General features: G+C 36.8%; 8 protein-coding genes, 2 long non-coding RNA genes and 2 other non-coding genes across 12 annotated transcripts; 8 read left to right on the top strand and 4 right to left on the bottom strand.

Annotated features, from left to right (window-relative positions):
* Window positions 1-4,460: 4,460 nt before the first annotated feature.
* LOC103434862 (signaling peptide TAXIMIN 1-like) lies at window positions 4,461-5,036 on the top strand. The gene has a single exon (XM_008373227.4). The coding sequence runs from the start codon at window positions 4,597-4,599 to the stop codon at window positions 4,837-4,839; it is 243 nt and encodes an 80-aa protein (XP_008371449.1). The 5' UTR covers window positions 4,461-4,596; the 3' UTR covers window positions 4,840-5,036.
* Window positions 5,037-11,399: 6,363 nt separating this feature from the next.
* On the bottom strand, window positions 11,400-14,728 carry LOC103434863 (uncharacterized). Its single transcript, XR_529341.4, has 3 exons — window positions 14,071-14,728; window positions 12,641-12,720; window positions 11,400-11,766 (listed from the first exon to the last, which is right to left on the bottom strand). It is a non-coding gene; the product is annotated as an uncharacterized lncRNA (long non-coding RNA).
* Window positions 14,729-15,013: 285 nt separating this feature from the next.
* LOC103435098 (GDSL esterase/lipase At1g28580-like) lies at window positions 15,014-18,241 on the top strand. Its single transcript, XM_029103161.2, has 5 exons — window positions 15,014-15,420; window positions 15,493-15,714; window positions 17,132-17,280; window positions 17,373-17,649; window positions 17,864-18,241. The coding sequence occupies exons 1-5, from the start codon at window positions 15,171-15,173 to the stop codon at window positions 18,094-18,096; spliced, it is 1,131 nt and encodes a 376-aa protein (XP_028958994.1). The 5' UTR covers window positions 15,014-15,170; the 3' UTR covers window positions 18,097-18,241.
* A 4,797-nt stretch (window positions 18,242-23,038) lies between these two features.
* On the top strand, window positions 23,039-23,715 carry LOC139195810 (uncharacterized). Its single transcript, XR_011580843.1, has 3 exons — window positions 23,039-23,176; window positions 23,351-23,391; window positions 23,505-23,715. It is a non-coding gene; the product is annotated as an uncharacterized lncRNA (long non-coding RNA).
* Window positions 23,716-23,841: 126 nt separating this feature from the next.
* LOC103427864 (GDSL esterase/lipase At1g28610-like) lies at window positions 23,842-26,462 on the top strand. Its single transcript, XM_029103160.2, has 5 exons — window positions 23,842-24,651; window positions 24,765-24,995; window positions 25,317-25,465; window positions 25,534-25,810; window positions 26,076-26,462. Exons 1-5 carry the CDS (start codon window positions 24,390-24,392, stop codon window positions 26,306-26,308), a joined length of 1,152 nt encoding a protein of 383 aa, XP_028958993.1. The 5' UTR covers window positions 23,842-24,389; the 3' UTR covers window positions 26,309-26,462.
* Window positions 26,463-28,449: 1,987 nt separating this feature from the next.
* TRNAA-AGC (transfer RNA alanine (anticodon AGC)) lies at window positions 28,450-28,522 on the bottom strand. Its single transcript has one exon. It is a non-coding gene; the product is annotated as a tRNA-Ala (tRNA).
* A 443-nt stretch (window positions 28,523-28,965) lies between these two features.
* LOC114825183 (GDSL esterase/lipase At5g45910-like) lies at window positions 28,966-30,277 on the top strand. Its single transcript, XM_070821959.1, has 5 exons — window positions 28,966-29,004; window positions 29,226-29,340; window positions 29,599-29,661; window positions 29,704-29,884; window positions 30,148-30,277. Exons 1-5 carry the CDS (start codon window positions 28,966-28,968, stop codon window positions 30,275-30,277), a joined length of 528 nt encoding a protein of 175 aa, XP_070678060.1.
* A 3,039-nt stretch (window positions 30,278-33,316) lies between these two features.
* Window positions 33,317-39,874, top strand: LOC103435099 (GDSL esterase/lipase At5g45910). The gene is made up of 5 exons (XM_029103588.1): window positions 33,317-33,437; window positions 35,579-35,680; window positions 39,121-39,348; window positions 39,502-39,650; window positions 39,758-39,874. Exons 1-5 carry the CDS (start codon window positions 33,317-33,319, stop codon window positions 39,872-39,874), a joined length of 717 nt encoding a protein of 238 aa, XP_028959421.1.
* A 5,583-nt stretch (window positions 39,875-45,457) lies between these two features.
* On the top strand, window positions 45,458-49,926 carry LOC103434867 (protein INCREASED PETAL GROWTH ANISOTROPY 1-like). Its single transcript, XM_008373232.4, has 6 exons — window positions 45,458-47,189; window positions 47,452-47,583; window positions 47,743-47,924; window positions 48,017-48,128; window positions 49,296-49,430; window positions 49,525-49,926. Exons 1-6 carry the CDS (start codon window positions 46,050-46,052, stop codon window positions 49,651-49,653), a joined length of 1,830 nt encoding a protein of 609 aa, XP_008371454.2. The 5' UTR covers window positions 45,458-46,049; the 3' UTR covers window positions 49,654-49,926.
* Window positions 49,927-51,188: 1,262 nt separating this feature from the next.
* LOC103434866 (protein trichome birefringence-like 38) lies at window positions 51,189-55,240 on the bottom strand. The gene is made up of 5 exons (XM_008373231.4): window positions 54,630-55,240; window positions 54,243-54,405; window positions 52,695-52,870; window positions 52,061-52,219; window positions 51,189-51,968 (listed from the first exon to the last, which is right to left on the bottom strand). Exons 1-5 carry the CDS (start codon window positions 54,923-54,925, stop codon window positions 51,677-51,679), a joined length of 1,086 nt encoding a protein of 361 aa, XP_008371453.1. The 5' UTR covers window positions 54,926-55,240; the 3' UTR covers window positions 51,189-51,676.
* A 6,304-nt stretch (window positions 55,241-61,544) lies between these two features.
* Window positions 61,545-61,617, bottom strand: TRNAA-UGC (transfer RNA alanine (anticodon UGC)). Its single transcript has one exon. It is a non-coding gene; the product is annotated as a tRNA-Ala (tRNA).
* A 123-nt stretch (window positions 61,618-61,740) lies between these two features.
* LOC103434865 (large ribosomal subunit protein bL34c) lies at window positions 61,741-63,096 on the top strand. The gene is made up of 2 exons (XM_008373230.4): window positions 61,741-62,101; window positions 62,719-63,096. The coding sequence occupies exons 1-2, from the start codon at window positions 61,897-61,899 to the stop codon at window positions 62,973-62,975; spliced, it is 462 nt and encodes a 153-aa protein (XP_008371452.3). The 5' UTR covers window positions 61,741-61,896; the 3' UTR covers window positions 62,976-63,096.
* The last annotated feature ends 7,083 nt before the right edge of the window (window positions 63,097-70,179 follow it).

Below are 70,179 nucleotides of genomic sequence, written 5' to 3'. Positions count from 1 at the left end.
GAGATTCATAAAAGGGTATTCAGCTATAGCGGCACCCTTAACAGACCTTCTTAAGAAAAACAAGGCATGGGAATGGACGGACCGATGTCAAGAGGCCTTTGAGAGGTTGAAGAAGGCCCTAATGGAGGAGCCTGTACTAAGGTTGCCCGACCTTAGTAAGCCATTCGAGTTGCACACTGATGCTTCCGACTTTGCCATAGGAGGAGTGTTGATGCAAGAGGGACATCCGATAGCCTATGAAAGTCGCAAGCTAAACAATGCCGAGAAGAGGTACACGACCCATGAAAAGGAGATGACCGCCATCGTCCATTGCCTTAGAGTTTGGAGGCATTACTTGCTTGGTACCCCATTCGTCATCAAGACGGACAACGTTGCCACTAGCTACTTTCAAACCCAACAAAAGCTCACACCTAAGCAAGCAAGGTGGCAAGAGTTCTTAGCAGAGTTTGATTACAAGCTAGAGTACAAGCAAGGAAAGGAGAACGTGGTGGCCGATGCTCTAAGTAGGCGAGTAGAGTTAATGGCTACGGTACTCAAGCCGCAAAGCCATCTCTTGGGCCGTGTCCGAGAAGGTTTATCACATGACGTCCAAGCCAAGAACATTGTCGAGTTTGTCAAGGAGGGGAAGACAAGAAGGTTTTGGCTTGAGGACGGCTTGCTATACACCAAGGGCAAGCGAATCTACGTCCCAAAGTGGGGAAGCTTAAGGAAAGAAATCCTTAAGGAGTGCCATGACTCAATGTGGGCAGGACATCCTGGCACTCACCGCACGTTGGCTTTGGTGAGCGATGCTTATTATTGGCCACAAATGCGAGATGATGTAGATTCATACGTGAAGACTTGTCTTGTGTGCCAACAAGACAAAGTGGAACAAAAGCAACCGGGAGGACTGTTGGAACCACTTCCCACCCCATCAAGACCATGGGAATGTTTAACCATGGATTTCATCACACATTTGCCCAAGTCTGATGGATGTGGATCTATCTTCGTCGTGGTCGATAGATTCACCAAGTATGCCACTTTCATACCCGCACCTGTGGAGTGCACAGCCGAAGTAGCTGCACGCTTGTTTTTAAAGCACGTGGTGAAGTATTGGGGAGTTCCGAGAAGCATAGTCAGTGATCGAGATGCTCGCTTCACGGGTAGATTTTGGAAGGAGCTCTTCAAACTACTTGGCTCGAAGTTAGACTTCTCCACAGCTTTTCATCCCCAAACTGATGGACAAACGGAGCGGGTTAATGCATTGTTGGAGACTTATTTGCGGCACTATGTTAGTGCCAATCAACGAGATTGGGCTAAGTTACTTGATGTTGCCCAATTCTCTTATAACTTGCAACGTTCGGAGTCGACGGGGAAAAGTCCGTTCGAGTTGGCTATAGGGCAACAACCCTTGACCCCGAACACGGTCGTGACTGGCTACACGGGGAATAGTCCAGCCGCTTTCAAAACTGCTAAGGAGTGGCAATTAGCCCACGAACTTGCTCGAGCTCATTTGGAGAAGGCTTCAAAGAAGATGAAGAAATGGGCAGATCGCAAGCGAAGGAATGTGGAGTTCCAAACTGGCGACCAAGTCTTTGTGAAGCTCAATGCGTCTCAGCACAAGAGTACTCGTGGCTTGCATAAGAGCTTGTTGCGGAAATATGAGGGACCATTCCCTATCATCAAGAAGGTTGGCAAAGCCGCGTATGTTGTGGAACTCCCACCCCGCCTCAAGTTTCACCCAGTGTTCCATGTGAGCAACTTGAAGCCTTATCATGCGGATGATGAAGAACCAAGTCGAGGTGAGTCTCATCGAGCACCCCCTTTGATGACGGAGGCATTTGACAAAGAAGTGGAGAGCATTGAAGCCAAGCGTGTCGTGGTGCGACCAAGACAACCAAAGCATGTGGAGTACTTTGTCAAATGGAAGGGGCTACCATACTCCGAAGCAACATGGGAGAAGGAGATGTCCTTATGGCAATATAAGGACCTGATTCAGACATTCGAGAGGCAAGAGTCGACGAGGACGTCGACGGCTTAAGTGGGGGAGGATGTCACGGGCCGCATGTTAAAAACAAAGAAAATGCCCAAGACATCATATATCTAAGCCCATGAAGCCATGTCTTCATGGAAGCTTCTGGAACGTCCCGGAGAAATCAAGAACGTGGCGGAGCATTCAAGATAATCTAGGGCATTCCGGAACATTCCACACAAGTGTACATATTTAAGCCTCACCTAGAATAATCTAGATTAGGCAAGTTGTATCTAGAACTATGCTAGATATTTTTGGATGTAAGTAGGGGATTCTAGAACCCTCCATTGAGGAGGTGACTTAGGCCTATAAATAGGAGGTAAGGCCATTTGGCCAAACCATCCAAGAATTGTAAGCAATTGTAAAGTTCTCTTAAGTTTCAATACAAAGCTTCCTTTCTCCCATCTTCTAAGTGATCTTAGCATTCTCCAAGCTATCTTAGCTTTCTTTGTGATTCGATCCGGGGAAGCGAGGCTTCGAAGGCTTACTTAGCTTGTTCATCGAGGTATTCAAGTCTAAGTGCCGCACGGGCGGAAGGCTTAAAGAGTCATCCCGTGACACAAGGAACTTTTTAAATTGAATCCTGATGGCCAGCCAGGGGCATATGTTGCATTCTCTAATACTTTGGCAGCCGCTGGGAAATGGGAAACTGTAATTGAGCTTAGGTTAAGCAGGATATCTAAAGACACCGCCTGCAGTTGGATTGGTACTGATAGTGGTTAATGAGCTTTCGTATGGTTGAGGACAAGTTCACTGCAAAGACTAAAGAGCACACGATGTTGAAGCTGTATGGAGCCTGAGGAAAAGCCTCCTAGCTCAGTTTTGAACCTGACAAACAAATTAACGGGTGCTAACTCAGCCGGTGTCTCATTGAGATCGTGCAGCGGGACTGCTCAGGCTTTCGGGGAGAATAGAATGTTGCTCAATTTGACAAGCCATAACCATGTCCAGAGGTAATTTTCTGTGGAAAGGGGATACTTATTCGTGTGCATCAAGAATCGGATTGCAATCTATTGTTAAGTTATACTTTAGCAGTCAGTAATTCAAGTTTGTTCACTCTCAAAGCTAAACCACAGTATGATTTGCTGATAACAAATTAAATAGTTACCTAATTGTAATTTTACATTGAAACGCATAGGGTAATGTTAGGGAGACCATTTATTTCGACTATATTTTGAAAACCACGTCAAATGTTGATTAACGTGCATATTGTTTAATGTTTATTGGTGATACATCATATATTTTGCAAATTTGATCTAAAAAATTGGTTACCTAGCATTACTCAATAGACAATGTGACAATCACAACTTCTTTCACCATCAAAATGTCAATTTTAATGGCCTTCTACTAGTCATATACAAGTCCAACAGCTATGGAATTCATGTGCACAGAACTGGTAGCTCAATTTGTCATTTATCTTTTCATCTGAAGCCTCGAGTTTTCCTTCCTCTAATTAAAAAAAAAAATATTGAATACAGCCAAAAAATAATAGAGTTATAACAGCTATTGGATTCCTTGAATCATTATATTTGCATATTAAATGCAAGTCCATGTGGAGGTTGGAGTCGGGAAAGGAGGTTCGTTCTTCGTTGGTCAAGAAAAGTGGGAGAACGACCTGGGAATGTGTAATTGGTTGGTTCTCATCCAACAGGATTCTCTTCCGGATCCTCTTTGTGAAAATTCTGGAGATTTGAGAATTGTCTCCGTTCATCATACATCATAAGGTCAGTTTTTATCAAGTACTGTTTTTGTTCAATTTTAATTAGTTTTTTTTTAATAATTTCTGACACGATGAACAGACATGATTCACGGATTCTCGACATTCTCACAAAGAGGATCTGGATTCGATTCTCATGTTCGAAGATTTTTTTTTATTTTTTATTTTCCAACTATTTGTTTATTTTTGCATACCTGAGTTTGGTCAAAGTAAATAAATCAATGTGTTCTGCTCTATGAGTATAAGTTTGTATTTTTCCTATTTGGATAAATATATTGCACGTTTAATTCCAATAAATAAGAATGAAAATCGTTTTAATTCTTGAGTTTTATATGTTTACAAAAATATGCCCTTATCGTAATTATCAAAATGAAATAAAAAAACCACATAGAGGATAAATAAATTGTGGGGAGCAGCTGATCTTAACCGTTGCTATTGTGAATTCCACAAACATGAACAACCAGGATGGGCTGCGCACGAAAAGGGTAATGTTAGAGAGACTAAATTTGTAAACAAAATTGATAAATTAAATGATGTGTCATCAATATGAATGAACACGTTTATCAATGCCTAAATAGTAATTCAATATGATCAACTTTCATGTCATTTAATTTACAAAGTTTTGTCTATAAATTTAATCTTCTTAACATAAAATATATTGGAATTCTTTGTGGTTTAGAGGAAGCCGGCAATAGAATACAAGTCCTTGTTTGACTATATATACCCCCAAACTATACCTATTCCTTAGTCATATCGTTTCCTACAATTGACAACAAACCAAACGAAGTTGCCTTCCATAGTTATCGTCTTCCGCAACCTACAAACTATAAAGAAGTAGAAGAGAGACAAGAACACCAAAAAACAAGCGATGAGCTGCTGCTGCGGAGACGATTGTGAATGCAGGCCGCTAGGGTTTCTCCTCGGCCTGCCCTTCGCCTTCGTCGCTCTCATCCTCTCCGTCATCGGCGTCGTCATCTGGATAGTCGGGTTGGCGTTGACTTGCATATGTCCGTGCTGCTTGTGCGTGACGATCATAGTTGAGTTTGCTCTGGCGTTGATCAAGCTTCCCTTTTCGATCATGAAGTGGTTCACATCTAAGATTCCTTGTTAATTACGATCTGATACGTAGCGTGTAATTTAATAGTGGTTTGTTCATTTTTCAACCACAGTTTTTTTTCTCGATCTTTCCACTTTCTGTTGATTTTTTTTGTTGAAAATTTGTTCGAACATTGCAAAAGAAAGCCTTAGGAATCCTTGTTCGATGAATTTGTCAGGGTAAATTTATGAAATTTGGGTTGGCACTTAAAAGTTTTATTTGTTATTACAAATTTTCATTATTATTCTTTTATTTTTTAGAAAACTTCGACACCACGAAAGAAATTTTATTGCCCGACTCAATTATTTTCCGTAGCGTGAGCATTTGTGTACTTACTGCAATTTTATGCTATCATAGGAACATTATTTGTGAATTCTAATGGTAGCTATACAATTTCAACATAATATTATTCTGAACTTAATTGGGTGAGATAAGGCTCAATGAATTCATTCAACATTCAAGTGTAGAGTTTTATCCTAAGAGGCCTCGTTGCTATCAATAGTTCACAAATTTTACATCATAATTTGCTGTCGTACTTTTCTAATATGGAGTTCCTATCCTGGTAGGATTAGGAAATAGTTACCAAGAAACATGCAATATTCTTGATTTTGGGACATAATACTCCTTTGTGGTTACGGAAATGATAAACACACAACAGTTTCAGCACATATATTCATGTCTAATCATGTCCATTGTTGCAGCGTCTTCTGACTTGTACCCCCTTACACTGCTTCTTGTTTAATCATTTTTTGTTTGTTTGGAAGTACTTTTAAAATGATTGAAAATGTTTTTGATGAAAATGTTTTTGAAACCAATCCTTAGTAAAAATTCAAGTGGATCCTAAAAAAAATACTTTAAATGCTTCTACAAAAAGCAAATATCTGGATCATCTCTTCCACATGTTACAATATGCATAGAGAAAATTCGTTTTAAAACACTTTAACTAAATGTCCCTACGGGAACATCAATTACACCAACCACAATAGTATGGCCCATTTACAAAGATGACATGTTAAATTTCTTCAGCCTAACCCCTTTTTATAGAAGCAATAAATTAATCAAATCTACAACTTAATATGATTTGCGAAGTTCTACAAAAATCATCACTAAATCTATTTTCATGATATAATTGGTTTTTCAAATTTCATGCAGTAGGAGTAGGACATGTTGATTATTTTGTATTACAGCATTGTATTCCGGGGATTCATGGCTTTGCCACCAACTACTGAAACAATATTTCGGACCCGAAAATACCAATTCTAAACTACATCAATGCATGACTGGATGTCGCTGAAAGATCCAAGGGAATTTAGTGAATCAATTTGAACTGCCAAAAATGCAAAGCATATGTAAGGCTTTTCATCCAAAATGGTCCCTGAGATTTGCATAACACATGACTTTGGTCCCTGAGATTGAAAATCAATAGAAATGGTCCCTGAGATTGTTCACCATCCATTATTTTGGTCATTTGGTTAAAAACTCCGTTAAGTGTCTTGGAGCTCTTGGTCGAAAGTTTGGGCAATTTTCAAAGCTTCTTAACTCAATCGTTCTTAACCAAATTCGACCCATAATATATCAAAATGAAGATAGGAAAGTGTAGAACAAGATTATACTCATTTGGAAGCCCAATGGTTGCCGAAGATGGCCGGAAAATAGCCTAAAATGTGACTGGTCAACGGAAAAACTGAAAAATTCATCGAAAACTGGGTAAACTTTAAACATTCATAACTTCTTCAATACTCAACAAAATCGAGTGATTCAAAAATTAAAATCATACTTCTTGATGAGACGAAAAGAATGGTATCTTTCTTGAAGGCTAAATCACCGTGGTTTGGCCAAAAAACGGCTCGAAGTTGGCTATCTTGGTCATCAAGTTAGCCACTTTCAAGCCGTTTTCCGGCTAAACCACGGCTAGTTAGCCATCGAGAAATGTATCATTCTCTTTTTCTCAGCTAGAAGTATAATTTTTATTTTTGAATCACTCGATTTCATTGAGTATTGAAGAAGTTATGAACGTTTAAAGTTTACCCAATTTCCAGCGAGTTTCCAGTTTTCCTGCGGACTAGTCACCTTTCAGGCTATTTGTCGGCCATATTCGGAAACCATTGGGCTTCTAAATAGGTATAATCTTATTCTACACTTTCCTATCTTCATTTTGATATATTATGGTCGAATTTGGTTAAGAAACGATTGAGTTACGAAGTTTTGAAAATTGCCCAAACTTCCGGCCAAGAGCTCCGGGACACTTAACCGACTTTTTAACGAAATGACCAAAATAATGGATGGTGGACAATCTCAGAGATCATTTCTATTGATTTTCAATCTCATGGACCAAAGTGATGTGTTATGCAAATCTCAGGGACCATTTTGGCTAAAAAGTCGATATGTAATTATGTATAGTAGAATGACTTGTAACCGAAAATGTACATCTGATATTTGACAAAATATAATGGGGTGTGATATCCACACACCCCATTTTACTTCTCACACACCTTCTTAATTTTCGGTTGTCGGATCCAATGAATTGAAGAAGATCAACAGACAGAAATTATCAAGGGGTGTGTGAGAAGTAAAATGGGGTGTGTGGATAGCACCCCCCAATATAATATGGTATAGAAATGAGTGGCTCCACTACTAGTAAACATCACACCTACTTGTATGTGTATCTAGTTAAGTTAGGAACAATGTCGATGTTACACAATGGATCGCGGTTCTGGCTTTATATTTTTCCCTTTTGTTATATATATTCGTGAAATGACTGCTGGAAATTGCAGACGTTAATATCTAGTTGGTCTTGCTGGAATAACCATTTTTCCTCTGTTTTCCCAATTAAGCTTTTGTCTTTCTATCTCTAGCTCTTTCTTTTTAACTTAAGTTGGTTCCATATGTTGAATGCTCATTTGTGCAATCAAGCGTCACAAAATTACCTTTCCTTGCCTCCAAAGTAACTGATTAACCAAGTCAGATGACTCTCTTAACTTAGTTTTATGTTGTTACGTGATGTTATGTTGGAATAGTTTCCTTAGTTAATTTCATTTGTTACAACTGTTGCAGGTAAAGCTAGGGAAGAATGGCGTTGATGAAGTTCTTGGATTGGGATCGTTGTCCGACTACGAGAAGCATGGCCTTGAAAGTCTGATACCCGAGCTTAAAGCCTCCATAGAGAAGGGAATAAAGTTAATTTGCTAAAGAAAGTTAACCTCAAGAACTGCATAAGATTTCTCAGGGCTGGCCTTGAGAATTTAGGGGTCCTAGGCAAGCCTTTTTATTGGGGCCCTAGGGTTCTCTGACTCTCGATGAACAACGCAAAACGGTGAAAATCCTGGCTATTTGATTCATCCAAGACTCAGCCACCCACGGATCAGTAGAACTATCAAATGAATGAGGCTTGTGATTGCGAAACTCTCCATACAAAGACTTCCCACTAGGAGAAGTCGCATGAATGTGAGCTTGCATGAGTTGAGCCAAATCCTCAATTGCTCGAAAAGCACCATCAGGTTCACCATAGTCGTGGCTAGCCTCCTTATCAGTACCAGGAGCTACGTCATCATCAGTAACATTATCCCCAATCGACTAGGTAGCACCATGTGGAGTCGTCATCGAACGTCTGAAGAATAAAATAATTTAGCGTAAGCGAATAAATAATACTCAGGACGAACCCACACTGCTTACGTAAAGGTCTAGTTACCCATAACTTACCCAAGGTTTCCTCACTCTAAGGTAAGGTTATAGACATATAATACTTAAACTCTGATACCACCAAAAGTTGTCACGCCCTGATCCTGACATACGTCCAAGACCAATACGTGACGTCATCAAAAACTCGTATATCTAACATACCCTGCCTCCAGAATATGTACCAAGCATAACTCAAGATTTGAATTGCGTAGTAATTTTTCGTATACTTTATGGCTGCATCTAACCTCCTCGTTAGACTGCTCATGTACCCTCAATAGGGATTAAGTCATTCGTAGTTTACCATTTCACTACACTCGAACATTCATCACATAGACCATTATGTCTCAACATAATACCACAATTCAATCATGTAGCACTTCAAGGAACATTTAACAAAGTACAATAATAATCTCTAGTCATCTCGTCATTCATCCACACATATGCATTCCAACACCATCCAATTATCACATCAATCAATAACTCATACAATACACCGAAATGCAGGGCTAGAGCGACACAGTTCGGCCGAAGCCTACATCTCTAAAGCTGTCTCGAATGAATCAAATGATGCGATTTTGGACCACTCAACGGAACCAAGACACCAAAGGGGATTTCGAACCACTCAACGAAACCAAGACACCAAAGAGGATTTTGGACCACTCAACGAAATCCAACCAAGATACGATTCCAAACCACTTAATGGAATTGCGGAATAGAAGAGATTCCGAACCTCTCAACGAAATTACAGAGTACAATGCATATCGAACCACTCAATGATATCCAAGCTGGATACGATTCTAGACCACTAAATGGAATCGCGGATCACGAGGGATTCTGGACCTCTCAACGGAATCCAGACGAAGCAGGGAACCAGACCACTCAACGAAACCCCAGTGGATAGGCAGTTCTGGATCACTCAACGGAAACGAGCGGAAGGCCAACAACCATAACGTACAATGGCTCAAACAAACGAGACAACACACAAGTTACTTAATTTACAAAAGTGAAACAAAGTGAAACAAGACACAAATACTAAATTTAGAACGAATCAACGAAGCGGGAAATGAAACAATATCGAAGCAACAAATCCCCATCACAAGGTTAACAATTCACTACTAGCCCTCACATTCCATCACAACATGCCAATCATACAAATCAAACCATATTTCAAATATACACGTCAAATATCATTTCATAAACATAATCAATAGCTAAGTATTAAAAATAACAATTTAATAGAAAACATATTTATAAAACCAAGTCATATCCACACAGGATAACAATTACGAAAATAGGGTAATCACCAATATCACATATATTAAAGTTGTGAGTCTGCGCTAACGCACCCTAGCACAAGAATCGAGACGTCACGCAATATCGTCGCCTAAAACAAAGTACAAGTCCACATTTAGATTTCCTTTGATAATTCACATACTCAAAAACTCTCATGTCCCCCACAACAACATTTAATGAGAATCAAACCGTCGTTCAAGGGTAAGGTCTATGATCCTACGTCACTTGCTCTGTAAGATCCAAGCTCTAGATTTTCGATTTGTAAGTTCCTAAGGTCCTTAAATATTACGTATTATAATGTATCAAAGTTTGGTGACGATCCAACGGTCGGATCGTCGATTGCTATAATGTTCAAGTGGCGAACCTTAACGAAATTTCGCCGGATTTTGCAGATTTTGCAGATTTTCTGGGCAATCTTTAGAACTCCATATGTCACTCATTTCACACCCAAGTTCGACCCATAATATACCAAAACGAAGCTAGAGAAGTGCAGAACAAGATTATACCTGCTTAAAGTCCAAATGGTGGCCGGAGGTGGCCGAAAAATAGCCTGAAATATGGCTGACTGTGGGAAAACAAGTAACTCGCCAGAATTTTTGGGAAACTTTAAACGTCCATAACTTTGTCAATACTCAACCAAATCGAGTGATTCAAAAACGAAAATCATAGCTTGGAACGAGACAAACAAATTGGTACCTTTCCCAACTGTTAAATCGTCGTGATTTGGCCGGAAAATGGTCTAGAAGGTCACGGGTTCATCGGAAACTGGGCAAACTTTAAATCGTTATAACTTTCTCATTTCTCAACCAAATCACACGACCCAAGCATGAAAATTCATCTACACATCATGAGGAGTCAATTTATACCTATTTCGAGTCCGATGGTTGAAATTTGTCTGAATCATACCTAGAAGTCTCGGCCCAAAACCTTGTTCTTCGAACTCAAGGTTAGGATTTGTTTTCAATGAAACAAAACTCAAAAATGGGTTTATGGTGGTGAAGACATGCAGATAATGGTGGTTTTGGTGTTCAACAAGCCAAAATTTTTGGTTATGATGATGGTTTGTTTCACGGGAAGAAAGGGAGAGCTGAAAGAAAGAGTTAAAGAGAGTGAAGAGTTATAGGAAAAAAGAGGAAGGAGAGAGAGGGTTCCAGAAAAGTGGGGGTGGCCCACGTGGCATTCATCCAAATACATCATGAGCTGAATTGTCAATTTACCAAAAGTACCCTTAACGTTCAAAACCTCATAAAATCTTCGTTATTATTCTGAATCACATTTTGTTTGCATACATGCGTTTGTCTCGACGATTACTATCCAAATATATAAAGATAAGTGGAAACATACGTAGGGATCAAATATGCTGTAAATATAAAAGCGTCGAAACTAAGAATACGAAATACGTAATACGTAATTTTAAACAGTGAAATCCGGGAACGGGATTTCACAAGCATGCTGCTGTTTTTCTAAAAAAAAAACAATTTCAGCAGCACCAAGTCACTTTGGAAATAAAACTGATTATGCTCCAAAGGGTAAAAATCTGAAACTTTCAGAATGCAACCTAGGTAGTAGATAATCAACCACAGTTTTAAACATAACCTAATTCATAGTGGTTCTCCAAAGGCAATTCATTAAGCCTTACAAATTATAATAAGTTCACAAAAGACCTTCAAGGCTTCTTACAAGAAAAACATGTTCATGTCATTTGATGAAAATGTACATGAGCATAATTTATACAAGCCAAAAGACAAGTGACCATATATACATGGTTTTCATTGCCCAAGTAAGTAGAGACACTAACCCATTGTGGCCTACACCTTCCAAGTCTACAACGCAATAAAAAGATCATTTACAAACAAAGACTAACTATACAAATACTTTGGCAGCTCACCCAAAAGATATATGTCTGGACTCCCTTCTACTAGTCTAGAATAGAGCTGCAACTCGAAACCCAGCTACTCAACCCTACACCACCTAAAAATACATTTTTAGAAAAACGGGTGAGCATAAAATGCCCAGTAAGGGTTTTTCGGTAAGTCCGTAGTCATTTAAAATTTCTGGTGCATGCCGAAAAATGATAAGAGTGATTCAAAACAGTTTACATCCACCACTACGTAATCCAACAATGGAATTATGCTCTAAAATGCTTGGAAGTAACAGATGGTAGGAGACCAAAGTTTCAGAGCATAAACAGCTTTGATAACAACACAGTACAACACATGGTTCAAAAACACTTCTTTTGCCATAAGGACAACAGAGCCATTATTATTAAAAGAAACAATAGCACAACTGATCACAAAGTCTCTCTTTTATCCTAAATAAGTGATTAGCAGATTGGAAAGAATCATAATATACTTGGCCAACATATATACCACACATATATGTCACATTGATAACTCATTCTTACAGCCCACACATGAAGCTTTCTCCGGGGAACATTGGGTCATTGTGCCCATAAACTAAACAATTTCACGGGTCATTGTGCACATTCATACATTCCTCAACATTCTCAATTTCACAGGTATTATACTACTTTCCATCTACTTTCACAATTTGAACATTCATATCAAGATGCTTCAAAATTCGATAATGAGTAAAATAAGAGGCATGCACATTAAAAACACAATCTTGAAAATCATTGCAATCACTTTAAACTCACCAAAGTTGTAGCAACGAAATTAAAATCATTAGAATCAAACCATAGAGAAACTTTTGCTTCACTTCTTTCACATAATCAAAAATGGAATTTTTTTTTTTTAAGTGCGCTCGAAATAGTGCTTAAATGCCAACAATCCTTTATCAAGTAAAATGAAAAATCAAAATAGTTTTATGGTTAGAACTCCCCTACCTCAACACAATTTCTTGATATTCAACTCCCATGGTGTTCGTCGACTTGTTCAGTAGTCACCTTGTCCTTCTCTTCCTTATCTATAATTAAGAAAAATCATCACACATTGCTCATACAAAAATACCAGACAACATACCTTAATTCAAGGTTAATTTGGGACTTTAAACAAACACTTGGTGCTCATCTCTAAAACTATAACATGCAATATGATACCTTCATGTTTCCTAATCCCACCCAAACTAATTCATGGGTTATCAAACCAAATATCAAATAGATTTCCAAGGTAAGAAATAGATACCTCTAATGGACACAAAGAAAGGATCCTCACTTGTCCTAATCTTCACAAATAGAGGAAAAGAAAACTAAATTCCTCTTCCTTAATTTTCTTTTTGGAAGTTTAAGAGCTAAAGGAAAGGAATTTCTTCATCTCTCTCGGCTGTAGGAGAGAGCAACTAAGGAAGACGGTTTTCTAGAATGTGCTCAAACCTTTTCTCCTTACCAACATAAGCGTCCCTTATTATTTTTCTTTGGTTTTATTTTTATTTATTTTTTTGTTATTATTTTTTAATGGGTCAAATGCCAATTGATTCAAACCTCAAACAAGGCAACTTACTTTTGTTAACAATGACCACAAGCAATCCACTCTTAATCATCACTTAAAATTTTCGGGATATTACAAACCCACCCCACCCCCACCTTCCCCGAACCCTTTCTCCTTTTCACCCCCACCCCCTTTCTCCCTTCTTTCACCTGCACCCCTACACAACACACAAACATCCAAACAACCATACGCACAGACACAGAGAAAGAGAGAGCGCTTGGATTATGTGAAGGTTCTGCAGAAGAAGAAGAACTGAAGTGTGAGAAACAGGCAAACAGGAACTCATTTCAAACTTGCACGCAAACTCCTCTCTCTCTCTCTCTCTCTATCCCTCCCCCCCCTTTTTAGTAGAAAATTAGAGAACTGAAGTGTGGAAAACAAACCCACTAAAAGTTGAATATTAGAGTACGAAAAGAACAAGACTAACAAAATAATAAGAATATTATTAAACTAACTGAAAATGCCGAAACAACTACAAAACTCCAAGAGGCTACATTGTAAATAACTTGATATTCTACGAGCTACAAAGAATCATATATATAGAAAACTAACCTAACCCTAATAAGTAATAAAACGAAACCCTAATACTAATGGGCTAAGTCTAAATTCAAATAATAAAATAATTCTAAATTCCAACGCTAAATCTCTCAAGATACCCCCTACAGTCTTCACACTATCATGGCATTTTCTCTATCTTCCTTTATATCTCCTACAATCTTCACACTATCATCGCAGGCATCGCCACCTGCCAAATCTCTCAAGACACCCCATTTCTTGATCTCCACCAAAAACCTAAATCGTAATTTACCAGGCAGAGCGAAAAATCTACCTCATCTGAGAGTAGTTGCGAGTGCATCGCCGCCGCCACAAACCACTGACCCAGAAGGATAGAGGGAACCGGACGGGGAAGATTACGGAGCTGAGGACGAAATTGAAGACGCGACATCGACGAACAAGTTCAATTTGAGGGATCATTGGTACCCAGTTTATTTGATTGAAGATTTGGATCCTCGGTTGCCAACCCCAGTTTAGCTTATGGGTCGAGACCTTGTTATCTGGTACGATGGTGAATCGTGGGTCGCTTTCGATGACAGATGCCCTCATCGCCTCGCCTCCTTATCTGTAAGCTTCTTGGTTGTGTTTGGTTGCTGAGATTTTGGAGGAAAAACTCTCCAATCTCATGATTGATCTTTGGGATTGCTGTAGAAGAAGGCAAAAAAATAAAATGCCCCCCCAAGTTGGGTTTTTGGATGGGAGGGGAGGTGAAGAGAGTGAAGGAGAGCGATGTGTTGGGAGGCTCGGGAGGAAGAAGAGGAGTGGGATTATGCGTTTTCAGGTTTTTTCTGTCAGCCACGTCAGCGTTTAACGAATCAATGGATGAAAAATGTAACGAATGTATTATATTGAAATAAAATAATATAAAATTAAAATATTTTAAAAATATTGTAAGAAATTAAAATCGACTTTTAAACTTGAGATGGTAAAATGTAATTTAGTTAGAATTTTTGTTCCTAAGTACTTGAAAATGGGGTTTAATTTCGACGCATGGCGACGATTTTAGACGTTACCAATTCCGTCCATCATAGTGTCAAATCAGAAACTTGTTGATACTGTTTGTTCAGAATACGAATTTTTAATCAGACATGCTTTCCTGATCTACAAAACCATTGTTTTTACAGAATAGTTAATCCACTATCTCTTAAATTATTGTAGGTAGATCAATTATTAATCCGGTATGATTTCTTAATCCACACTTAAAAAACCGTTATCTTATCCTAGTCCAGTTAATAATCCTCCATAAAGAAGGGAATAAAGTTTGCTAAAGAAAGTCCAGCCAGCCTTCAACCACAATATTCGTTCCCATACGCGAGTTTAGACACAAGAATCTCTCCCTGCGACAGAGACGTTGGCTAGAGATCTTTCAATTCTATGGGTTCATCTTTCCAACAATATTATTGGATGAACCTCCTCCTCTTATTAGTTTTCATACTCATCCCTCATGCCTCATGCTGCTTCAGTTCAATTTTCAGCTTTGGCGATTCGCTAGCTGATACCGGAAACTTAAAGATCAGCTCTCCTAACGAGACTGTCCACTTCTTCTTCCCTCCATATGGGATGACCTACTTTCATCGCCCCACCGGGCGCTGCTCCGACGGTCGCTTAGTCATAGACTTCATTGGTATGCATCCACTTACAGTATATCTTGCGTTTTCAAATTTATCAGTTTCCCAATTCACATTTTCGTTTTCAGCTGAATATCTCGGACTTCCGCTTGTTCGACCTTATCTCGAAAGCCAGAAAAGTATCCAAAACTTTGAAGGGGGAGTGAATTTCGCCGTGGCAGGAGCCACGGCACTTGACGCCACCTTTCTTGAAGAAATGGGAGATTCTAATCCACGTACCAACAACTCTCTGGGAATTCAAATGGGCTGGTTTAAGGAAATTCTTCCATATTTTTGCAACATATCTTCAAGTAAGTTTGGAATTCCTTCCCATGCTTATCTTAAGGAGAATAGTATTTGCATTCCAAGCTCATTTTCTCACTTGCAAATACCATATTTTTACCATATAAATTTCGTAATCGAAATAGTTCAATTTCTTAATCTTCATTTGAAGATTAACCCTAAAAAAACTGTTCGGATCGGAGATTGTTTAATCATTCAAATGTATCAAATAAATCAACATTGTACGTGCTAAGTAATATATTCATGATGGACCGTTGATTTATTTGAAACATTTGAATGACTTAACGATCTCTGAATCGAATGATTTCTTGTAAGGATGATATTCACATGATGATTAAGAAATTGAATGGTTCTGATTATGAAATTTTTATGATGAAGATACATTATTTATAAGTGGGGGCGGAGGGGAAGGAATGAGCTCAGTGACGGAGATAGGATTTGAACTCACTGAGGTCATGATAAAAAAGTAATGTGTTAACATTTTGTTGTTTAGATATATAATTCACGGCTGGTTCTTATATTTGACTTGTCATTGTACGATATATTATCAACAGTGTCATTATTTATTTTGATGTATACAACCAAATTATAACCAAACAATGATCTTAAGTTCTTAATTGTATAATATTAGAATTTTTGTTTTTTCCACTTAAGCAGCCACGACCTTTTATTTGACTCCCATAAGCAAATGCACCAACGTTTGTGAAAGATTATTGATCAATCCTTTCAATTGATTGAACTCACTATGAAATACTGTTAATTAATAGAGTGTTTTGATAAATAATGGAAATCAAAAGCATGCAGACATAAACTTAAACTGAACCTAATTATTGGAAATTCTTATTGGGGTGTGGGGATCAATTGCAAAATTTGTGTGGAGTACTATAAAGTTGTTGGGGTCAATGTGAACTCATTGACACCCCCCTTCCCCCCTCCCCTCCGCTACTGAATAAACCCAATTATTGGAAATTAGGTTGGGGTGTGGGGATCAATGGCAAAATTTGTGTGGAGTAATATAAAGTTGTTAGTGGGTCATGCGAACTCATTGACACTTTAACACCCCACGCCCACTCCCAGGAGCAATATAAAGTTGTTGGGGTCCATATGAACTCATTGACACTTTACCTCTCGCCTTCTCTCAGCTACTGAATGAGCTCATCTCCAACTTTGTAAATGAGAGATTTTAGGTTTGAATTTTGTGAATAGCGAGTTCGATACTATTTTATTCTCACATCTCTTAAGGTAAATGTATCCTTGTATCAAGGAAAAAAAACATAAAATTTCATTACAATCCTTAAAAAAATTACTCTTAGAATAAAACCTTGTGTAAGATTAAAAACTAACTCTAGTTCTTGTCATTTAATTGTAACTTTTGGAAATTAATTAGGTTGTACATGATGCCTGTCTGATCGATTCTAATTGCAGATTGCAGTGAATTCCTTTCGGGCTCTCTAATTCTCATGGGAGAGATTGGGGGCAATGATTACAACGATGCCTTGCTTGGCGGGAAAAGTATAGAACAGGTTCAAGAATATGTGCCATTGGTGATAGAAGAAATTGGTTTATCCATCAATGTAAGAGTTTGGAAAGCTTGGATCACAATGGTTCTAAAAAACGCGATCTCCTTTAGGCTTGTCTAACTTTTTGTGGCTTTATTGCTTTGCAGGAGTTAATCGAGCTTGGGGCCGCGACGCTTTTGGTACCTGGAAACCTTCCAATTGGTTGCCTTCCCATCTATCTTACAAACTATGAGGGTTCAGATGAGAGTGACTACGACCCTTCAACTGGTTGTTTAAATTGGTTAAACAAGTTTGTTGAGTATTACAATGAGCAGCTTCAGACAGAACTAAGCCGGATTCGAAGCCTTCATCCTCACGTCAACATCATTTATGCAGATTATTACAATGCTATGATGTACTTACATCATTCTCCAGAACAATTTGGTACTTCAACTCTCAATTAATTTTATTGACGTTTGTTTTCATGTTTTGTTAAACGATGAAGATTCAAACTTCATGTGCATATATTTTAGTCACTACTCAAAACTTAGCTTTTTCAATAGGCCTTGTGAAATAGCTTGCGGATTTTTGGTGCATTGTTTCAATTGCTGAAGCAAAACCTGTTTACGATAAAAAAATTTGATTCGTGTAATTTCAGGATTTATCGGGGGAAGTCCAAAAGCGTGCTGCGGAGGAGGAGGGACATACAATTACAATTCATCAGCACAATGTGGTATGCGACAGGCAAGTGCTTGTGAAAATCCTGCAGAGTTTATCAGCTGGGACGGTATCCACTTTACTGAAGCAGCATACAAGTGGATAACAAATGCTTTGTTGAAAGGAAATTACACCGATCCTCGTATTAGTTCCTTGTGTGTTTCCACATTGTGATATGTATTGTGTACTTCTCCACCTGTGCTTATAATTGTTAGTTTGATTTTGTTGGTAACACATTATATTGTTTACATATATCATCTAATTAGATAGTCTCTCTAACATTTTTTTTAATAAATGTGATGAGTTGTTCTTATCGAAATAAGAATGAGTCGTATCTTTAATAGAAAAATGATAAAAATATATTACATAAAATATTATGAAAGTAACTTTTTTTACCGTTGAATAGGATTTTCCGAACTGTTTGGTCCCAAAGCTGACATGCTTTGCACAAGCCAGCTCAAAGTTGCAATTTTATACAATAGCCTTGAAGAAGCAGGCCCTCTATAAAAAATAATATAAAATATTGACGTGATTTAATTGTGACCACATAAAACAAGAGGGCATGGAAGGGCACCAGAAATGAGAGGACAAACAATCCTTGTCCATCAATATTCTACTTTACTTTCCTTTTTATACGGTCGAACACAAGAATCTCTCACTGCAATAGAGACGCTAGAGATCTATCAATTCTATGGATTCGTTCTTCCCACCGTATTATGCGATGGACTTCCTACTCATATCAGTTTTCATATTCATCCATCATCCCTCATGCCTTTGGTTGCTGCTTCTCTTGAGCCTGGTACCACATTTTTTTAACTAAGCAGGATATTAAAATGATTGGTTATATGAGATTGCTGAGTTTGATACTATACCTATATGGAATACCCTACTCACAATTGTAACTAAGCAGAACATTAAAATGATTAGTTATATAAGATCGTTGAGTTTGATACTATACCCACATGGAACACCCTACTCACAATGGATATGTAGCTAATAAACATTTGATATTTAAAAAAATTGCAAGTACATTATGGTGCAATTGGTGGCAAGTACATTATAGTGAAATTTGAAGAAGATCAATTTTCAAATATTGAGCAAATGCTATAACGAATGAATATAATATGAACAAGTTGAGTCTTGAACAAATATTATAACGTATTTTATTTTTTCACACTATTATTTGACGGAAAGGTTGATCAAAATTGACATAATTACCACAATATTTAGCTTCTTAATTAATCTGACAGTTGTATACTGCGCTTAAATAAACGGAGTACCAATTAATATATTTTTTTGGACAATAGGAGTACCAATTAATATATAGAATTGCTTTCATAGACTTGTAGTTCGAAAGCGGTTGTCTCCTCAGATAGACTTATAGGTGCAAGGCACATTTATCATGTGGATTAGTTTTTTTTCTATTTTTTTGTCACCTGCTGTTATTTGACAGAAAGGTGGAGACTTGTTGGTTCTTGCACGCTAGGACAAGCACCGGTATTTTTCTAGCTACCTCGATTCTAAGGTTGTTTCTAGCCGAATGGATTATGTTTAGCCTCCGTCTAGATTATAGTCTTGCAAAAAATTATTTTTTAATGAACAGTATCAGACTATATTTATATATTATCTCTAATCAAATAAAGCTATTATTTAGCATCCTCAGTAATTTATTCATTTAAATTTGTTCTTTAATTGTATTAGCTAATTGAATTAAATTATCATATTAAAATAAGGTTTTCAAACATATTTTAAGTGCCACTTGTCACTAAATGAATAAACCTCGGAACATATTTTGAGTGAAACTTGAAGATGTAGCCATTTGAAAATTATTTAAAAAATTAAAAGAAAGATTATGGAAGATGTAAGAGAGGGGTGTGTATGAAAAGAGTGTTGAGGTGAATAGAATGTGAAGAATTGAAATAAAATGAGGTAAGATAGTATGAAATGATGAAAAAGATGTGAGAAATGGTGTATAAATGTCTTAAGTATTTATAAGAAAAAATTAGAATTTTAATTTGGTCTTAAAAAAAATCCAGCTGGGCCAACTGAAGGGGCTAGCTGGCTAGCTAAAAATGGCCAGTCCGCTGGCCATATGACTGGATTTTGGCCCGTGAGTCCCAATATTTTTTTGCCCAAACCTTTATTGAAGATGAGTTTTGTGTCAAAAAGGGCTATCCTTAGGCCCTATACCTATTGCTGGCCCGGTTGGTGATGGCCTAAGGGAACCAACGTCCGCTATAATTTTATTTTGACAAAAATTATGTTCATTTTCATAAAAAATTAGTCAACCTTAAAAGAAGAGAGGGACCGTGTGTCTCTCTCGATCGATCAACGGTATAGAGAGAGATATTCCATGGCTAGGGCAAGTTTGGTGAACGTCGTGGTCGTCCTCCTCGTAACTGTTGGGATCATCCCGCATGCGAATTGTTGCTACACATCAATCATTGGGTCTGAAGATTCACTTGCTAATACCGGCAACACATACACCAATGCCGTTGACCGGAAGATCGACCTACTTTCATGGCTTCAGCCACCGTGCAACTCAAAGCAGCAGCTGCTTTGGCCTCAAATTAAGCTCAAATTTTTGTTCTGCTTTTTTCAGGGCTTCAGCTACCGGGCAACTGAGAGGCGCAGAAAAAGCAACCTCGCCTAGAAACGTTAGGAGCCCGGCGGGAAAATGAGAAAAACCCCATGGGAGAAAGTTTCAAGGAGGCATGAAAGAGAAGAGAGAGAATATCATATAAAAGTCAATTTGGAAGTAATTGATTGAATTAATTAGAACATAATGAATTAAAAAATTTGGAATTAACTAGGATTATTACGAATTACATGTGGCAATCTTTGAAATGGATACAACTCCAGGTCAGTGGTGAGCAAAAATGCTTGCTTATGCAATACATCTCCACGTCAATTGCCAAAACTAATTTTTTGGGTGGTGGTGTTATGAGAGTTTTAACAAAACACTTCCGGTACTATTCACTTTTAACGAAAAACCACTTTTATACATTTCCTTGTACTATTCACTATACATTTAAAAATGACTTTTCATTAAAAATGAAGTTTTTTTTTAATTTTTCGTTAGTTTTCCTTGGTGTTATTTGTATATACTTGTCCGTACATAATAGTAGTAAGTACACATGTGTTGACCCTAAAAACTACCAAGCCTACGTGGCGCGCAGGTCGAGTAATCTATAAGCTAACTACGTCCTTCGATGAATGCGGGGCGTGCCAACTCGTCGGCCGAGCTCGGCTGAGGAGTAAATTTGTTGATGATGCGTTGGGTGCGCGACTGACTTTTGCGTCTTGCGATTACGACCAAGGAAGGAACACGTCTCGGCCTTTTGGGTTCTCGAACCTGAAGACAAGGCTACTATTCTTACAAAGTTCATGAATCGTCGTCGTCGGATTCGGTCACAGTGATGTTATTCGTCAGAGTAAACTCACGCCGAATCGACACCAAAGTGTAAGGGCATAAATACTCAAAGCGAATATAAGTCTTCATAATGAACGTGGTTCGGCCGTCTTAATGCCGAACTCTAAATCCCACTTGAGAGTATCCAATCATAAAATAACTCGGCGTGCAATGCGCCGAGCTCAGTAAACTGTAACACCTCACTTCGCCGAGAAAGCTAATGAGATGACCTCAATCAATAAGGATTCGAAAATCGTTCTCGACCGAGACTTGGATAGGTAACCAACCGTCCTCGCCGCAGTGATGTTGATACCAACGGAAGATGCTGCAAGATTGGCTGATTCTACGGCGACAGAGCTATCTATGCCGACTTAAGATATCACCAGTTGCTTTCACAGTGCTGTTGATGCCAACGGAAGATGTGTCAGCGAAAAGAGAAAATAAAAATCTCAAAGTTGTTGAGAGAGTTTGCGCAGGGCAGTTGTGTATTGAATTGAAGGGGGTTGAATGATGTACAGCCTCCTCTATTTATAGCACCGGATAACTTCAAGGTCGAGTTAAAACCCTACTCGGATTAGGACTTCTTCTCTTGATCAAACACCAACTCGACCAGTCCTATTTTCACTATAATTGTGAACCTAGTCCTTTATTGAGCCGGATTCACTTCCGGGTTATTAATCTTGCCGAGACTCCTCATTGCACCAGGATTCGACTCGTCTTGCAGCATGACTTAACCGACCTAGGTTTGGAAGCCCACGACCTAACCGATCCAGAACTAAACGATCCCTGATAACCCTGTCGTAAGGCCTTCTGGGCCGAGAATAATTCTATACTCGGCCCAAACTAATATTTTGGCCCAAACAACATGTTATTAGAGAATGTGTGTACAAATCTGTCAATTTTATATGTCTAAATATTTTTATTTTTAATTTGTTTTATCATTTAGATTTGGGTGGGGATGGACACGGACTGAGTCGGGCTTGAAATTGGAGGAACTGAGCATGATCGGTTTATAAATGAAACGGGATGGGGCAGTACGGAGTAGGGCATATCACTTTTTTTTTAAAATAAAACTGGATCTAACCCGACCCATTTCATACGGACCAGTTCTTGCAGGTCCACGGATCCTTTTGTTTTTTTGTTTTTAATTTTAGTTAACAGGCCTTCGGCCTTTTGCCACATGGGTCCTCACATGACCACTTCTCTTACTGGAGCACTTTATTTTTTAAGGAAAAATAATGAAAATGGCTTGAAAACTTTGAGTTTTAATGATAAGAACAAAATAAATGGTAAAATGAATAGTACCAGGATTGACTTTTTAGTGTAAAAATGTGGTTTTTCGTTAAAGTGAACAGTACCAGGTGCTTTTCGTTAAAGTTCCCTTTTTTTTTAACCATTGTCGACGACTTTTCATGATATACATGAGTGTTCCTCATGCACCACGAAACACAAGGAATTCTTGAGTTTTTTTTGCTTTTGACCAAAGACAATTCAATTCCAAAATACTAAAATTCGGGTGGATAATGGTGAGTTTTATTAATTGCATCAATTTTTCCAAGATAATGGAATCATCTACCAACATTCATGCGTCTACACACTCGAGTTTGTTGAACACAAGCATAGGCATGGAGGACAAAGAGACGGTAATAAACGGTTTCACTTTCTTCAGCAGAGGCCTAGTATAGGCCCATCACAGGAGCATTATGCGAACTCACTTGGCTGTGGAGTTTGCTGTATGATTTACAGTTGCCACACTTGGACTCTTCAATGCTTTATTGTGATAATGTGTGATAACGTGAAAATATTAGCATCTCCGTCAAAAAGGAGCAAAGCTTAAAGAGTGTAATTTTCTTTTTTCTTTTTATAATTTGGTTGCAGTTTTATTTATTTAGGGTTTCAGACACCTTTTTTTTCCTGGATGTGTTTAGTTTCTTCGAAAGAGATAAACTAAATTAAGTCTGAATTGGATGCTTTAACTTTATTGACAAAGTGTTTCATTTGGTTCTTGTTTATCAGGAGATGATTTTGGGATGGTTTTGTTGAAAGGTTTGGCTTTGGTATGCATTCATATGAATTGTTTTACTAATTTTTCCATTTTGTATGTTTGGGCTTGATTTATTGTTCACTAATTCTCCAAACTCACTCAGTTTTCTGGTTCAACATTCAACAGAAGGCATCAAACTTGTAAAAGAACGTGTCCAGCAAAAGAATTTGCAGAGATTCAGACTGACCGATGAGTAAAACTGTAAAAGATATAATTTACTGGAAAAAAAACATAAATGGGTCCTAGGATGGCATGAGAGAGTCTCTCCCCAATCCTCGTATTGGAGGCCGAAAGTTGTAGCTTATTTCAATAGAATAAAGAGAAAACTTGTTTACCCCGCGTTGTGTCTACTCTTGCACTGGAGATTTTTCCGATCACGGACTTTCTCAGCCATAAACCACCACTGAGTCTCAAATCCTCCTTTATAACTGCTTTGTTTTTAATTAGGTAATTCTTTTTTCTCCACAAAACATCATTATTTTGGCACAATTTATTGAATATTGCTCAATTTTGGGCGATAGAAGGTTTACGTCAACTCCTATACGAATGGCTGGAATTTAGGCAAGCAGATGACTTAAACAATGGTAACCTTCAAGTCGCCATTTAGCCGATGGTAACAAATTGTTGTCCGTTTGCATAGATGAGGGTAAATGTCCAGCTTAGACAATGGTAAAATTCCTTTGTTTGATGCCATTTTTTTTTTAGAGCAGGCAGTTGTTTCCGAACTGTAGAAATCAGTATATAGAATTCCTCCAAAAGACTTGTAGTTGGAAGGCAGATATCTCCTCGCATAGACTTACAGTTGCAAGCTTCCGTTGTCGTGTGGAATGAGAATATACAACTAGACTACTTGGTTTCTGAAGTTTTTCATGCATGCATTTGATCAAGACATGAATTTACTGTTACCATATACGTGTACTTATTCACACACACACACACACACACAACATGTATATTAATATGCATAACTCAAGCTCCGTGTAAGTGAGAGTAGGAGATAGAGAGAGATCCATGGCTAGGTATTTTCGGGCAAGTTTGACCATGAACGTCCTCCTCCTCGTCGGAACAGTTGTGATCATCCCACATGCGCTTGGTTGCTACACTTCAATCATTGGCTTTGGGGATTCACTTGCTGATACAGGCAACTCATACCTCAATGCCCTTGACCACCATGACAAGCCTTTCCACTTCTTCTTCCCTCCATATGGGGAGGACTTCTTTCATCACCCCACCGGCCGCTGCTGCGACGGTCGTTTAATCATAGACTTCATTGGCATGTGCAATACATCCACTTATCTATATCTCATACCATTAAAAAGCCATACTTATCATTTTTTTTTTTAATTTAACAAATAATCAGGTTCTTTTTGGCTTCGTCTTTTGCAGCTGAATCTCTGGGACTTCCTCTTGTGCGACCTTATTTTGAAATCCTGAACGTCAATGAAACTCTGCGCAACTTTGAAGAGGGTGCGAATTTTGCAGTAGTAGGAGCGACTGCACTTGACACTGACTATCTTGAAAAAATGGGACATTATAATGAATTTACAAACTTCTCTCTAAGAATTCAATTGGATTGGTTCAAAGGAATGTTATCACCTTTATGCAATACAGCTTCAGGTCAATTACCAAACTTTTTATGAGCATTTAGATTATGTGTCTAATTTCTCTAACTTAAACACTAAACGACATTTCTCTCGTTAAGAATTATAAACTTTTTGCTACAATTGTGGTGCAGTAAATTTTAACTAGTTTTTCTTTCTAAGTAAGTTTCAATGATTGTGTTAAAATGCAAATTTACAATTTCAAGTTGTTTCTTGTCCCCATTTACCACATAAATAACAACTCCCGTTAATAATTGTACTTGGGGCCTGAATGTGAAGGTTTCATCTTGGATGTGACTGATCAGTTACTCTTTTTTTTATATCTTTGAATTTGCAGACTGCAGGGATCTCCTCTCAAGTTCTCTAGTTCTTATGGGACCGATTGGAGGCAACGATTACACCCATGCGTTGTTTGCAGGAGACCGTTTTCAAATTGTTCGAACATTTGTTCCAGTAGTGATAGAAGCAATGGCTTCAGCTATCAATGTAAGAGTTAAAATCATATAAATTGTAGGCTTCTGTGATTTAATTTTTATGTTTGCATTGCTCTGCAGGAGTTGATTGAGCATGGGGCATCAACACTTTTGGTACCAGGCAACTTTCCAATTGGTTGCCTCCCTGCTTACCTTACATTGTATGAGGGTTCAGATGAGAGTAAATACGATCCTTCAACCGGTTGTCTTACTTGGTTAAACAAGTTTTCTGAGTATCACAATGAGCAGCTTCAGATAAAGCTAAGTCAGATTCGAAGCCTTCATCCCCATGCTAGCATCATTTATGGAGATATTTACAGTGCTACGTTACAACTGTATCAGTCTCCAAAACAATTTGGTACAGCATCTCTCTAGCACTCGTTTACTAATCATTTTAGTTTTTAGTTTTCGGTAAAAATTTAAAAAACAAACTAAAATCTAAAAGCAATGGCCACAAGTTTTCAATTTAAAAAAAAAAATTAAAAAAAAAACGAAATGATTATCAAATGGTCTTAATGTTTTTAATTAATTTACGATTATTGTTAAAGGTACATAAAGTTTGGAAGTGTTTCAAATGTTGAACCTCTCAGTTATCATATATCATCGGATTCACGTCACTGCAGGATTTACTGGGGAAGCTACCAAAGCATGCTGTGGAGGAGGGGGGACATACAATTACAACTCATCAGCACAATGTGGTCTTCCAGCGGCAAGTGCTTGTGCAAACCCTGCAGAGTCTATCAACTGGGACGGTCTGCACTGTACTGAAGCAGCAAACCGGTGGATAGCCAAGGCCTTATTATATGGAAATTATACCATTCCCCACATTAGTACCTCCTGTGTGTCACAACTGTGACTTGGCGTCCGATTTATTTTCCCATTTATATCACACAAGAAATTATCTTGTGCACCAGAAGCTATTTTATCAAATCTCGCTCTACATGTGCTACTTGTATCATGTAAAAAAAACGAAAAAAAAAAATTAAATAAAAAGGTCCATTTCATTAATATGATCGGGCTCCATGTCCCAATTTGGGATACACAGATAAACAAAAGCAAAAGAAATATAGCTTGTGTACGCATGCTAGGGTGTTATATTTTAGAGATACTTTAGGATATTCTATTTATATTAGAAAAACTTTTAAGGGTGTGGTAGAAACAAAACAAAATCCTAAATAGCTTCATTCTTGGCTAGAGAAACACATCAGTCACTTTGCATGCATGATTTGGGGTTGGTTTAACTTTTGGACAATTTTGAAAAATAGGAAACTTGTAGCTCTATCTCTTATGTTTTGAAGCATATGTTGTTGAGAATATGAATAACACATCAGGGAAATGAGGGACATTACATGTGCATATAAGTAATTTGGCTACTTCTCATATTGCCAATTGATTTTATGGTATAACCTTAACTTCGTCATAGTATTAGAGCAGGTTCATTATGTAAAGCCCAACAGCCACACATGTTTCACGTCATTCGATTTGTGTTGTCCACGTGCTAAGCTTGAAAATTAGCCACACATAAGGGCACCTATTGAGAATATAAATATCACATCGGGGAAATGAGGGACCTTGCATTGGTAATTGGGCTACTTTTTATATTATCAATTAGTTTTATGGTGAAATCACAACTTACGTTGCTAGGAAAAATTGGGAAACCATTCAAATCTTCACTCTCCCATATATATGCAGTTCTAATAAGAATGTAACTTACGCGGGATTGATTTGCAAAATTGGAACGTTTTACTCCATGAAAAATTATAAAATTTAGAAACAATGACCTTCAACCTCTTAGCTTCCTTCTCTAGTTATTCGGAAAGTCAATTTATCATAAAATAAACATCCTAAGTGTGTATATTGGCTAAAATTGAGAAAAGGAAAATACTAAAGCTCTTTATAATTCACCTTCTTAACAAAATTTAGAATAATTGACATGAAAATATAGAAAATAATACCCCTATATATGCTATATAGTTTAAAGTATAATCCTACTATACCACATTTGATATTAATGGTGTTGAAGCCATTTTTGGTTTTGTGTACGTACGTAGTAGCGTAACGAGGGAAACTTGTGCTCCTGCTCATAGCTCATAGGACCATCACCAGTATTATTTTAATTGCAATTTTCCTCAAATCAGCACCGCCACTAAAAATTCAGAAAAATGTCTAGTTGAAGACGTCTAAATATTTAAAACTCTCAACTGCAAAAAAGCATCATAAGCACGTAGCTAGAAATGTATTATAATAACAACTCAAAGCTTCAGTATGGTGTCGGAGCAACAACTAAGGCCACCAGTGTATGTTACATCAGTAATATATCAATGAGCGGTCACAGTCATCCATGCATGCGCCAAATTGCCCCTAACATCTTAGCTCAATAATATCATCGTATATAAAATTTGCCACCGCATGCATGGCCATTTTACCACACCCCTCTAGCTTATATGATGGTTAGTTTCTGCGTCAGACAATTAGAGATGTTATAGTGTCAATATTTAATCGGTATGTCAACAAGAAGATTGACCAAATATAAAGTCAAAATCAAGAAAGTACAAATACTAAATATGTCATGTTTTCGCCTTTGAGTCATCAAATAACTAACATAAATGGTTAACCCCTCACTCTGTTGCAAATATTAATGAGGATTGTCGTGATGAGTATTGTAAACACAAAAGAGATAGAATACTACAACAGTCTGTTTTTAGGTATACAATTAACCTAGCTATTTACCATTCTACCTAGAAATAGTTCAGCCAGTACTCTGTAAAGTCCATTCCTTTCACATTTAGAAGTTTCCAGAGACTGAACCACGAAGACACGTTTCTCGTTGTGGAAGGTTTGGTGGTGCAAAAGCAAACTAGTAGTATGTTTGACTTTGAGAAGTCCTTGGTGGAAGGTTTGATGGTGAAAAAATAAACGACACGACGCTTTTCACAAACGACAGTATCTTTGATGTCGTTGGTAGGACAGGAAATAAAAAGGGAAAAAAATACAAAATGGAGATGCGGGGTATCGATCCCCGTGCCTCTCGCATGCTAAGCGAGCGCTCTACCATCTGAGCTACATCCCCGTTGACTTTCAACATTTCAATTTCACTTACATCAAAATAAACAATGTTCCCTCAATATATTGATTTACATGATTAAACGAAGACTTCAAACATATATTTAAAAAATAAAAAAAAATTCACATCGTTAATTAATTGTATGAAAAGTCTCAATCATGTATCTTCATCTTAAAGCCGTCCAATGTCCCAACTTCATCTTCACCTTGATCATCACTAATCAGTTTAACATAAAGTTATTTATGTATTAAATGCTAGCATTTTATGTATACATGTCGACCTGCACTATAATTTTAGCAGCTACCGCTCAACCTTACAAGGCGATATTTTGCTTCAAGAAAGGTGACAATATCAGCATTCCCTGAAAGAAAAAAAAAACATTAATAGGCACATACGTACTATGAATCAAGATGGCGTGACTAAAGAAAATTTATGTGTTTATTGGGTACATGCATGGTTCTGTGACTGTTGAGTTATGTGCTTATTGGGTACACACACGGTTAACTGTGACTGTTGAGTTCTTGAAGTCAGAGAGTTGTCCTTGTAGGAATGTCATCTTATTCCATGGATATTGGTGCTAGAATTCATTGACCTTTTTTTCTTCGTAATGTTCAGGAAGGAGTAGAAATTTTAGTAAACCCGCAATTCTATCTATATTCTAATTTCTTAATACATTTCATTTTTTACCAAAGTGTGACAACTACTTCAGAAAGGTACTTTTTCTAGCGGAAACGATTACGATTACGCTTTATTTTCGGGTTGGAGCATTGAACAGGCCAAAGCTTTAGTACCTCCTGTTGTTGATACAATTTCTAAGGCCACAAGTGTAACCATATATATATATATATATGTATATATATATATGTATGAACAATAATGTTACTCACTTGTATCAGACAAAAAAAAATGATCACAATATTGTATGCACGTAATACTCACCTATATTAAAAAGGACATCATCAACATTTTATGTGTTTAAGTAATATTATATAAATTTATGTCAATTGCTAGTAAATCATACACTCAAAAATTTGTCGCATAATTAATAAATTCTATGGGTTTCTTTTTTGTTGTGACTGCAGGCATTAATAGAAGGACGACAGTGGAGTTGGTGGTGCCTGGAAAATTGCCGACTGGGTGCTCAAGTTAATTTGTACCTAATTATGATGGAAATGGGTGTTTGAAAGTTCACAATGATTTCTCTAAGTACCACAAAAAGGAGCTCAAACGTGCCTTGGGGACACTCATACAAAAATACCCATCTGCAAGGATTCTATATGCTGATTACTATGGTGCATCCAAGCCCTTTTATCATGCTCCTCAGCATTACGGTCAAATTCCATCTTCTATTCCGAGAAATTCTTCAGGGTGATTGTACTCACAACATTTGGTGTGAGACAGTTCACATGTTTTACTTATTAATACTATACCCCAATTAAAACATATACTCTTTGTCCATTCATATTATAAAATATATTAGCAACACCGAGTGGCTGTGTTACTCTCGAACCATGTGTTTTTTATTGGTAAATTGGACTTGTTTTGATATATGCAGGGTTCGAAAGTGTTCTAACAGCCTGTCGCGGAGGGGGATGACCGTACAATTACAATTGTTCAGCACTGCGTGGAAGGCCATGTTCAACAACCTGCAAGGATCCCAACTTGTATGCACATTGGGATGGGATTCACCATACAGAAGCAGCCTATCGCTACATTGCCATGGGTTCCATCCTTGACCATTTTACTAAGTCTTACGTATAACTTTATGATTATAGACTCTGGACAAACGTACTTGAAGCATGCATCAAGACATTTCACTTTAGTTTCCTTGCTTTCTTTAGAAATGACTAGCCTTCGTACACGCACGTGATTTTTGAATCACGGGGTGCTACGCGTTACTTACACGTTTTAAATATATTTATATGCGTGAATTGACAAAAGGAAAGTCAAATATTTGAAGTAAATGAATAATATTTGATCATGCTAGAAAAAACCCCTCACAAACCAATCAAAGTAGTTGAATTCACATAATAAAATCGGTCTTTCAATTTCTATCTACATTTTATTGAATTTACATTAGGAATAGAGAAAATAATATTTAATAAACAACTGATTGAATCACATTATTGCTAGCCCATTGTGAGACTAAGCCCACCTCATCTCCCTTAGTGTAGATAATATCATTTGTTCAAAAAATAAAAAAACAATCATTTGACAACTAATTTAATCACATTATTATGCGCGTGCAAATATCTTTTTTATAACCGGCGTTACATGCCTCTCAAGATGTTTTGAACGCGTTTAAAAATAGAGAAAATAATATTTAATGAACAACTTATTGAATTACATTATTGCTAGCCTATTCTGGGGTACTAATTAAAAAAAAATTAAAAATGTACAAAAAGAATTAATTATTAAAAATCACTATTAAAATAACAAAAATACCCCTGCATTATTTTGGGTTGCTTTTGAATTTTTTTGTTTTGGGGGTATTTTTGTCCAAAATTTTTTGGTAAAGCTTGTGTCCCCAAAATGGGTTGTTGGAGCGCATTCAGAAGACATTATTTTTTGAATCACAGCGTACTACGTGCGACTTTCACGTTTCAAAATGTATTTATATGCGTGAATTGACAAAAGGAAAGTCAAATATTTGAAGTAAATGAATAATCTTAGATCATGCTAGAAAAAATCCCTCACAAACCAATCAAAGCAACTGAATTCACATAATAAAATCGATCTTTCAATTTTCATCTACATTATATTGAATTGACATTAGGAATAGAGAAAATAATATTTAATAAACAACTGATTGAATCACATTATTACTAGTCCATTGTGAGGCTAAACACACCCCCTCCCCCTTAGTGTAGATGATATCATTTGTTCAAAAAATAAAAAATAAAAAATATTTGACAACTAATTTAATCACATTATTATAGGCGTGTGAAAGACTTTTTTTATAACTGGCATTACACGCCTCTTAAGATGTTTTGAACGTGTTTAAAAATAGAGAAAATAATATTTAATGAACAACTGATTGAATCACATTATTGCTAGCCTATTGTGAGGTACTAATTAAAAAAAAACTATACAAAAAGAATTAATTATTAAAAAACATTGTTAAAATGACAAAAATACCCCTGCATTATTTTGGGTTTCTTTTGAAATTTTTTGTTTTGGGGGCATTTTTGTCCAAAACTTTTTGGTGAAGCTTGTGAGCCCAAAAGGGGTTGTTGGCTTGATACATAAATATATAAAGAAAAGGAGAACCGAACACAGAAATCTGACTGCACAGATATCAAGTAAATTTTCTTATAGAACAATACTTGACTACTCAAAGATGAGTAGGAATTCATAATCAAAATTGTTCGTTGTCAATTTATAGAACTTCGTGTTTATAATCAGAACCGTTCATATTATAAATCACTCTATAAAGATCGCCTCTGCAAAAATCAATTAAAACTAAGGTCATTTAATCATCGAACTATTTAAAAACAAATGAACGGTATTGGTAAAAGCATTATGAACCGTCTATGTATTTGCTACAATAGATTGACTAAACGACCTTAGTTTTAATTTTTTTTTTGCAGAGATGATCTTTACAGTTGTGATTCATAATATGAACGGTTCTGATCATAAGCACAAAGTTTTGTGATTAAAACACTAAGAGTTTTGAGTGGGATTTCATACTCATCTTTGAGTAGCTAAGTATTACTCTTTCTTATAATACTTAACCTACAAGCCACTTTCCTTTTGTTAGTATAACACAGTTTAAGACAAAAAAATCAGAAATATAATATTAATTGATCAACTTATAAATACTAATCCACCCTAGCACTCAAGAATTTAAATATAATTAGAATCGATCATCATCCTCATGGTGCATCAGCACCCAAGAACACCTTCCAACTGAGTATACTTTTCCATTTCATGGTGTTAAAAGAATTGATAGAGTTGGTGGAGATAAAACAATTTTACGAAGGATTTCAGAGTTGACCAAGTAATTGAACCGACTAAGGACAATTAACATATACTTTTTTTTTGGTCGATAATTAAAGGACTGTTTGATAATAATTTAGTTTTAATTTTTAGTTTTTTTTTTTAACTAAAATTTTGTTGGTAATTACTTTCAATAAGAAAAATAAAAACTTGAAAACTAAAAGGTGAAAACTCAACAATAAATTTTGAAAACTCAAGGAAGCAATCTTCAATGTTTATTTTTTCGAAAACTTAATACTGAAAGTAGTTACTAAACAAGACTTTCGTTTTCAATTTCAAAAAAGTAAAAACAAAAAATATTATCAAATGACCCCTCAACAATTTAACATAAGCAGTAAGATACGTGGATATTCCCCACATTAGCTAGCAACAAGAGTGTTTGAGAGAAACACTATGACATGATGACATTTCAACAACTACACAAAAACATGTCTGCTAGCTTTTGTTTCAACATTGGTCGGTTCCTTGATTTAGTGTACGTAATATATTTTACCATTTGACCTCACCGTTAAAAAACAAAGTTTAGTTGGAAGGTAGCTCGGCTGTCCTTAACCTTATTTGCTGATATTGATCCCCATAAGACCACCACAGTACTAATTTAGTTAATTAATTAATTTGTTCTAGTCCCATCTTTAATTTAATTATTCCATCTTATTTCTGTACTATATAAAACGCAAACAAATTAAGCCGATCGAATTGCCAAATATTATTAGTTTACCTCTCATTTCCATATCAATCTTCACCTTGAACACAAACAACATAAAGTTGTTTACCGTCCTAGTCCTAGCTTTTTATTTGTGCATGGCCTTGTGTACTGTTTTATCTAGTCAACCATACAAGGCAATATTCAACTTCGGTGACTCCCTTAGTGACACTGGAAATTACCTTGTCTCTGGTGCCCTTGTTGTGCCTTGGCCCGTTCGTTAGTGCGAAAACGAGATTCAGATTACAACCTCATCAAATCACACTCAGTTGAACAGAATAAAATACAAGAAATAAAGGCACTGAGAAATTTACGAGGTTTGGCAAAAACATGCCTACGTCCCCGGAGAGATATTGCTCTTCACTATGAATAACAGTACAAGTATACATGAGTTAAATCAACATAACTCAATCCCGAATCCCTTGCACACCCACTCATAGAATTTTCTCAAGAACATCACTCTACCCCAAGAGTTCTTTCACTAGAATACTTTTCACTCTAGCTCTCTTGATTTTCTCTCAACCCATGTTCAACCTTTCCCATGGGAGAGCCGAATGCTCTCTCCACCTTGGATGCTTTTCTGATGCAAGCCTTCTCCCTCGGCAAGCATACCTAATGCAAACATTTCCTTGCATTAAATAAAGGCCAAGCCATCATCACATTTCTTGCAATGCTCCCAAAGTCAAAAGGCAAACCCACTTTTGCTTTTACTTTATAGCACTTGTCTGCAACTTTCATGCAGCCCACACCATGTGATATTTCCACCGAAAGCAAACATAGGTCACTTCATTGTTGCCAGCTCAAAATATAAGCCAATCACAACAATTTCCACCTTGGCGAATATACAGTGCAAAAATCCTTACACCTATCACCAAAGTCCATTGGCCTTACGTACTAGCATGCACACCCTGAATCAACATCGTTGGTCCTGTTCCGATTCAGTCACTGCCAATGCATGTGCAGCTGCTGCAAGCTAAAAATCACCATTTAGCTTCAGACAGGATCTCGACACACCTTCGTCTCCTCCAACAGGTTTTCCTCCTCTTCATTGTCTGCAACCTGGAAACTCATTAGCGCGCCCGTTTCCAGCAACAACCCATCGAGCCAGACAAAATTCCTACACTTCCTTCTACCTCAGAACCATCTGATCAGCTATGAATCCTATAGCTCCACCTGCTACAAAACCCCTGCAACACTTGAGACTATACATCATCAAGAGAAGTGTTGCTTCTGAGTACCTAGAGGGCATACTCGAAGCTTTCTGCCACAAATTTGCTACAACCCGGCCTAACACCTGTAGCACTATGGATCCTTGCCTTCGGAACCGGATCTGAACCTGCTCTCTCTCAGATCCTCTTTCTAATTTTCTTCCACGATTCCAACCTTGAACAACGAAAGCAGTTTTATGCCCACCATCATCCATGGTCATCTTCTTTTGTGTATCATTCCACACCAAAGAAGCTTGCACCTGCTCCAAACTTACTGTATCTTTCATGTAGTAAAGTTTCACTAGGTTCTCGTACAAATCTGAAAGTGAGGTAAGAAGAGAGAGACATTTGTCTTCTTCTTCAACATCAACTTTCGCAGTTGATCCAAGCATCTCTAAACACGGCTTCCATTTCTTCAGGCGTAAAACCGCCTCTCCCATTAAACTGCTCAACTGAAAATTCCATGGTGAACAACAAATCTGGACCTCCAACGAACCAAAGCCTCCAACGATGCTCTGATACCAATTGTTATGCCTTGGCCCGTTCGTTAGTGCGGAAACGAGATTCAGATTACAACCTCATCAAATCACACTCAGTTGAACAGAATAAAATACAAGAAATAAAAACATTGAGAAATTTACGAGGTTTGGCAAAAACATGCTTACGTCCCCGGAGAGATATTGCTCTTCACTATGAATAACAGTACAAGTATACATGAGTTAAATCAACATAACTCAATCATGAATCCCTTGCACACCAACTCATAGAATTTTCTTAAGAGCCTCACTTTACCCCAAGAATTCTTTCACTATAATACTTTTCACTCTAGTTATCTTGATTTTCTCTCAACCCATGTTCAACCTTTCCCATGGGAGAGCCGAATGCTCTCTCCACCTTGGATGCTTTTTTGATGCAAGTCTTCTCCCTCGACAAGCATACCTAATGCAAACATTTCCTTGCATTAAATAAAGGCCAAGCCATCATCACATTTCTTGCAATGCTCCCAAAGTCAAAAGGCAAACTCACTTTTGCTTTTACTTTGCAACACTTGTCTGCAATTTTCATGCAGCCCACACCATGTGATATTTCCACCGAAAGCAAACACAGGTCACTTCCTTATTGCCAGCTCAAAATATGAGTCATTCACAACAGCCCCGTCATTCCTAGCCATCGGAAACCTCCCTTATGGAGAGACATTTTTCAAACATGCAACCGGCCGATGCTCTGATGGACGACTCATCGTTGATTTCACTGGTATGTAACCCATATTACATACTATGCATGGAAATATAGTAAAAGTATGTGACAATTGATATAACTGAAAATAGGGAAATTTTATTTGGACCCACATAACCTCTCTCTACACCCAACTTAAACTTTAAATGTGAATTATCTTTTTTACCCTATTGCATAATTACCATCAAGTACAAGATAAAACTAACAATAAAATTAAAATTTATCAATAAACCCACTTAATAATCAAACCCTCTCATCACATCAAACTCTATCATCACACAATCTTTATTCCACATTCATTCTAGCTAAAATACTAAGACACTCTCATACAATAAAAAACAAGCTCTTTTTGACCGATGGTGGTGATTTTAAAGTTTTGAATCCTCCAACCAAAGGATGAATCGATATAATCTCAACAAAATCCTCTACGAAGCAGTTGGGCAATTTATACCTAGCTCTAATTAAAATTATGCTTGAATGTGACAAATGCAGGAGTAAGGATCGAATATTAGCAACATAATTATTTAAACTCGACTCAATTGTACATCAGAGTGACGAGTACTAAATCATATCCAGTATCCACCACGTCCTTGACTTTGTATATCATAGTGAAAAATATGTCATAGATTGGATTCTGGTGGGAAAGACCGAATAACACGAGGAAATTCATGCTTCCTTTTGATTCAAGCATCTGATTCTGAGGTTAATTATCGATTCAACAAATTTGGGATTAAGGTTAGAACTAATTTTGTATAAACAATGTGTCTTAGGTTCACTTTGATTATTGGGTTTTAATTCTTATTTGGGTTTCTTTTGCAGGTGGTGATTTCTGGGTGTGGCTATGAGGTAATTGCAGTGTACTCTTTCTGCAATTAAGATTGTTTTTGCAACATGATACGATGAGTTTGATTAAGTTATTAAGTTACTCCTTTTGCAATTAAGATTGTTTTTGCAAGTAGAAGATAACATAAGACTTAACAATGTTAAGTTGGGTTAAATTAGAAAAGCCACAGAGGGGCTGCAATCCTTATGAGTGCAAAAGATTTGAACTCCACTAAGCACAAGACAAATATGTGAGAGATATTGCTCTATGTACGCCTTGAATAAGTTGTAGAACATTGATTATGAGTTTTTATTTTTGAATGGGTGTAAAGAGAGATTTATATATTGAATTGGGTCTCCAAGGTTAATTTAAGTAGTAAATTTGAGTTTAAAGAGATATTGATAGTTTAATTAAAAATAATATGAGTGTAGAGAGTAAGTTGGGTATAAAAAAAGGTTATATGGGTTCAAATAAAATTTCCCCTGAAAATATGGCTTTAGCCTTGAAACTTAATTTTCTCCACATAAAACCCAACATAAGTTTTTTACTCCAATAAAACCCATTGACTAGATTCCACTTCAACAAATTCATTAATTATATTTGACCTTACACATTTAAAAATTTTTGATGCCTAAAATACCCCTATTTGAATGTTTAATGTACACAATTAATTCTATACAAATTGAAAGGAAGATTTAATGATTTTACAAAAATAATAAATAATAAATAATAAATTTATTGCATAATATATAATTATAACAATAAAACATGCCTAATATATGTAATAATACATGCTTAGTTTAGTCAATCAAATTATATTTTACATATAAATGTAGGTAAATTATTTCACACACACACATATATATAACAAAAAAAACATGTATGATATCGTAAAAATTCATGCAAAATAATTTACCTACAAAAAAATATTATTTGATTTAGTGCAGCTACTATTCAAATTTTAAAATGTTAGATGCTTAAAAAATGCAAAATAATTTACCCAATAAATGTAAAGTACATGCAAAATAATTTACCTACATAATAAAGCAAACCCAATAGATGCAAAAATACATGCAAAATAATGTACCTACATAAAAAAATAATATTTTTTTATTCAATACTAATTGACCTATTATTTGTACATATAATAATAAAATGTGTCCAATATATGATACATACAAAATAAAATACCTACATAATGAAGAATGTTATTTGATTCAAAATTAATTTACTTACAAAATAAAGCAATTTTATTTGTTCAAAATTAATCTACCTATTATTTGTACATATATCTTATAATAATAAAATGTCCCAAATATATGTAATAATACATGGAAAATATATTACCTACTAAATAAAAGAATGTTATTTGATTGAACATTAATTTACCTACAAAATTATGTTAGTTGCTCACCATAAATTTACGTACAGGTAGATTAATTAGTATAAACATATATGTAGTACTGTGCATATATATATATATATATATATATATATATCTGTGTGTGTGTGTGTGTGAGTTTGTGTGCATGTGGATATATATTGAGCTTATGGTAGTACTATTACTATATACATTTGAATGTGTGTAGTACTGTGCATATATATATATATATATATATATATATATATATAGAGCTTAAGGGGAGGGATCCCCATTTTTTGAAAAAAATGGGGATTAGGTGTGGGGCCCACTTCACATCGAATTTCAACGATCCAAACCGTCTATTTTGTTAGTCTCGATTCATAGATCACCCTTGCAAAAATTCAATTCAATCCGAAACTATTTGCCTATTTAATTATCAAGATCAAATTTCATTTTTTCTTATATAACAAAGTATTCGTTCATTTCCTTGAACCCAAGTAGATGTCTTAAACATTTCCAATTTAGCTAATATTTTGCAAGGGTGATCTATGAATCGAGACTAACAAAATAGACGGTTCGGATCGTTGAAATTCAATGTGAAGTGGGCCCCACACCTAATCCCCATTTTTTTCAAAAAATGGGGATCCCTCCCCTTAAGCTCTCTGTATATATATATATATATTGAACTTATGATAGTACTATATACATTTAAACGCGTGTATATATATATATATATATTTATATGTTAGGGGGTAATAACTATTTGTTCATTGTAATTAAGGTGAGTAATTACATTTATTGATTTATTTTGAATATTGTGGTACAAGTTGTAAATATCTTGTAATAATAGGTCAATTATTTTTCTACTTGGCAATCATTTTCAAATTTGGATTTTATTTGGAAATTTATAACTAATAACTGATATAACAGAAATATAGTTAGAATTGTATTATTGTAATTCGGATATATGGCTATATAAAGGATTGTATAGCTATCATTTCCTTAAGTTCATTTGTATACATTTTCTCTAATCAATCAATACAATCTCTTTTGTTTCTCTCTACCAATTCTTTCTCTTCCTTTGTACCAATCTTCATCTTTTGCAATGTAGTTTACAATAACATGGTGGGTTTTTATCTAGAAAATAAAAATTGCAAGGATCTATATCTAAAGAACCCATATAACTAAAAATATGGCTTTAGCCCTTGAAACTTAATTTTCTCCACATTGCAAGGATCTATATCTAAAGAACCCTTGATATAATGGTTGTAGCTGAGGTATTTCGGGTACCATATTTGCCGCCCTATCTTGCCCTAAATAATGGCCAACATTATAATTGTGACCATGGAGTAAACTTTGCTGTTGCTGGAGCCACTGCACTTTCCCCGGAATTCTTTTGCCAAAGAAATATAGGATCTAGTTTGTGGACAAACGATTCCCTGAGCACTCAGCTTGGTTGGTTTAAGAAGCTTAAGCCCTCACTTTGCAACACCAAACAAGGTAAGTAATTTTAATGACTATTAGAAAGTGTAGTTCTATGAGCACGTTTGATAACCATTTCATTTGCACTGAAAGCGAAATAGTTAACAAACACACCTTACATTAACCCACAATTCTATCTGTATCTTAAATTAACTCACATTTAATTAACAGAGTGTGACATCTACTTCAAGAAGGCTCTCTTTCTGGTGGGAGAGATAGGTGGAAACGATTACAATTGCCCTTTCTTTTCTGGTTGGAGCATTAGACAGGTCAAAATTTTAGTCCCATTTGTTGTTGAGGCAGTTTCTAAAGCCACAAATGTAAGCATATAAATTAAAAATCCAATTTCTAGCAACTTTTGAACAAAAATTTCTCACTAAATTAATTTAGTTAATTATATGAGCATTTTTGTGTGTTGTGGTTGCAGGCGTTGATAGAAGGAGCAGTGGAGTTGGTGGTGCCTGGAAATTTGCCAATTGGGTGCTCAGCTATGTACCTCACAATATTTCAAAACCCTAACGAATCTTTTCAGAGTAAATTGTAGCAATGATCCCTCAACTTTAATCAAATTAGAGCAATGATCCCTCAACTAAAAATCAATTATCATTGGTCCCTCAACTTATCAAAATGTGTACCTATAGTCCCTTTCATCAATTTCGTCAAAATTTTGTCAAAATAAGTTATGTTGGAATAACCATTTATATAATTAGGGTCCCTCAACTCATCAAAGCGTGTAATTATGGTCATTTTCGTCAACTACATCAAAAATTTTGTCAAAACGAGTTATGTTGGAATGACCATTACTACAACTGGGTTAAAGTTAAGGGACCATTTCTCTAGTTGAATTAAAGTTGATGGACCAATGGTAATGGATTTTTAGTTGAGGGATCATAGCTGCACATTTTGATGAGTTGAGGGACCATAACTGCACGTTTCGTGGTGGTGTGGTAGTCTCATAGTCCAAAAGAAAGTGAATATTAAATTCAACCCAGCGAGAATAGGAAATTTTGAAGTACAAATATATCTTTTATTTTGTTGCTGCAAGCAATGTGATTGCATCTCTTAGACATTACATTAGGCATATGCCAATTGCCAAATCTGATGAAATTTCACCATTCTTGGCTTGGAATTTACAAGCAGAATATGTTTACTCCACAGATTTGGTGGTTGGGAAACTTTTAAGTTCAAAACTTGGTTTTCCTAGTTTTCTAAGCATCGTTTGTCCTGCGTAAAGCGGGAGCCTTGTGCACTGGATACGACATTTTTATTCTCTTTCTATTTTTGGCTTCATAAAGAGATCAGATGATTACTTTTGGTTTTGCTAAAAGGAAAACGTGCATATTTGGGAAGAGTATGATGCCGTCAAGTTGAAGAAGGCAAATCTTGTACATTTTGTATATAGATTTTGGATGATAAGAACTAAGAAGAAATAACCAACTGTCCAACTGCCTTGACCCTTCACACTCAACAAACTGTCCCCATACAGAGAAAAGATAGTGAAATCAGCAGTATGGGCCAGCAGTTGTAACAATATTATTGAGGCTCGGAGCAAAATAATGTTCTGTTTAGGACCAATGGAACAGATTGGTTACGGTTCATGGGCCATATTTATGCACACAATGTTGAAATTCCAAGCACCAGAGTTGGTTTTTTTCCCTTTTGATCATGTTTTTTCTCAACATAAATGGATTAACTAATCATGGGTTTTCATTTCTTTTATCTAAACGATATTCTAATACAATCTAAAAGACAGGGAGAGAGAGTTGAATTTAGGTGTAGAGAAAAGCAACACGTTGGTCGAGCCAACTTGAATGAACTCATGTCTTCATGGGTTTTCAGTCTCGTCTAAGGTACGTTTTTTTCCGCATTAGGGCATACTGTAGTGTAGGAAAAATATTTTTATGACACGGATACGTCTGTAGAAAAGGAGAGACCAACAGTGAGAGCAGCATAAAGAAAATAAGTGCAGGAAATAATAAGTCTGTAATTCAGAGAATGGCTTGATTGATCATCTGCTATATCAATTGGTACATATATAAGTATATACATCATTGACTTTTGTATAACGATTACATGTAAGTAACAATACATCATCATCTTACATCGTTTTACGTCAATAATATAATGTCCTGTAAAAATATTCTTCACATGAGATTGTATATGAGATTATATAGCATAACGATATATGCGCAAGTTGTTCTCCGGTCTTCTGTTTTTAAGAGTGGTACAACCTAACTTCCAAACCATCTACAAACTCTGTCAGCGGCTCTGCTGACACTTGTTTTGCTGCACACCCCATGGCACTCTACTGCAACGCACTTTGGACTAAGTTCGGACAACGCAGTAGTCCTTTTAACTTTTTTCATATTTTTCTTTTGGGAGGTGAAAGGTGATACCTAACTCAAATCTTACAGGGGCCCAGGGGGGATGTTATTCTCGAACATATATACAGACATACATGCATGTTCTATGTGAAATGGTCAAGTCCCACCACCATGGTACTATCCCATCAGAGTCCGTGACTAGCCTCTCCAACTTCACGAGACCGCTCTCCTCTGGACAAATTAGTGATAAGATAATATTCACCTGAATCATCACCTCCATCTTTCCCAAATGCGGGACCAACACAAAACACAGTCACCTCATTGGCATTAGGGTTTTATCTCAGCTCTTACACAGAAGACTTGGTGCAGTTGTAGGAAGTTTTCTCATGTTTCAAAAATTCAAAGTTTCACTCTCTTTTGATTTTCATACCTGTGAACTGTTGTAATTACAGCACCGCTTGGAAATACTTGGTTTTTTACATTGGACCCAAAATTTGATGGTGGTCACTCACCAACTCTTGCTGAATGCATTCAATTGAAGCAAAGAGACCACAGCATGAAGCAACTATATGTGTCATTTTCCAATGACTCCAAATGTGTATGTGTGTAAAATATATATCTTCTTCTATATATCACATATGTTGTTTCTTCACTGTACCAGATAATATACCGATTAAATGTCTCGTGGAGGTCATGTCAATGCATGCCATGTAAATGTTCATGGGCCCCAATTTCTTTTACGGTGTTTATATCCTAAATGATCGATGCGTCTCTACACATGTTAGAGTCTTACTTACTAAAAGTAAATGAGGTATAGAGTAAGCTCATATTTGAATAAGAAAAATAGTTTTCGCACACCAACTATTATTTATTTGTGTTATTACCTGATTCTCTTTTAATTAAATTCATTTAAAAAAAAGGATGGGCGGGGGTTTCTGGGTTCAACGGTCTTTTGTCTTTCAAAAGAGGGTTGGTGTCTCGCACACGACTGTTGACGAATAGCTAATCTCACCTATTCTATTTCTACAAAAGTTGAAAAAAAATAAAATAAAATAACAGGATTACAAAAAATGCGCATAAATCACTTTTTTCTTCTTGAGTAAATAGGACAAGGATTGTCTGCCCTCCCACTTCTGGTGCCCTCCCGTGCCCTCCTGTTTTGTGTGGTCACGATTAAGCCACGTCAACATTTTATATTGTTTTTTTATAGAGATAATAAGACAACAATGAATAGTAATATAAAATGTTGACGTGGCTTAACTGTGACCACACAAAAAGGAGGGCACGGGAGGGCACCAGAAGTGGGAGGGCAGATAATCATTGTTCGAGTAAATAACAGAATGACATGTACTTGGTGAATAGGTAAGTTAAGCATTGGTGGCGTAATGAATTGTTGTTGGACTAAATTATACATGCAAGCAATAGTGGCTAATTATTAGGTTAAGTACGACTAATGGAGCCCCAAAAAAGATGTTCATACTGCATGCTTTTCATTCGTGCTTCGTTGGCCTTGGAGTTACATATTTTGTATTATGCAAGAAACTATATTTTTACAAATTATATGACGTAGTTGATGATTGAATTATTAGAATCATGCTCTAATTCTTATTAATGATAGATCATATGATTTATAAAAGTGGTATAAAAAATTGGTCTATCTAGCATTATTTTTATCCGTTAATTATATATATATATATATATATATATATATATATATTTTTTTTTTTTTTTTTCGTTGATTATATTTGAAGGCACATATATGTGGGTGTGTGCATGGATGGAGTCGGAGAGGACCACTTTCGATCACGTTAGCATTTACTCCCGTGGGCCTAGGGTTTGCTTGTTACATTACTTTCATTTCATTTTCATATCTGATTGCCTACAAACAAACCACTCCTTACATTATTTTTTTCTAATTCATGAATTATAATACATAGCTTTTGTAAATTCTAATTGTGATATGATCTATCTAACAATCAATTTGTTTGCCACCCCATAATATACATGCGGGGAAAAACTTTGTCAAAATGATTTGACTAAATCAGCTCCGTGGGTGATTATTGAAGTCAAATCGATGCGACCACCAAATTACAAAATGCTTTATTTTGGGATTGCAATCTACTATCCTAAACAAGTTTTTCTATACATTGTGTGAGATCAAAATCACGAAAATAAACTTTGTTGTGTTGAATTTTGAGATTGCAGTATTTTTTTAACAAGGTACATTACTATGAGTATTTCAATCTAAATTCTATATCTATAATTCTGGCCAAGATATTTGTATTTCAAGTCCCTTAATTAGCTAAACATGAATCAGCCTCACAACGTAAATTGAACGAAAATGGCTAAGCAAGGAGATTGAGAACTTTATATACATTCTAATGTCAACCTCAGAGCAGCTGTAACAGCTCAAACCTCTCTCTCTCTCTCTCTCTCTCTCCAAAAGTGATCACTGTTGAAATCTAAGCAAGATATTACAGTGACTTTACCTTCTCCGGCCTGCTCCTATATGCAGGTGAAGTCTTTTTTTTGGCCAAAGCTCAAGTCACTGTTGCAACACGCACGAATAGCACTGCAACATTGTGAGAAAACTACCGAAAAAAGGGATGAGAAGTTGGTTTTTTCTGGTCGAAGAGAGGAATAAGTTAGCAACTGTACAAACGCACAAAAACAAACGAGTTCCCAGATTTTTATTCGTAGTCACTTTCCCTCCTTGCTATTTAACATTTTGAGCTTTTGATTTACCAAAACAAAGTATATATATGTTTATATGTATAATTGGTTTTCTATTCAATTGAGAATTCAATTTTTACGCAATAGCTTTGATAATAATATAGCTAGCGTTACAATGTCGAGTCACATAGACTAGCCAAGCTAATCTGAGGAACTTCCAAATATTATGTTGATATTATTTAAATGGAAATTTTATTTGAAACCATTGAACTTCTTTCTACACCTAACTTACTCTTTACATCCATATTGTTTTTAATTAAACTTTCAATATCTCTTTAAACCCAAATTTATTGCCTAAATTATCCTCACAAATCCAATTCAAGGATGTAAATTTATCTTTACACTCATTTAAAAAATAAAAAACCAAAATCAAATGAAAAGAGCTAGGAAACATGTGAAAACAATGATGCAAAGAATGTAGTTGTTGGTGGTTTGACTAATTAGAATTTAGATTGCAAAGCAAAGACTAATATTATCAGTAAGACATTATACGAACACAGACATGAGGAACTTAGCTAATCAATGTTGTCTATTATCTAACTGTAACTCTCGAATTAAGTAGTAGCAGATTAATATGTAATCCAATAACAAAATCAAGATGTTATGGTTATATGTAAGTTAAGAAGTAGAAGACTTTGGTAAATGGTGTCCAAAAAGAACAACAAATACTTGGTAAACTTATACAGCTAATAGTCAGAATGTTAGTATATGGCATATAAATCAATAATTCAACTCTCGCATAAATAAATTTATATTTTAGTTGGAGGATTAAAAATTTCAAAATCACCCCTCAATCCGTCAAAAAGAGCTTATTTTTTCTTTATGAAAGCGTCTTAGGGTTTTTATTAGAACAAAACGCACGTTAAAAGTTACGTAATGGTTAGAGTTTAGTTATTGATTGTGGGTTTATTAATATCTTATTTTTTTTGTTAATTTTATCTTGTACTTGATGGTAATTATGCAATAAGGTAATGAAGATATTTGATATTTAAAATTTAAGTTGTGTGTAGAAAAAAGTTAAACGAATTCAAATAAAATTTTCCTTATTTAAACCACTGAAGTTACTTTAGTGGTGAAGATGATAGAAGTAGGCTAAGTCTAGAATTTGAAACTCTCAAAATGTAACAAAGAAACCAACTTATTCCTTTGGTGGAGTTATAAACAACGAATTGAAACAAAACAGTTGAGAAACAAGAGCAAGGGAGATACCGCGAGATAATGGCGAGAAACACCGTACAAAGCCGACCGTTGGAAGGGCCTATGCAATTTCCAAACCCCAACTCCCAATCCCACGCGCCATTTTCCCAAAAGCCCTCACTAACCATAAGATATTTAAAAATTTCCCTACCAAAATCCCTCCTCGCGCGTGAACTCCTTCTTTTTTAATTTATTAATTTTTGCTTGTATTATTTTTCGTATTTATTTTTTTAAATAAAAATTTTGGTCGCAAACTGCAGGTTGGAGGGTTTGAGCTTCACTCACTTTCTCCAACACAGAGAGACAAGGACGTCTTTGTAAGTAACCCCTTCACTCTGTGCTGGATTATGCAAGCTAATCACACACCCCAAATCCTTGAGAGAGGAACATCACACTTTTAGAGAGAGAGAGAGAGAGATAGTGAGAGAAACAGGGTGTTGAGTGAAAGGGAGAGGGGGTTTTGCAATGGTTGCTGGGAAGGTGAGGGTGGCAATGGGGCTACAGAAATCGCCGGCGAATCCCAAACCGGAAACTCCTTCAAAGTCGCCGTCGCCGTCGTTGAGCTCTGGGAAGACACCCCAGAAGGGGGCGGTGTTCTCGCGCTCCTTTGGTGTATACTTCCCACGCTCCTCCGCGCAGGTGCAGCCTAAGCCGCCGGACGTGACGGAGCTGCTCCGACTGGTGGAGGAGCTCCGGGAGCGAGAGTCGAGGCTGAAGACGGAGCTTCTGGAGCACAAGCTCCTGAGAGAGTCGGTCGCCATCATCCCCGTCTTGGAGAACGAGATTATTAGCAAGAATGAAGAGATTGATAGAGCGTCGAAGCGGGTGGAGGTGCTGGCGGCGGAGAACGAGCGGCTGAGGAATCGGGTGGCGGAAGTAACGTCAGCGTTGGAGGAAGAGAGGAGGGGGAAAGAAGAGAAATTGAAGCGATTGGAGGCTGAAATTTCGGAGCTGAAGAAAACGACGTCGGATCGTATGATTAATTCCGAAAGCGACGAGCTTTCGTCGTCACAGAGATTTCAGGGACTGATGGAGATCGCCGGAAGGTCGAATCTGATCAGAAATTTGAAGAGGGGAGTGAAATACGCGGACATTCCGACGAATCCGGAGAATCAGAAGCTCGACGGCTCCGAGTCGAAGAGGGAAGAGCCGGAATCGGAGAGGCCGAGGCTCTCGCGATGTAACTCGGAGGAGTTCGTCGAGTCGACTCTGGCTACCATCAGATCTCGCATCCCGAGGGTTCCTAAACCGCCGCCGAGACCGTCGACATCCAACGGTCAAAAGACTCAAAACAAGGCCTCAACAGAACAAGGTATTGCATTTCCACCACCGCCTCCGCCGCCACCAAGTCAGACAAAACCCGCACTCTCACCGCCACCTCCGCCTTCTAAGGCGGCTCCACCTCCACCTCCTCCACCACCGAGAGGCATAAGGCCGGCGACGGCGAAGGTGAAGCGAGTGCCGGAGGTTGTCGAATTTTACCACTCTCTGATGCGAAGAGACTCTCGGAAGGAGTCGGGCAGCGGAGTCTCCGACGCAACGGGAACCGCCAATGCCCGCGACATGATCGGCGAGATCGAGAACCGGTCGGCTCACTTGCTCTCTGTAAGTCCCGGTTACTGGTTTTTTAATCTAAATTACGATTTTGCCACTGGCGTTTTGGTTGTGTCAGTGGCAGGTGGCCCTCGTATTTGTCTTATTATCTAGCTCTACGCCTTTTCCGTTGGATTTTATTGTTTGCTTGACAGAAAAGACAGTTCGCAGATTCCAACTGCTTTTGTTTGGATGCCAAAAAGGTGTAATTTTTGTAAAGTTTAGGGGCAAATCTTCATCTCCTGTGAAATTGTTGTGATTTATGTATTTGCAGATAAAAACGGACGTAGAAATGCAGGGAGATTTCATTAGGTTTTTGATAAAGGAAGTTGAAAACGCAGCGTTTTCTGACATCAACGATGTGGTGCCTTTTGTGAAATGGCTGGATGATGAGCTCTCATACTTGGTAACATTTCATTTTTTCCATTTAAAAAATCTGTTAATAGTTCCTCTTAATCAAAAATCGGGGTTGCGGACGTGGATTAGAGTAGTTAAGAATATTGTTTCGTTAAAAATAAAAATAAACTTTCGAGCTGGGGTCTTGACATTGATTTTGTTTGTTTAGGTGGATGAAAGAGCTGTGCTGAAGCATTTTGAGTGGCCGGAGCAGAAAGCCGATGCCCTGCGCGAAGCGGCATTTGGGTATTGTGACCTCAAGAAGCTTGAATCCGAGGCCTCGTCGTTCCCTGATCATTCTCGCCAGCCCTGCGGTCCTACCCTCAAAAAGATGCAGGCTTTGCTGGAAAAGTGAGTAGATTTCTTCATTTCTTGGTCTTGTCCTTCCAAATTGTAGCCCTTTTTAGCGTGGAGTTCTTATATGGTTGGTGTAATTTGAACAGATTGGAGCATGGTGTTTACAATCTCTCGCGGATGAGAGATTCTGCCACTAAAAGATACAAAGTTTTCCAAATTCCTACAAATTGGATGCTCGATTCTGAATTTGTAAGCCAGGTAATTCATTGTTCCAATCCCTCATGCTTGCAATGTATGCCAATTTTATGAGAACTTACATGCAACGAGGGAGCTAATTACAGAGAAAATTAAAATACATAACAATGCATGATTGACTTGAGATACGTCACAATAGTAACATCTGACTTCGTGCAAGTTTCTCTCTAGTCTCATCTACACTCAATCACCCACTAGGTCATATTTTACTATTGGCTGTGGAGTTTTTTGGTGGTGCTCTTTAATGACTCACATACTTGTAGAACTTGGCGATAATTGACTAATTGAGAAATCTTTTGACACGGTCTACAATGCAATCTAAGCTTAGGACTTAGGGCTTAGGGGTCACATGATTTAGAAATTTTTCAATGTGTCGATAACACAGTCTGGTGTACTATGTATAATAATACAAATGATTAGAAACTTAAAAAAAAAAAAAATCTCAACCAATTGTTTTATTACACTTGATGTACTAAGTCGTGTTCTAGTCACACTGAAAAATTTCTTCACAAGATGAAAGACATTAAAGTATGACCTATATTTTTCCACATTTTCTAGTCCCACGCCTGCCTGCATGGGCACATGTGAACTCCCATAATATGTTTGTCTTCTTCACTTTTTATTTCGGAATGGTTGGTAGGAGGAAAGAAGCAAGCAAGTAATAAGATTCTCCTCTTTTGACTTTATAGGAGTAAACAAGCAAATTAATTAATTAGGCTCTCTGATTTGTACATTATATTATGTTTTTGTCTCGAGACTGCCCCTCAATGTGATTGAATCCTCACCGTTGAATGGAATTGGATTGGATTTTCTACGTCTTGAAGGAAAATTGATTTCCACACTTTTTGTCTTTTTCTGTGTATTTCGTGGTAATTTCTGTCATATGATTTTTTTATTTATTCAACTTAAAGAGCCAAAAATAGAGAGAGGTGCGTAGAAAGAGAACAAGCTCCTTCTTCCAATCCTGTAGAGAGGCCCGGAAGAATTGATTGAGTGGTGCGAAAATCATTTTCCCTGCAGAATACGCCACTTAAATGTTAATGTTAGGCAGAAAAATTGAATGTTTCCCGAAGCAGATATAGGAACCCGAAATATGAATGTGATTTATAGTACACCAGCAAATGTTGGTTAGCTTGTTATTGTAGTGACAATGTTGGTACATGTTCACAGATCAAGTTGGCATCGGTAAAATTGGCAATGAAGTACATGAAGAGAGTCTCTGCTGAGCTTGAAATTGTAGGTGGTGTTCCCGAAGAAGAAGAGCTGATAGTTCAAGGCGTTCGATTTGCCTTCCGCGTACATCAGGTGACTAAAAAAACACTCGCTTCAACAGCATCGATCATTTTACTGTGTCCTATGTTTCGCGTTCTTACGATGTGGTTGTGATTTTTCGCTGCAGTTCGCTGGAGGATTCGATGCAGAAACAATGAGAGCGTTCCAGGTGTTGAGAGATAAAGTGAGATCGTGCCATGTACAATGCCAGAACCAACAGCAGCAGAAAATCGTATGCCGATCTACGCCGTGCTAAATCTGTAGCAAGCTCAGCTACAGAAATTGCTCTGAGAGTTTTCTGTTGTAAAGGTAGAACTTATATATGGTATTATTGCTCATCACCTACTCGGCTAGATTGGGTATCGGTTTAATATGTTCCATCCCATTCCGTTATGTGCCATTCTGTCTCGTCTACGTACCAAACAATACCTAAGTTCACTAACATGTATAATAGCTCGTAATACAATGTAGTAATGCTACAACTTCGTCATCCTCTCATTCAATCATAACATCAACTTTATTCTTTTCATTTCAATACTTAGCAGTATATTAATGATTAAGATGCAATTCGGTTCAGTTCGATTTGGGAAGTTTCAATCCAAATGAAACTTAACTCGGCTTGACCTACATGTGTGTGTTGTGTTGGACCGATTTTAAACGGATTTTACTCGTGTTGGATTGAATATGATACGACCCGTTTGTACATGTGTAGTTACAATTTGGTGAACAATGCAACTTTTGGTTTAGATAAGTTGACCAAAGTAGTGTATTTCTCTATACCGAAGTTCGAACCCTGAAAACCTCCCAAAGATAAATTTAATGTTGAGAGAGATTATATTCACACATCTCAAATTACTTCTTCCACATTCTTTTAATTTTTTAATATTTTCTACACACCACTAACACTTGATAGAAAAATATTAAAAAATTAAAAGGACGTAGCAAAAGTAATTTGGGGTGTGTGAATCCTAGGTATAAAAATGAAAAAAAAAAATGTGCTCATGTTCCTTCCACCTTTTCATTGTTGGATAACCAGTCTTTATTATAGAAAAACAAAAATATAATTGTGATGTTATGGACACTGCAAAAAACTTATTGTGCACGCAATTACGCTTTATCGCACTGGCGGAAAGCAATGATGCTTATGCACGCTGATGCGATATCCATCCCCATTGATCCCCCTCCCTCTTAACAATTAACAATTTAATTCACTAACGCTATGGTTTATCAAAATAAAAAACTTATAGCACACTCTAAATTTTCTATATTTAAAAAGAAAAATACAGCTGCTCGAGCTTGGGATAAAGACTGATGAATATTCCTCTTTCCTCCAATTCCCCACCATAGTGGCTTTAAGGTTTGGTCCTTTTTTATCTTGTACTGACACCGAACCCTTCGAGGAGGATCATTGCTGGTGCATCAGTGTCTTCATCCATGAGAGGAAGAGCAGGATCCATCTACATATCTTTGATTTTTCTGTACCAAGGGCTGTCTTCCTGTCATTTTTGTGGCTGATGATTATTTGGCGAATCCCCGAATGCTTGGTATTTCATGCTTATTTATATTTGGAATTGAAGATATATGATGCTACCGACGATTGCTTCTAACAAAATCCTAAATTTGTGTTCATATTTGCTTGTCATCTGGTTTTTTTTTTTTATCTCTGATCTCCATTTGGAACACACTGAAGTTTCTTGAAATCGCTTTAGCTTTCGCTTTCGGCTTGATTGCAGATCGAAATACTGTGTTTCTGTTGCTCTTGTACCAGTATAGTATCTTCATACATTCAAGAGCTTAAAGGAAATTATATTGATCACAATGCTGGAAATTTCCACATGTACATTTCTTCAATTAGATCACAGAGCAAATGAACAAGAAAGTTCAAACTAGTCAATAACTCTAAGACTTGAATATTTTTTGCTTTCTGTAAGCACACTTACACCCTCATTTGGATTTCAATCTGTTCTTTGTCTATCTACGAACTCGAAACCATTCTTCTAGTTCAGTAAAACAATAGTTACAACTGATTTTGCCACCTTATTGTCGTTTACCAATCGATGTGAATATGAAAGAAAGGAAAACTAGAGGAAAATGATTTCCGCGCTGTCCTTTTCTCCCTCTTCAGTCCTCTTATTTCTAGCTGTTGGATTAATTAAATTCAAGGAGAATAAATGGGCAACAACAAAGAGATGATTGCGGAAGGAGAAAATGTGAGCGCGCGAATCATTTCCCAAACTAAAAATGGTTGCTAACTGTTGATCAGTGTTGACCTTCACAATTCACATGATGAGAGCTGCATATAGGAGTTGGTTCCAGGTATCAGGCAACCCGGGCAGGCACCAGTGGCTGCAGTCATTGCCCGAATGATCGCCACTATAAGTTGAGGGATGAGCATCCTTTCTCAACTGCGAGAGCGTTGTAATGTCGAGCAAGTAAACCGGGTTCTTAATCGTGCTTAGCACCTTATACACAACAGCAGCAGATGGAGGTGCCCCTGCTGGGTAGGTTGATCCCGACAACGGTCCAAGTTCTCCTGAGCAAGTCTTCTTTGGCGAATTCCATTCTTTTCCCCTGGTAATTCAATACAATAACAACGTTGTTAATTATGATTAAAGTTACATAATCACTGTTAATTATATCTGCTAGTGTGAGTTTTTACTTACTGATAATGTGTTGGAGAAATGCCCTGGAAGAAGACTTTGGTTCTTGAAGTATCAACATTTGAGTCAACCCATCTAGCCCATGTGGAAAGCCCCTTATAATATGCTGTCAAACGATCCATGTCTTTGTACAGTTTTGTCCCATCACGAAAATAATCAAATCTGCACAACACAAGCCATCCAAGACATAAAACATCAGATCAAATACAACATATGGTAAAAACAAAAGTTATGTTAATCTTAGTCGCCCATCCGCAATGGGCTATGAGCCATTGGTGCATCCTTGATCATTCACTTTCATTTTGGGACTTATAGTGCATAAGTGGCTCACATCCATCCACAATCCATAGCTCATTAATTTCAGCAGATATTGTGAGCCGTTAATGCATTGTACGACTCATAGTCATCCCTATATTGCCCACTTGCTCAAGTGTAGTGAGGTGTTATTGAACTGTGGGAAACCAATGACTAATAATCACTTAAAATTCATGAATGACTAGCAGCCACTCATAATTCACTCATAATTCACTCATCAATTCCCACCATGCATAAACAACTTAATAGTCACTTAGGTTCATCAACGATCAATAGTCACTCGCATTGGCGACTGAAAAAAAGGTAATGGGTTGAAACGTACGGCTGAGACTTGCCGGTGTGGGTCCACCAATGCCAAGAGTTGAAGATCAGGACGTCCATCCCTTTCCATGCATTTCCGGCGTTGATGGAGTTTAGGTTTAGCACACGGCCAACCTTTTCTCTGACTATATCTACAAGGTATGGTGTCCGGAACATAAACAAAGTCACTCCATAGTCCTGCACATAATAACACAATTATAATTGGGATTAAAATTAAAATTTGTATGCCTGGGACTTTGTAATAATTAAACCATTAATTAAATTAATTAAATCATAAAGGTGGTTATAATACTACAAGAAGCTACCCACATGCATGCTTTAATTAAATTTAAATAGTTTTCACGATCATATTATTTCAACAAGGACAAATTATAAATTAAATTTTTGAAACCCCATTGCAGAAAGATTATTGAACAAAGCGGTCCATCACAGGTTGGCTGGTTGTTCATCACAGCCTGTAAACCTTCATGGCTTTTAAAGATCTACGTGGAAATTAAACAATAATGTAGAAGAACATGAACAAAAAAAATACAAGAACATGATGAAAATTGAAGTCCTCATATAATTTTTTTTGTGGTGGGAGGGAGATCCCTCCTCTTTCTGACTTTCAGTTCTTTGCCTAGTTAATTCGAGGGTATGAAATTATGTCCAATGTCTAGCGAGTTATCCAACTCAAACAAAATGTGTCCGGAATTTCATCTGATTGCATTTTCTAGTTCACTTCTATGGTTTTCTATTTGCTTTTTCTCTTTAGATAGTGATTTTCAAACTTTCGTTTTTCCCTTTCCACTCTTTCCTTTGATTCTCTTTTGAGTTGCTTAATTTAAATGTTGGAGAAAAAAACGGAAGGAGTATGTGAAGAGAAATTGTCTGTACGAAAACCGTTTCCCTTTCTTTTTCTTTACCTAGTCATAAACCAAAGGGGAAAAATATAAATTTTATAACTTAGAGGACAATGAAGGGGGGGAAACAAAGGAGGACAAAGTCTGTCTTTTAACTTTTCTTTGTCTTCCCCACCCAACCCCACAACAATCTTTTATTGGTATCACCTATAGTTTGTTACAACAAGAACAACATCTACTAACCCATGTCTTTTCACTCCTTGCACACACTAAACCAACAAAACTTACGACAAATCGTCACTGTAAAAGTAATTTAAATCAATCATGAACCGTCAAAATTTTAAAAAATTACAATAATTCAAATCAATCAATTAAAGTTTTAAATTTTTAACACGGTAGTACGTAATTGGCTTACAAATGTCCAAGTTTCATCCTGAGTGCTATACAATTAAACAGATATATATATATATATATATATATGACGGAAAAATAATGAATACAACAGTGGAGAACAGCAGGGTACGGAAAACTAACCTTCCAAAAATATTATAAAATCGTAAAAAAGAGCACAACATATTGGAAAAAGAGACAAAGGGTCCAAGAGAAAAATATAATAATAATAAGGGAAGACAAATAATTACAAAGAGACAAACATGCACAGAGAGAGAGAGAGAGAGAGAGAGAGAAAAGTGTGAAAAATCTCTCACCTCAAAGCTCACAGAATAGGCTTTTTTGAAGGTGGTCTTGGCATTTGGCACCGACGCATGTATCATACAAGACAATGATTCCCACATGTTTAGACTCAGTGAGTCGCCCACGAACATTATCTTTTTTCCCCTCCACCTCCTCAGAAAATCCACCCCATCAAACCTGTTTCAACAATAATAATAATTACACAACTAATATTATTGTTTAAGCAAGGCTTGGGTATTGGTTAGGAGGGCTAAAATAACCATCCGTGATTTGGTGGTGGTATTGAAGCGTTAATAACAGATTCCGGTTGTATTAGAGCGATAATTTTACGAAAATGATATCAAAAGGTCGTCATGCATAGAGAATTTCTGATACCCACCAAACGTAGCATCAATGTGTACCTGGGCAAGTTACAGGAGTCAGGCTTCCAGGCATACTTGAGGAACTGCTTGTCAGGTCTGCCATACTTGATGCAATCAAACTCAGGATCTATGAAGGGACAGCTGGCGGAATCATAGAGCGGGTAAGAAGCATCAAAAACCCAATTGCCTTGGAACAAATTGCAGCCGCTCACTTGCTTCCTGTGGACTCTCAAGCTGATGCCATGGCTGTGTTCTGCTGCTTCTGCTTCCTCTGAGAAGAAGACCAGAACTTGAAGAGCTACAAGGCACAGCAGAGCTTGGAGCTTGAAACCCATTTGGGATTTTGAGAGAGAATGAAATGTGGGATGTGGGGTTTTATAGTAAAATTTCAGACTTTAGGAAGGAGGGGTTTGGCTTCGGCTGTTCACATGGCTAGAGTTAGAGCCAGAGGATGTCAAATATTGAAGTTGATTGATATTCTTTTATGCAAAAGTATTTTACTTGACTGGCATAGCAGATTCACACAATGTGTCGGTTATAACTTATAATCATATATCAAACTCAATTACTAATATTTTAAGTTATTGTACAATATTGCAAATATTATACATCAATACCATCTATCTATGTAAGTTAACTTGAGACCATAAATAGAAAAATATATCACTAGAGTGTAGGTTGGTAATTTTTGCACGACCCAATGACCCGACATGAGATTTACAAAACTAACAGATTTTGAGTCAATCTCATTAAATGACTCGAGTCGTTATTAGGTCATACGTTAACAATCTGTTAACGAGTGAGGTCGTTATCAAATCACCCATTTAAAACTCTGTTAAGATATCGTTTGTAGATTTAGATATTAAGCATTATAATTTTTTGCATGACTCATCAACCAGACATGACTATTAAAGATCAAGTCGTTATCGAATCACCTGATAATAACATGTTAAGATAACGAATTTGATACGACATCATTAAAATAGGACACGACAAATACGAGTCTATTGCCAAACCTACTAAAATCCAAAAATCTCATTATACACTCCTCAAAAGTGTATTTTTGTTTCAAAATATAAAAAGTTTGGAATGTAGAATAAGATTTTTAAAATGCCAATAACAATTCTTAATTTTTTTATGTTATTTATTTTTATTTCTGAGATGAGTTGGGAAAAAGTTTGGAAGGATTCGAAAATAGTGGGTTTGGAGGGTGGAATGGGTAGAGTATTTTAATAGGGGAATCGTTGGAATAAGAAAAGTATCTTGAACATCCGATCGGTGATTGGTCTGCATGGTCACGGACTCACGGGCATGAAAACCCGTGTAATGTCACTGTGTGCTGTGCGTACTCTGAACATTGCAAAATTGACCATCACATGGTTAAAAATCATTGTAGCTCTATTAAATATGTAATATATTTTTGTCAATTTGCGTGCGTGTTAAGGAGATCCTCGTACATTGAACTGTATAGTTTCAAATGGCTACGGGAGTGTATTTAATTGAGATTTTAAAAGATTTTAATTATTTTAATGAATATAGAGATATTCAATCAGAATTTTAAGTGATTATCTGAAATTTAATGTGTATTCAATCAAGATTTTAAGATAGTTTATTAAAATCCTTATAAATTTTGATGTATTCAATTAGAATTTTAAAGAAGTTTATAACATTTCAGATGTATTCAGTTAGAATTTGATTTTAAAGAATTTCAAAAAGTTGAGGAAATGGAGAGATTTTGTAGTGTATTTTAAACATCCACAAATCTTACATCTTATCATGAGATTTCAAGAGAATTGAATCAAAATTTTACATGGAATCTCTCCAAATCAATTAAATTTCATAAAAATCAATGGATTTATAAATCTATTAAAATCTCTCGAATTCCCAATTGAATACACCCCCTACGTCTCTCATTACGTGATTAATATTATATTAATTAGTATATTTTCGATTACATTCTATAACTTTTTGCTCTTAAGAGTATTCTTTCTTATACTCTCAATTATACAAGAGAAATGATTTACACATATCTATTTACCCCTTTTGAACATTCTTATTAATTCTTGTTTATTAAAGTAAAAATTACTTAAATCTAAATTAAGATTATAGTTTGCTAAGTATTCGCCACAATTTTTTTTCCCGATATCATGTCAAAGATCATATTGCCAAGATCTTAAAAGCAGCTGTCGACATGCTAAAACAAGGAGGCCAAAATAATGATTATCGCCAGCAGGAAGAGAATTTGATCAAAAGTTAAATTTTAGAATGTGGAATTGATTAGAAGTAATAGGGTGTTTATTTATGAGGGTAAAATCAAATGATATAAATTTCAATTATGGGAGGAAATAAGGGGATTAATCAAATTAACCATACAATAGCATAAACGGCATGATGAAATAATTGAGGATACCTGACAAATAACATGTTGAGGGAGAGAAATGTGGAAATATTTTTTATATTAATTAATTTTATTTTTTTATCAAATATAAGTAAGGGCACAATTGAAAGATTGTTGAAATAGGTTATGTTGGGTCGTTGGTAGCAAACAGAATCCCATTTAATTGAAATAAAACAAATTTATGGCAAGTTAAAATAAATTTATTTCTAATGCAGCTTGATATGGATTTATCTAAGCTTGAGATAATAGTGTGTTTGCTTATACAACGTATTTTTTCTATTAATTTCTCAGTCCTTCTAGTTGGGTGGGCACTGTCAGTCTTTCGACTAGATATCCCCCTAAAAACCGTACATGCAAATCTTCCCGCATGTGGCTCTCACTATTCGAGGGGGCCTAGCCCAGCAATCGTTCACAAATCTCGTAGTGAAATTGATACTGCTCGACCACAAAAGCTAACTCGCGTGTAGACAACGATGTCTGTCGTATCGTTGACTCTATTTATTCATAAAATTTATTTTTTTTACATTTTTTATATAAGCTTACTCCCTCTCTTTCTAAGAATTTGTTAATGCAAAAAGAAAAACCAAATCTAAAAGGAGCCAACTTCTTTACTTGATATTTTAGATTTGGTTTTTCTTTTTGCATGAAAGAATATGTTATATAAGCACTCGACACTATTATCTCACTAAAATATGAACCACAAAGGTTACAATCTTAAGCTTAGATAAATCCAAATTCTACAGCATCAGAAATAAATTTTTTCTAGTCCCTAGTTAGAGAATTTTGTATAAATTACAAAATTCAAAGGTCGATAACTCTTTGCTGGAGAACCTTAAATTCTTCGATGAATTTAAGCACAAGAGGAATATTGGAAAATTGAAACAACCAAAGGGAGTGAAACAAAAGGGTGGGCTCCACTTGCTGGTCTAGTCATATTGCCCTTAGCATTAGGTAATCCATTTCACTACTGGGTTTGATTTAACTGTTTTGGACTTTTCACCAAAAGTTAAGAAAAATATCAGGTAGCTCTTGGTAGCCAGGCCCACCACAACACTTTGGTTCTGCGTTTGTGGCCCAGATTTCAAAACATTCTGTTCTAAAAAAGGTGTTTTAGCCCCATTTCCCAAGCTTGGGCCCACCTTAGGTTGGTCCCATGACCCCACAACTCAATTTCTCATGCCATGACATGCAGTAGGTAAATAGTCCATTGTGGAATCTCTTGGAAGGTGCTTGCAAAAGCTCTCTCTAAAATCCTCCATTAATAAGAGTGCTTCAAAACTAAATTCTTCATCCATGGAATCTCATTACTTAAATAATCAACCTCTAAATTCTTTATTCAGAGGGAATTTTTTCGTGTCTATCTATTTCGTTTTTCCGATTTTATATCATTTTGCGTCTTATTCTGTGACTCGAGAGATTTCTTTTTGTTATGGATGACAATCTTGTCGTGTTTCAAGTTTATTGGAATCTTCATTTTGAAATGATGTGATGATGATAGACTTGGTCATGGTGATGTCTTGGTCCTTCCAACAATCATTAACGTTATCCTGAGTAGGTGATGAATAGCAGCACTAACCAATAACAAATGGGAGAAAAGAAATGGCACTCTCACACGATTAGTGGATTAGAATTGGTTGCCATTGGAAGTTGAAAGAGCTCTCTGTGGTGGGTTCCTAGCTTGAGAAAGTTGAAGATGAAATGCAAGAAAAGGTCTTGGTATGATTAGAAAATGGATTTTCAGAACCTTCATGGTCATTGCTGGACTAGTACCTTCAATCTCACTCAACAAAAACATGTCTCCAATCACATATTTAATGATGAAAACGGGTATAGGTGGGGGCTTTGTGTCTCTCATCTTTGATTTGTTCTGTGTCTTAAGAATTTAAACCAAGAAATTTCAAATGTTCATCTCAAAATGGTTAACCCCTCAACCGACTTGGCAAGTAGCAATCTTTGCATAATTACATGCCACTTATGATGCAATACCTATCCATCAAGACAAAGTCGTGTCCACTGACTATGATACGTATCCGAAGAGTACCTGAAAGTATTAGGAAAGTATGATCGGATACGATACTTTCCTAATACTTTCAGGTACTCTTCGGATACGTATCATAGTCAGTGGACACGACTTTGTCTTGATGGATACTTGTGTCCCACGTTTAGGATACACGTATCCATCTTTAAGGATACATTCACTTTCAAAATAAGATAATGAGGAATTGAAAATGAATAGGAGACAAGTATAATTGAAAATTGATGACTACAAAGAGCTTCTCTCTAATTAAAACCATAAATGTGACTCTCACACTTCTTCTATTGAATATAAAGAGGATTAGATTTTCAACTTTGCTTCTCTAACAACTCAAATGAATTTAGAATTATAATTTGAATGATGAATCATTGTTTCAAATAGTATATTTAATTGCTATATATATTTTTATTTGCCGTATCTATGATGTATCGTATCTTAATTTTTAGAGTTTTTTCATATTGTCGTGCCGTGTCGTGTCGTGTCGTGTCGTATTCATATTTGTATCCATACTTCGTAGATACCACTTAAAAAGAAGATTAATGTTATCATACTCTCTTATAAGAAAGCTCAAGTAACAGTTGTAGACACCTGAATTTCACTTGAAAATTCTAGAAGTCATCTTCGCACTCTCTATTCTCGTATCACACTCTTCTTATTGTTTATTTTTTAAAAATTGAATGAATCAAATAGAAAAGAAGGGACGCAAATAAGGAGAGAAATGCATAAGGGGAAATTGGAAGTGTGAAAATCATTACCTTAAAAAAATTTATGTTGTAGTTTGAGTCTGTTTTAAAACAATAAAAAAGAAACGTTACAGATACTAGGAAGTCTCACTTGATTGAATTTGCTTTTGAGATAATGTAAATAACATTTCTCAATTAGAAGAGTGCAAGACACCCTTTTGAACGGATGTTGTAGAATTGAGTGAGAGAGCGAGAGAGATCATGGATTTGTATAGTTGGCTTGCACAACTTGTGCTAGGGGACCCCTACTACCAGCAGTCTTTCATGACCAAGGTATTGCTTGCAAACTCCCATTTTACATTGATTAACAATTTAACACATTCTTTTTGTGCGTTAATTGTGGATAAGAATCATTAATTAGACAAGTTGATCCAAGATAACTGAATCGAAAAAATTGAACCGAAATTGGACTGAACTGAGAAAAATCAAAGAAAACTAAACCAAACAGTAATTTCGGTTTTGATAAAAAAATCAAACCGAATGAACCAAACCCACCCTACTATATGCTATTTTGCATAGTTTCATTATCCAAAGATATACGAAGACACATACATAAAACCAACCATTCTTTTTTGTTTGAATAAAACCAACCATTTTTCAAACCATCACATATACATTGTATTATAATATAAGTGATTAGATAGAACATTGTATGACGATGTTACGGTCACACTTACTTTCATGGCCCGACATAGAAGGTGGTATATAGTGGGTGAGAACCAATGAACTAGTACAGAGAGGATCAAACTGTGGCCAACGTAGAAGGTGGTTTAGGGTTGGCAACAAGTTAGGCAAACGAACAAATGGAGTCCCACTTGATTTCCTTTTCATATAACTTTGTTTTGCCCGTCCCACATGCGGAACTTGGAGCCTGCATTTGCTTGGCTTCCACTTCAAGTAGTGGAAGACATTGGGAGACCTCTGTGGCAGCTAGAGGGTTTATGTCTCAGTTGGAAGGAATGGTGGATGCCCATGTTGCAAAACCACACCCACCATTTTTGTATCATAATATATGGAATTTTGACATTGACCTCTCTCTCTGAGTCTCTTAAACTAAAGCAAATAATTGAGTATCAAATATCGCATTATGCACTCTAATCTAGTGATTAGGTAAATATATAGCTCATCTAAGTTTTCCTCAATCAAGAAAGGTCTCCTATCCTTAATTTAGTAGTTTGCCTTATCCACATTTGTTAATTTAATGGTTAGTACCTACTGATTCTGTTTGTCATATCCCACTCTTTTTGGAAATTTTGTGATGTGATTCATTTTTACAATTCCACTTTTTCTTTTTGCACTCTTTCTCTTGTTTCTGTCTGGCAATTAGTAAGTTGATTTATTGCAAACTTGTAACTTTACTGCATCCTTCAACTAAATAATTTATAGGGAATAAATTGTGGTTCATATATTGTTTAGTTTCCCCAAGTTTTTTTATATATATTTCTCCAGTCTAATACGCAACATAAAAGTGCCCACCGGTTTGACGTGGCATAAAGCAATGTTTATTAGAACATTGTATGTCACAAACAGAATTCACCTTCACTTTTACGTAAGAAGTTTTAGGTTTGAATCTCATAACTGACGAATTTAATACTAATTTATTTCTCACTCATTGGTGTAAAAATATTATTTGTATAAAAAAAAATCCCCTAACAACTGCTTTAATACATTTTGTAGGCCTAACCCATAAACTTGTGATTTATCCAAAACTTTAAACTTTGAAGCCCAAAAAGGCTAGCACAAATACAAATAGGCAGAAAAGAAAAAAAAGAAAAAAATGGAGATGCAGGGGATCGAACCCTGTACCTCCCGCATGCAAAGCGGGCGCTCTACCATTTGAGCTACATCCCCATTCGATTATTTGAACCCAAATAGACTAATAAGTAGATTATTAAATTCGGTAGGCCAGATAGAGAAGTGTAATGGGCCGGTCCAGCCCAGTGCATTTGAAGTATGGATAATCCGGTCTGACTCGAAGGGTCCAAACCAAAATCTGCAGACGGTGGATTGGATAAGGCGGGGGCACAGAAACCTCATCTTCTTCTTCTTCTTCCTCTTTGGCGATAACAAAACACAGAAAGAAAGAAGAAAGCAGAACTACAACAACTGCAGAAGAAGGCAAAAGGAATAATGGCTTCAGTTTCAGCAATGTCGTGGTCGCCGTACCTTTCCACTCGAGCCTCCACACCCTGTGCTTCTCTCACATTCCTCACCGGCTCCACAACTAGGAAGAGCTCCGTGTCTCTCAGCGGTGGCGCCGCCGCCGCGCGTTCCCGGTTGCTTCACTGCTCGTTCATCTCCTCCTCCTCTATCGCTTCCACTTCCGCCTTCTCAGGTAATTTACCTTCAATCGTTTTACTGTTACTCTGGATAAAAAAATGGATGGTCGAAGTATTATTACTGTTTTTTTGGGTGATTTTGGGAAATGTGTGTTTGTTCTTTTTTTCCCAAGATGGTGAATTTATGCTTTTTCATTGAAATTTGTCTCTAAGTTGAAATGTAGGGTTTTTTGTGGCTTAAATTTTGGTTGGTTTTATTTTTGTTGATTCATTTGGGTTGAATTTGATAAGCTAATAGGTTGTACATTCACATTCCACTGTTTACTTGAATTCTGTTCAGTATTTTGTTTGGTTAGGTACCCTAGCTTCATGAAAGTAAATTTCTTGCTTACGATTTCCCTAGTTTTAGCAACGTAAGTACTTCGATTGCCAATCACAAGATGCTTTACAGTTTACAGCGTAGTGAATAGGAGATTGAATTGGTTAGCTAGGTACTTGATATGTGTTGTTTAGAGCAATGCGAGTTCTTTGTCGGTCGCAGGATGCCGATACTTCCATGGTAATGAAACAAGTTGGCGTCTTTATTTGGTTTCTGAGAATTAAGCTGAAGGGCTCGTTAAAGGATGTTGATTCAGGCCTTGAATTGATTAGAACTTGGTTTTTTGATTTGAAGGTTTATCTTTGGGTTTGGATTTGAGCTCCAGTGTTGGGGTTGGAAGAAGAAGAGGCTCTGGCTTAGTGGTGAGGGCCGGGAAGGCTGCCCTGTGTCTAACCAAGAGAAGTAGGTCCAGGAAATCCTTGGCTCGAACTCATGGATTCCGTAGGCGCATGAGAACAACCGGCGGGAGAGCAATGATGAAGCGCCGACGTGCTAAGGGGCGGAAGGTCCTCTGCACGAAGAGCAATCCCAGCAGTGGAAAACGTGCCTGATTGTGCCTTTTTCGTATTCAGTTTATTAGGTAAGTGCAGTGGTATGTAATGTAATGTAATGATATCTAACAGCCTATTCTTGTGAACAATGGCAGAATTTCATACTTAATTTCTCATGATACCTTCTGTGTTGTTCAAGAACTCATTGTCGGTTATCCATCTTAGGGGTGGTTTGGGAGTGAGGTGTTTAAAAAAAAAGCACCTATGAAAAAAAGCTGTCAGGGTTTTAGGTGTTTGGTAAACTAAAAAAAAAGGGCTTATTTTGGAAGCTGCTGTGAGAATAAGCTGAAATCAAAGGAAAAAGCTGAAGCTGCTATTTGCAGCTTTGGAAAACTGGTTTTTTTTCAAAGCACACGGAGCTACAGTGCTCCTTTAATGAAAAGACCCACTATCAGACTACTTTTTTTTCGAAAAGCACTTTTACAAAAAAATTTACCAAACACTCTGCTGATTTATTTCACAGCAGCTTATTCTCACAGCACAACCGTTTATTCTCACCGCAGTTTTTTTTCAAAGCGCAACAATACCAAACTAGCCCTTAATAAAACTGAAAGGCTCGTCAGGGAGACACAGCCTTCAAGAGGTCGTTTTCACTGTGGAAGGCACGTTCCATAACCTGTTATCTGGGAAGCAAGCTCGTTTTCGATGTTAGAATTGCTACTTGCTCCTCTGTTTCGCTTTTTATATTCAAAGGCATAATTCATCAAATCGCCGTTGCAGCTGGGGTTATGAATTTAGTCAAAAGTAAGTAAGCGGGGTATGAAAATTCGTTCTTTGGATTTGAAATTCCAAGTTAACAATGGTAAGTCAATGCAGTTGCCCTCCAACTAGCAGTCATAGTGGTCTTGGGGTAATTAAGTGTCCTTTTTAAAACTAGTTCTCTTGAGGTTTGCCGATCTTCTAAATTAATTTTATGCTCGACTGCTTGATAAAAAGTGCTCTAATGCATTTCAAGTTTCAACTTCATCAAGTGCAAGAGCTACATGAAATTTCAATTAAAATCCAGAGAATTGAGGTATTTTGAGATAAAATTCGACATCAAAATTAGTAGAAAATTAGATCTACGCACATAATTATGCTCTATTCGAAAAAGTGAACTTAAATCCGTCTTTAGTTATGCCAATTAGATACAAAGTACAAGCACTTTTGGATCGGCACGCTTAATTATACCCTGTATAGGTGTAGCCGAGAAGACCAATCTATACTTGGGTAGGAAGCCATTGTAGCAAGGCCACAAAGACCTCCAGGAGGACCAGCATCTCCTGAGAATTCTCATGTAGCCAACGATGGTGACACCGTGGTTTGGGACTATCCCACAACCTTTTACGCTGTGAAGACCCAGCTTTTGTAAAACCTGAAGTCTGGCCAGGTGACATGAATGCCAATTGAGACAGGTTGCATAGACATGGGCTTCAATAGATCGCTTCCGCTGTTGCGAAGGCACTATTTGCTACCAGTTATCCGGGCACTGGCAGCATGCCAGTTTAAGTTGTTATTGTCACAGCTTCCCTCAGTAGCCTGGTACGTGTAATCTCTTCGCTTGCGATTCAACGATTTTCTAGTATGTATTTAAAGGCAGACTCCATATAACCACCACGGAAGCCCTTGTTTCCATAAAATCTGCTACAGTCCACAAGTTGCTGCTCGGATAGGGAGATCAACTGACCTGTTTTGGTTTGGACAATTCCTTCCAAAGCTGCCACTGGAGAGAATGCCCAGCAAGAGTCTACAGTATATAACAACATTATTTTCAATACATACTACAAAATTGAGAAATCGTGATGCGTTCAAGAAAAAATAATATAATTCTATAGTACTTGATACATCGTCAGTATCTGATATGGTCAAAGATCGATAAAGTAAGGACCAAATATCGACAGTATGCTAGTTTAGGTAAGGATAAAAACATTAACCAACGACTGTAACACCATGGTCGAGATAAAATCCACAATCTCCAGAGAATACCCCACCAGAGTACTGTTTAAATTGTATTCCTCCGCTTGCAATAGCAGCTGATACCGGCTGCATAGAGACCGCTTTCTGCAATTCCTCCTAGCTATTATATGGTATACAGGTTCATAGTCAGTGATGTAGGCAACACTGTCCTTTGTCATCTCCATGTCACAAGTTTCATTCATTGTTATGTATTGGTAATTTATTTCGCGGGTAATACCGTTTGACTATTTTGCAAACAAAGGCATCGGTCATGCTACCAGTTATGCAAGCTTGATTTACGCCCTTTTTGGAACAGTCCACTAGTTGCTGCTCCAACATTGAGATCATTTTACCAGTTTTGATTTGTATAATCCCCTCAGCAGCTCCCACTGCTGTAAAATGCCCAGCAACTTCCTGTAGATGCTGACAAATAATATTCATGTGCTTATTGATTATAAATTATTTTGGTATTTGTGCGATCCATATATGCATTAAGTGAAAGGAACAAAAAGTAAGATCACATTACCACATAAACCTTCGTTTTTTACTGGTGTGACAGCTCCTTGGCTCGTCAGGGAGACAGAGCATTCAACAGGTCGTTCTCACTGTTGAAGCCAAATTTCCAGGAATATTTCTCAAGTTGATGACCACAGTTAACTTATTATCAATCAGTCTGGCCTGAATGCGATTCTTGTTTTGTTTTCTCCGGGGAGTTTTTACACAAAGAAGTTCGAATGACTCAATCAATCGATGACAACAGGTCCTTGTCTATTTGCCGGAGTTTCTGCCCTTTGGCTTTTAGTCGCCATGAATGGTACTGATGACTACAAGGTTCACAGTCTGCAGTCCTTAACTGCGTACCGTGTTCATAAGGAATTGCCGGCAGCTCGCCAAATTTGAACGTAAAAATTCCATTCCAGTCTGATGTTGATTATTGAAGTTGAAGTACTAACAATTGTACGCCAATGCAGTCATAGTTTTCAAGACGTAATTAAGTGTCCTTTTCAAAACAAATTGTCTTGAGGTTAGCAGATCTTCTATATTATTTTAAAGCTAAACAAATTGATAAAAAAGTGCTCTAACGTATATCCAGTTTCAACTTCATCAAGGGCAAGAACAATATGAAATTCCATACCTATATGAGAAGAAAATTAAATCTATGTACTTAATTATATTCTTTTAAAAAAAATTATGCCGCTTTAGTTTTTCCAATCAGATACAAAATACAAGCACTTTTTATCGACAAACATTTTTCAATATTAAGAAGAAAATTAAATCTACACACTTAATTATAGCTTGTATCGGTGAAGCCGTTAAGATCAATCTATAATCGGGTAGGAAGCCATTGTGGCAAGGCCACAAAGACCTCCAAGAGGACCAGCATCTCCTGAGAATTCTCATGTAGCCAACGATGACACTGTGGTTTGGGATTGTTAGTATCACATCTTCCCTTAGTAGCCTGGTACAGGTTTTCTGCTTCGCTTGCGATTCCTCGGCATCCTAGTATGTGTGTAAAGTCAGACTCCATATAACCACTACGGCAACCCTTGTTTCCATAAAATCTGCTACAGTACCCATGTTGCTGTTCAGACAATGAGATCAACTGACCTGTTCTGATTTGGGCAATTCCTTCCAAATCTGTCGCTACAGAGAATGCCCAGCAAGAGCCTACAGTATATAACACAACATTAATTTCTATACATACTACAAAATTGATAAATCTTGATGCGTTCAAGAAAAAAATAATGTAAGTCTATAGTACCTGATACATCGTCAATATTTGATATGATCAAATATCGATTAAACATGGACCAAAAATCAACCATATGCTAGTTTATGAATGAATAAAAATATTAAAATAAAAGCATTTAATGTTGATCTGTTACCACAGGGTCCTTGATGCTTTGGTTCCATGCATCCTCCAGTCGACGCTACGGGGAACATCGGAACGACTTAGGCTTTCATACTTAAAATATACATCTACGGATGAGGCCGGTTCAGCGGGATTTATGTATCCAGTACGTAGTTGGACAAATTCTTCATGGCTCAAATCAACAAATTCATTAAGTCCTAACTTGCAAGTCTTGTTCCCATCTATTGAAAGACCTCTGGTTACTTAGGGTTCCTCATGATTAGGGTTTCTCGGTATTATCTGGGTAATAGGGTTTGTGTCAACCCTATTAGTGTTTTACCTAGTTAATAGCCGTTTATTTTCTTCCTGCTCTTCTCAATTTGTATAAGGGTCTTTTCTTGATGTCAACTCCTTAATCCAAGGAGCTTAGTTATGTTCCCTATGCCGGCTGTTTAGCGTGATTCAAGGAGATTTGGGATAGGTAACTTGAGTGTTGAGTGTAGTTTGCAACTTACTCAAACTCTCCTATATATTTGTAACCTGTGTTTGCTCTCATTATGATTTCCATAATACAAAATCAGAAACTTCAAAAGTCAACATGGTATCAGAGCGGGCATCCTTCTGAACCTGTCTCTGTATATCTCAGTTGTTGTGATTTTCCTTCAGCAAAAATATGGTTGATGAGAATTCAGAGGATGAAAGCACCATTACTTCTCCTTCTGCTTGCATCTCTGAAATGGATATCAATCCAAATCAACGACTCAGGTCAGTGTTACTGAATGAGTTTAATTATTTGTCGTGGGCAAGAGCTGTTAGTCTTGCGCTTGGTGGAAGATCCAAACTTGGTTTCATCGATGGCAGTCATCCTGCTCCTGAAGTTACTTATCTAGAATATGGAGGGGGTCTTTGTAAAGATCAATTGGTCATGTCATGGTTGCTTAATTCCATGGAAATGAAGATTGTTGAAATCTACAGTTATTCCGAGTCATCTCTCACTCTCTGGACAACTGTGAAGGAGATGTATAGTAATCAAAACAACTCTGCACGCATCTTTCAACTTAAGAAGGATATCTCCAACATTCAACAAGAAGGTAAAACTTTTGCTCAACATCTTGGTTATCTAAGAAGCATATGGAATGAACTAGATGTCTACAGACCTCACACAACTGATCCCACGATGCTTCTTAAAAGAACTGAAGAAGATAAAAAATTTCAATTACTGTCTAGCTTGAGCTCAAAATATGAAGATTTGGGAAGTCATATACTCATGAATCCTGAGCTACCATCCTTCATTAGCATCTGTGCAACCATCCAATGTGAGAAATTGAGAAGAAAAGTCATGAACAGTGGTACAAAAACCAATGTGACTGAAGATAAGGCTTATCTGACAAATGAAAAAAGGTACAAAGGAAAAAACCCTCATCTGAAGTGCCTACATTGTGACAACATCGGGCATGAGAGAGATAAGTGTTGGATCTTGCATCCAGAGCTCAAGCCGAAGTTCATGAAGGATAAAACTGCATAGAAGACAAGTCGAGCATATCCTCGTGCTAACACTGCATCATCTTCATATATCAATAGTTCAGATCCATATGAACAGTTCATTGCAAATCCTGTTACTCATATAAATAAGTTTGCAGCCTATCTCCAACAAAAGAAGGGAAGAGAAGATCGAGCTGTTAACCATGAAGATGGAAGTGCCACTACATTGCTGGGCAAGTTTGCAGGTTTTTTGGCCGATGCTGATCGCTTACCTCAACAAGACATGAAAGGTATCGTGAATGCTTTCAAAATTGCTATTAAAATCAATGAGTTGCATGATTTTTTGGTTGTAGATTCAGGTGCCACATATAATATGACTAATCAAGTGTCAAAATTGCATAAATTTGAGAAACTTCATAAACCATGACATGTGTCTGTAGCTAATGGTGAAGGTGCTATGATTGTAGGAAAGGGAAAAATTCACTTGATATCAGACCAAATAGAATCTATGGCCTTATATGTTCCTTTATTTCCATTCCAACTTCTCTTAGTGGGAAAAATCACAAATTCCTTAAACTGTTTAGCCATTTTTTCACCAGAAAATGTCATTTTTTTAGGATTATGTTACCAAGAGGAAGATTGGTGAGGGGTTTTACCTAGATGGTCTCTATTACACATCGAAAAGCTCTTCCAGTGGATTCCAAGCCAAGTCTAAGTCCATTTATGCCTTCATTCAAGATCATTCCTAGTGGCACCAGCGACTAGCTCACCCTTCTCAACATGTTTTGTCAACCTTGTTTCCCGACTTAGGAAAATAGCAAATTCACTATGAAACTTGCCATATGTCAAAGGCAACTAGACTACCTCTAAGTTCATCTTTGTCTAGAGATTTTCATCTTTCATAACCTTTGTTGACTCATTTAAGATCCACTTGGTTATATTTGTTAAAATCAAAGAGTGAAGTGATGAAAGTGTTTAAGGACTTTCATAACCTTGTTAAAAATCATTTTTCCTCTCAAATCAAAACTCTAAATTCTGATAATGGCACCAAATACATGTTCCAAGTCATGACTCAATATTTGAGTAACAATGGCATCATGCATCAAACTAGTTGTGTTGGCACACCTTAACAAAATGGTATTGCCGAGAGAAAAAATTGAGATCTTCTTGAAAAAACTAGGGCCTTGATGTTCCAAATGAATGTACCAAAACGTTTTTGGTCTCAAAGTGTTATGGCAGCAGCTTACCTGATCAACAGCTTACCTAGCAGGGTTTTGGGGTTTAAATCACCAATGGAAATGGTCAAAAACAGAAAAGTGGACTTGTCACAACTTAAGGTCTTTGGATGCATTTGTTTTGTCCATGTTCAGCCCTTGCATCGAGATAAACTAGATCATAAGGCAACCAAATGTATTTTCCTTGGTTACTTGTCCACACAAAAAGGATACAAATGTTACAATCCACAACTTAAGAGATTAATTATTTCCAAGGATGTTAGATTTCATGAAACTAATCCTTATTATAGCAAATCTCTGGATAGTACAAGTTAAGGGGAGTGTTTCTTGGACCTTTTTCCATTGTTAAGGACCGAGATACTTGCCACTGAAGTTACTCAATCTAATGCAATGGTGCCTGCACATTACACAAAGTCCCTCACTGCAACTGACCAACCAGCTTCAAGTGATGACACCAATACTTCTGTTGAAGATGAATCTCTTCATAGCGTTGCATCTGAGGAATCTCCATACAGGTCTTATTTTACCATGCCTCGACGAAATCCCATTCATGAAAGACATCATCCAGCAAGACTGTAAGACTTTGTCACTTACAAGCCAAGGCATCCACTGTCCAACTATGTGTCTTATAAAAAAACTATCATCTAAATACACTGTTTTTCTTTGTAATGTATTTGAGCATGTTGAGTCTCAGTTGTTT

Source organism: Malus domestica, chromosome 05 (assembly GCF_042453785.1).
Source record: "Malus domestica chromosome 05, GDT2T_hap1".
NCBI lineage: Eukaryota > Viridiplantae > Streptophyta > Magnoliopsida > Rosales > Rosaceae > Malus > Malus domestica.
This window is presented reverse-complemented; position numbering and strand designations above follow the sequence as displayed.

Bases quoted from the DNA above. Each gene is read 5' to 3' on its own strand.
- LOC103434862 (XM_008373227.4), top strand. From the start codon at position 4,597: ATGAGCTGCTGCTGCGGAGACGATTGTGAATGCAGGCCGCTAGGGTTT.
- LOC103435098 (XM_029103161.2), top strand. From the start codon at position 15,171: ATGGGTTCATCTTTCCAACAATATTATTGGATGAACCTCCTCCTCTTA. The intron at 17,281-17,372 runs GTAAGAGTTTGG...ATTGCTTTGCAG, and splicing joins AAATTGGTTTATCCATCAAT to GAGTTAATCGAGCTTGGGGC. The intron at 17,650-17,863 runs GTACTTCAACTC...GTGTAATTTCAG, and splicing joins TCATTCTCCAGAACAATTTG to GATTTATCGGGGGAAGTCCA.
- LOC103427864 (XM_029103160.2), top strand. From the start codon at position 24,390: ATGGCTAGGTATTTTCGGGCAAGTTTGACCATGAACGTCCTCCTCCTC. The intron at 24,652-24,764 runs GCATGTGCAATA...CGTCTTTTGCAG, and splicing joins TTTAATCATAGACTTCATTG to CTGAATCTCTGGGACTTCCT. The intron at 25,811-26,075 runs GTACAGCATCTC...ACGTCACTGCAG, and splicing joins TCAGTCTCCAAAACAATTTG to GATTTACTGGGGAAGCTACC.
- LOC114825183 (XM_070821959.1), top strand. From the start codon at position 28,966: ATGCATGGTTCTGTGACTGTTGAGTTATGTGCTTATTGG. The intron at 29,341-29,598 runs GTGTAACCATAT...TTGTGACTGCAG, and splicing joins TACAATTTCTAAGGCCACAA to GCATTAATAGAAGGACGACA. The intron at 29,885-30,147 runs GTGATTGTACTC...ACTGCGTGGAAG, and splicing joins ATTCCGAGAAATTCTTCAGG to GCCATGTTCAACAACCTGCA.
- LOC103435099 (XM_029103588.1), top strand. From the start codon at position 33,317: ATGGCCTTGTGTACTGTTTTATCTAGTCAACCATACAAGGCAATATTC. The intron at 33,438-35,578 runs GTTAGTGCGAAA...CATTCACAACAG, and splicing joins TGTTGTGCCTTGGCCCGTTC to CCCCGTCATTCCTAGCCATC. The intron at 39,349-39,501 runs GTAAGTAATTTT...TTTAATTAACAG, and splicing joins ACTTTGCAACACCAAACAAG to AGTGTGACATCTACTTCAAG.
- LOC103434867 (XM_008373232.4), top strand. From the start codon at position 46,050: ATGGTTGCTGGGAAGGTGAGGGTGGCAATGGGGCTACAGAAATCGCCG. The intron at 47,190-47,451 runs GTAAGTCCCGGT...ATGTATTTGCAG, and splicing joins GGTCGGCTCACTTGCTCTCT to ATAAAAACGGACGTAGAAAT. The intron at 49,431-49,524 runs GTGACTAAAAAA...TTTTCGCTGCAG, and splicing joins TTGCCTTCCGCGTACATCAG to TTCGCTGGAGGATTCGATGC.
- LOC103434866 (XM_008373231.4), bottom strand. From the start codon at position 54,925: ATGGGTTTCAAGCTCCAAGCTCTGCTGTGCCTTGTAGCTCTTCAAGTT. The intron at 54,406-54,629 runs GTACACATTGAT...TTGTTGAAACAG, and splicing joins GACTCCTGTAACTTGCCCAG to GTTTGATGGGGTGGATTTTC. The intron at 52,871-54,242 runs GTGAGAGATTTT...TATTATGTGCAG, and splicing joins CCTATTCTGTGAGCTTTGAG to GACTATGGAGTGACTTTGTT.
- LOC103434865 (XM_008373230.4), top strand. From the start codon at position 61,897: ATGGCTTCAGTTTCAGCAATGTCGTGGTCGCCGTACCTTTCCACTCGA. The intron at 62,102-62,718 runs GTAATTTACCTT...TTTGATTTGAAG, and splicing joins TTCCACTTCCGCCTTCTCAG to GTTTATCTTTGGGTTTGGAT.